The sequence below is a fragment of the Peromyscus leucopus genome, chromosome 9 (genome assembly GCF_004664715.2).
Source record: "Peromyscus leucopus breed LL Stock chromosome 9, UCI_PerLeu_2.1, whole genome shotgun sequence".
NCBI classification, from domain to species: domain Eukaryota; kingdom Metazoa; phylum Chordata; class Mammalia; order Rodentia; family Cricetidae; genus Peromyscus; species Peromyscus leucopus.
In genome coordinates this window covers 73313576-73385664 of record NC_051070.1, presented here as the reverse complement: position 1 = coordinate 73385664, position 72089 = coordinate 73313576, and the positions used below count along the sequence as shown (strand labels likewise).

At 38.0% G+C, this 72089-nt stretch overlaps 3 protein-coding genes across 3 annotated transcripts; all 3 read right to left on the bottom strand.

Annotated features, from left to right (window-relative positions):
• Positions 1–17056: 17056 nt before the first annotated feature.
• LOC114695983 (olfactory receptor 4N5-like) lies at positions 17057–17983 on the bottom strand. Its single transcript, XM_028873499.1, has one exon. It carries the CDS (start codon positions 17981–17983, stop codon positions 17057–17059), a length of 927 nt encoding a protein of 308 aa, XP_028729332.1.
• Positions 17984–34442: 16459 nt separating this feature from the next.
• LOC114695982 (olfactory receptor 4M1) lies at positions 34443–35459 on the bottom strand. The gene has a single exon (XM_028873498.1). It carries the CDS (start codon positions 35428–35430, stop codon positions 34489–34491), a length of 942 nt encoding a protein of 313 aa, XP_028729331.1. The 5' UTR covers positions 35431–35459; the 3' UTR covers positions 34443–34488.
• Positions 35460–55165: 19706 nt separating this feature from the next.
• LOC114695955 (olfactory receptor 4Q3-like) lies at positions 55166–66537 on the bottom strand. Its single transcript, XM_028873477.1, is given in 4 exon segments — positions 55166–55191; positions 55194–56128; positions 61749–61863; positions 66432–66537. Coding segments are annotated over 4 exon segments (1182 nt in total).
• Positions 66538–72089: the final 5552 nt, after the last annotated feature.

Genomic DNA, 72089 nt, shown 5'->3' with positions numbered 1-72089 from the left:
AGTTCACAGATCTCCCTGTTAACAAGCATCACATTTCCTTTATGTGAAGGCAAAATAGTATACCACATTGCTAGTAATATTCATTCCTAGGATCTGATATACAGAAGACTGTGTAGTCAAGAAGGCTAGCAAAAAACAAATCCCTAGATCATTTTAAGTTTATTTGCTGTTGTGATATGACTCCAATTTTTTTCCCATTCTCTTCATTTGATGCAATATTTTCATGCTATAGATACTAGGAATATTATGCCTAAACTTAAAAATGGTCGTGAAAACAAAATGGCCTGTAGAAGTGAAAACAGGGGGTAGGGAAAATATAGGACCTATCCCTGGTGCATGGACTGGCTTTTGGAGCCCATTGCCTATGGTGGGACACCTTGCACATCCTTGATGCGGGGTGAGGGGTTTGGACTTGCCTCAGCTGAATGTGCTGGGCTCTGCTGACTCCCCATGGGAGGCCATACCTTTTTGTAGGAAGGGATGGAGATGGGCTGGGAGGGAAGGCTGTTGGAGAGCGATAGGAGGGATGAGGAGGAATCTGTGACTGATATATGGAATGAATACAAAATGTCTTAACAAAAAAAAGGAAAAAAGTTATATGTTCATAGGTGTGCGGATTAATGTCAGAGTCTTCAATTTGATTCCATTGGTCCACATGCCGGTTTTTATGCCAATACCAAGCTGCTTTTATTACTGTAGCTCTATAGTAGAGCTTGAAGTCAGGGATGGTGATGCCTCCAGAGGTTGTCTTATTGTACAGGATTCTTTTGGCTATCCTGGGTTTTTTGTTTTTCCATATGAAGTTGAGTATTATTCTTTCTAGGTCTGTGAAGAATTGTGTTGATATTTTGATGGGGATTGCATTGAATCTGTAGATTGCTTTTGGTAAAATTGCCATTTTTACTATGTTGGTCCTGCCTATGGATGACTGGACTGCTACTCACATCACCAGGGAGGCTACCTGGAAAACAGCACCCCAAGAAAGACACGGGGATCACCCAATGACGGAGAAATGGCTGAGATCTACATGAATAACCTGGACATGAGTGGGAGTAATGAGGGGCGAGGGGCAAGGGAAAGAAAGCCTGTGGGAGCGGGAGATCCCAGCTGGATCAAGAACAGAGAGGGAGAACAAGGAATAGGAGACCATGGTAAATGAAGACCACATGAGAAAAGGAAGAAACAAAGTGCTAGAGAGGCCCACAGAAATCCACAAAGATAACCCACAATAGACTGCTGGCAATGGTCAAGAGACAGCTGGAACTGAACTACTCTGGTGATGGGACGGCCAAACACCCTAATAGTCATGCTGGAAACCCATCCAACAACTGAGGGATCTGGATGCAGAGATCCACGGCTAGGCCCCCGGTGGAGCTCCGGGAGTCCAGTTAGCAAGAAAAAGGAGGGTTTATATGAGCGAGAATTGTTGAGACGAAGGTTGGATAAAGCACAGGACAAATAGCCAAAGGAAAGGGAACACATGAACTATGAACCAAAGGCTGAGAGGCCCCCAACTGGATCAGGCCCTCTGAATAGGTGAGACAGTTGATTGGCTTGATCTGTTTGGGAGGCATCTAGGCAGTGGTACCGGGTCCTGTGCTCATTACATGAGTTGGCTGTTTGAAACCTGGGGCTTATGCAGGGATGCTTGGCTCAGTCTGGGAGGAGGGGACTGGACCTGCCTGGACTGAGTCTACCAGGTTGATCTCAGTCCTCGGGGGAAGCTTTGCCCTGGAGGAGGTGGGAATGGTGGATGGTCTGGGGGGTAGGGAAAGGGGACAGGAGCGGGGAGAACAAGGGAATCTGTGGCTGATATGTAGAGCTGAATGGTATTGTAAAATAAAATAAAAGGAAAAAAACACAAAAAGAAGAAGAAGTAACTATCTTGTATATTTTTAAACACCTCAACATCAAACAATTTAAGAAATATAAAATATGAGAGTTTTGAATATTTTCAGAGTAATTTAAATTTAGTCATTTAATATACCTAATTGGCAGTGTGGTAGAAAGAGTCTGACTCGGGTTCTCTGAAATATACAAGAGTGGGTTCTGAGAAGTTGGAAAAAGTCTGTAGAAAGAAGTATATATCAAGGAGTTTGTCACATTTCATTACCTTCATTTACGTATATGTTGTGTGTGTGTTCATTCTACATAAGATGTATTTAAGTCAAAGAATGACTACAGGGAGTCATTTCTCCATTTCTTCCATTTGTGGCCAGTGAAGCAAACTTGGGTTGGTAGTAAGTCTTGGCAGTAGGCACCTTTACCTAGTGAGCCCTCTCACCAGCCCACATATGCACACGGTAAGTTATGGGGCTGGAGAGAGATGGCTAGGTGATTAAGAGCTCTTGTTGCTTTGGCATAGGACCCAGATTTGGTTCCCAGCAACTACATGTGGTTTACAATCACTATACGATACAATCATCTGATGCCCTTTTCTGACTTCTGTGGGCACTAGGATACATATGGTACACATACATATGTACAGGTAAAAAAAAAAAATCCATACACATGAAATAAAAATAAACAAATTTAAATAAATAAAGCAGTAATAACGTAAGCATCAAAATGAAGGAGCTGTAAAAATTGTATGATCTATGATTTGGAACAACATGAATCTATTCATGCTTACTGAATTCTATACAAATAAAGAAGCACAAACTAGTGTGCTCAATCTCCAGCACCAGGTGTGGTTTCCCTCTGTGGCTGAGCTGGTCTTAAGTTCTATGAGAGCGCTCTTTGATACCACCAGTGTTTGTGTGCTGTTACTGCACCCTAAGGTGACTGCACCCTAAGATTACTGCACTCTAAGATTACTGCACCCTAAGATGACTGCACCCTGCCGGTCATTGCTGCTGTGCTCAGGCATCATCGACTGCACGGACTGCTGGCTGGTTTCCTCCTTTGGAGGCTTGCGTAGTAACTTCTGGTACCAGGAATACTATCCTCAGGGAGGGGGCGTTTATGTCATTTCCAGCTCAAGGGCCTTTGGGCCCTGTTTCTGAAGTGCGTGGTGTCCTCTATGATAGGGACTTACCTTCCACCACTGGGTGGAGGGGGTAGTAACCAAGGGCAACAAGAGGCTATATATTTTGGGAGACTCTTGGACAGCCCTGGCCAACAACTTCTAAAAGGACTTCTTGTGTCTGGTATGGGAATTTTTCTTATGTTGTCTTTGGCTCTTGTAGGGAACAGCCTCAGCCCAGATGATAAAAGTTTATTAAAAAGCATATATGTATATTTATACACTGAATTACATGCATTGTTTTTTTTTGTTTTGTTTTGTTTTTTTGTTTTTTTCGAGACAGGGTTTCTCTGTGTAGCTTTGCGCCTTTCCTGGAGCTCACTTGGTAGCCCAGGCTGGCCTCGAACTCACAGAGATCCACCTGCCTCTGCCTCCGGAGTGCTGGGATTAAAGGCATGTGCCACCAATGCCCGGCATGTTTTTAATACCTTGGTAAATAGTTAATATTATGATTTATTGCAGCACTTTCAGTAATACATTTTGTTATTTTAATTAACCTCCTCCCTTCTATATTTATCTCCCTCCCTCCCTCCTCATGCTCATAGATAGCACAAAGGAAACCAGAAATGTTATACTTGCAGGCTTTCTCTTCCATGGAAAAGATTGACACCTGTGTTCCACCCAGAAAGCTGGGATTGGATGTAGTTAATAATCTAGTGAACTTTTGCTATCTGTAGAACCAGACCTCACCTGAATCCCCAAGACTATTGTATTATCCCAGACTCCTGAGCATTGTTTCCCAGTCCATAGAACCCATTCTTATGAAAGAAATCCCATGTATTTTGCAAAATAATTTACTATTACACTTATTACAGACCCTTTCTCACTAGACCTCTAACCTGAGCATGGTACTGGATAATCAGTTAGGGGTGGGGGGGTCTCCTCTGGGGAAGACAATTTATCCCACTCTCAGTGTTCCTCAGATGACTGTAGTTCTTTTTCCAGGCCTGGGGCCTCATGTTAACATGTCTATTTCTTTTTGTCTCTACACCTATAATCTGACTTAACCATAAGCATCTCTAGCAGTGAGGTACAAATTGTGACCCATGAGAATATGCTAAACTCACAAAAATCTTTTTGAGTTTTCTAATTTTTATAGCAAAAGTTTGGCCCATCCTGCCCCCAACTTCCCTTCTGGACCAGAGGTGAGTATCCGGGCCCAACCCAGACCCCATCCCTGGGCACCAGCCACTCTGGGAAGACATGCCCAACTTGGCCCCAGGTTCTGGCCACCAGGCAGGTTCCCTTCTAGACCCACCGGGAGGGATCCCCTTTTCCAAGCCCCCTGGCAGCCCCTGCAATCTCTATGCCCTGCCTCCACGCCCATCTGCCCGAGACCCCAGCCACTTCCTGAGACTTAGAGACCGGCCCCCAGCTCCCATCCTGCCCCCGACTTCCCTTCTGGAACAGAGGCGAGTATCTGAGCCCAACCCGGACCACAACCCTGGGTACCAGCCACTCCAGGAAGACCTGCCCAACTTGGCCCCAGGTTCTGGGCACCAGGCAGGTTCCCTTCTAGACCCACCGGGAGGGATCCCCTTTTCCAAGCCCCCCGGCAGCCCCTGCAATCTCCACGCCCTGCCTCCATGCCCATCTGCCAGAGACCCCAGCCACCTCCTGAGACTTAGAGACGGCCCCCAGCTCCCAACCTGCCCCCGACTTCCCTTCTGGACCAGAGAGAGATGGCTCCCATCTTGCCCTGGACTTCCCTCCTGGACAAGATCTCACATCCTGACCTGGACTTCCCTTCTGGACAAGAGCACACATCCTACCCCGGACTTCCTGTCTGGACAAAAGCACCCATCCTTCTCCAGACTTCCGGTCCAGATAAGAGCTTCCATCCTGCCCCGGAGTTCCCCATTTGGACAAGAGAACTCCCATCTGGACAAGAGAGAGAGACTTCATTAATCTGTCAGCTCTTTCTGAAACAAGTACACTGATAAGACCAAGAAGGAACCACAAGGAGATGGGCAGACGTCAAGGCAGAAGTACATACAACAAAATAAAGAGCAATACAGCATCACCAGAACCTAGCCCACCTCCAACATCTAGACCTGAACATCAAAAATTGGAAGAAGCAGAAGAAAATAGCCTTATGAGTAACATCCTGAAGAAGTTAGAGGCTTGTGTAGAGGAAAAGACAAAAAAAAAGGGAAGAACACTGTAAACAGCTAGAGGAAAGGGCAAACAAATTAGAAGAAAACAATAAAGTCCTGGAAGAAAACAATAAAGTACTGAAAGAAAATCATGAAAAAGCAATGAAACAAATAAAGGAAACAGTCCAAGACCTGAAAAGGGAAATTGAAAAAAATAAAGAAAACACAAACTGAGGGAATGCTGGAAATAGAAAACCTGAGTAAAAGATCGGGAACTTCAGATGCAAGTATAACCAACAGAATGCAAGAGATGGAAGAGAGGATCTCTGGCATTGAAGATACAGTAGAAGAAATAGTTTCATCAGTCGAAGGAAACACTAAAGCCAACAAAGCCATGAACCAAAATGTCCAAGAAATTTGGGACACCATGAAAAGACCAAACCTATGAATTATAGGGATAGAAGAAGGTGAAGAATACCAACTCAAAGGCACAGAAAATATATTCAACAAAATCATAGAAGAAAACTTTCCCAACTTAAAGAAGGAAATGCCTATGAAGATACAAGAAGCCTATAGAACACCAAACAGAGTAGACCCCCAAAAAAAATCCCCCTCGAAACATAATAATTAAACAATTAAATTTACAGAATAAAGAAAGAATATTAAGAGCAGCAAAGGAAAAAAGCCAAGTGACCTATAAAGGTAAAACGATCAGAATAACACCTGATTTCTCAATGGAGACTTTGAAAGCCAGAAGGACCTGGACAGATGTAACGCAGACACTAAGAGACCGTGGATGTCAGCCCAGACTAATATACCCAGCAAAACTTTCAATCATCATAGACGGAAGGAACAAGACATTTGAAGACAAAGCCAGATTTAAACAATACCTATCCACAAACCCAGCCCTACAGAAAGCACTAGAAGGAAAATTCCCACCAAAGGAAGTCAGATACACACTCGAAAACACAGGCAATAGATAAAGCCACAACAGTAAACCCCAAAGAAGAGAAGTACAGACACACTACCACCAAAAATAACAGGGATGAACAATCACTGGTCGTTAATATCCCTTAATATCAACGGACTTAATTCACCTATAAAAAGATATAGGCTTACAGAATGGATACGAAAGCAGGACCCATCTATCTGCTACACACAAGAAACACATCTCAAATTCAAAGACAGACACTACCTAAGAATAAAAGGCTGGGAAAAGACTTTCCAATCAAATGGTCTTAAGAAACAAGAGGGTGTATCCATCCTGATATCCAACAAAATAGACTTCAAACTAAAATCAATCAAAAGAGATCAAGAAGGGCATTACATCCTCCTCACAGGAATGATCCACCAAGATGAAGTTTCAATTCTGAACATTTATGCCCCAAACACAAGGGCACCCACATATGTAAAAGAAACATTACTAAAGCTTAAACCACATATAAAACCCCACACATTAATAGTGGGAGATCTCAACACCCCACTTTCACCACTGGACAGATCTCCCAAATCGAAACTTAACAGAGAAATAAAGGACTTAACTGATGTCATGACCCAATTGGACCTAATAGATATCTACAGAACATTCCATCCTAACAAGAAAGAATATACCTTCTTCTCAGCACCCCATGGAACTTTCTCTAAAATCGACCACATACTTGGCCACAAAGCAAATCTCTACAGATACATAACAATTGTAATAACTTCCTGTGTTCTATCAGACCACCATGGTTTAAAGTTAGATTTCAACAACAACAAAAACTACAGAAAACCTACAATCTCATGGAAACTGAATAATGCTCAACTGAATCACCAATGGGTTAAGGAAGAAATAAAGAAAGAAATTAAAGACTTCCAAGAGAACAATGAAAATGAAGACACCACATACCCAAACTTATGGGATACTATGAAAGCAGTGCTAAGAGGGAAATTCATAGCACTAAATGCCCACATAAAGAAGTTGGAGAAATCCCACACTAGTGACTTAACAGCACACCTGAAAGCTCTAGAACAAGAAGAAGCAAAGTCTCCCAGGAAGAATAGACGCCAGGAAATTATCAAAGTGGAGGTGAAATTAATAAATTAGAAACTAAGAGAATAATACAAAAAATTAATGAAACAAAGAGTTGGTTCTTTGAGAAAATCAACAAGATAGACAAGCCCTTATCCAAACTAACCAAAAGACAGAGAGAGAGAATCCAAATCAACAAAATCAGAAAGGAAAAGGGGGCCATAACAACAGACATTGAGGAAATCCAGAGAATTATAAGGTCATATTTCAAAAACCTCTACTCCACAAAACTGGAAAACCTAAAAGAAATGGACATTTTTCTGGATAGGTACCACATACCTAAGTTAAATCAAGACCAGATAACTATTTAAATAGTCCAATAACCCCTAAGGAAATAGAAACAGTCATTAAAAGTCTCCCAACCAAAAAAAGCTCAGGACCAGATGGTTTGAGCACAGAATTCTACCAGATCTTCAAAGAAGAGTTAATACCAATACTCTCTAAATTGTTCCACATAATAGAAACAGAAGGAACATTACCAAACTCCTTCTATGAGGCTACAATTACGCTGATTCCTAAACCAAACAAGGATGCAACAAAGAAAGAGAACTACAGACCGATCTCCCTCATGAACATTGATGCAAAAATACTCAATAAAATACTGGCAAACAGACTCAAGAACACATCAGAACAATTATCCACCATGATCAAGTAAGCTTCATCCCAGGGATGCAAGGGATCCCTTGATCCCCTGACGAAAGTCCATCAATGTAATACACCATATAAACAAACTCAAAGAAAAAAACCACATGATCATCTCACTAGATGCAGAAAAGGCATTTGACAAAATCCAACACCCCTTCATGATAAAAGTCTTGGAGTGATCGGGAATACAGGGAACATACCTAAACATAATAAAGGCAATTTACAGCAAGCCAACAGCCAACATCAAATTAAATGGAGAGAAACTCAAAGCAATTCCACTAAAATCAGGAACAAGGAAAGGCTGTCCACTCTCCCCATACTTATTCAATATAGTACTTGAAGTTCTAGCCAGAGCAATAAGACAACATAAGGAGATTAAGGGGATACAAATTGGAAAGGAAGAAGTCAAGCTTTCCCTATTTGCAGATGACATGATAGTATACTTGAGTGACCCCAAAGATTCCACCCAGGAATTGATAAAGCTTATAAACACCTTCAGCAACATAGCAGGATACAAGATCAACTCAAAAAAATCAGTAGCCCTCCTATATACAATGGACAAAGAAGCTGAGAAGGCAATTAGAGATACATCACCCTTTACAATAGCCACAAATGACATTGAATACCTTGGGGTAACACTAACCAAGCAAGTGAAGGACCTATATGACAAGAACTTTAAGTCCCTGAAAAAAGAATTTGAAGAAGATATCAGAAAATGGAAAGATTTCCCATGCTCATGGATAAGCAGGGTTAACATAGTAAAAATGGCAATCTTAACAAAAGCAATCTACAGATTCAATGCAATCCCCATCAAAATACCAACACAATTCTTCACAGAACTGGAAAGAAAAATACTCAACTTCATATGGAAAAACAAAAAACCCAGGATAGCCAGAAGAATCCTGTACAATAAAACAACCTCTGGAGGCATCACAATCCCTGACTTCAAGCTCTACTATAGAGCTACAGTAATAAAAACAGCTTGGTATTGGCATAATAACCGACATGTGGACCAATGGAATCGAATTGAAGACCCTGACATTAACTCACACACCTATGAACATATAATTTTTGACAAAGAATCAAACGTGTACAATGGAAAAAAGAAAGCATCTTCAACAAATGGTGCTGGCATAACTGGATATCAATGTGTAGAAGGCTGCAAATAGATCCATATCTGTCACTGTGCACAAAACTTAAGTCCAAGTGGATCAAAGACCTCAACATAAATCCAACTACTCTGAACCTGCTAGAAGAAAAAGTAGGAAGTAGTCTTGAACGCATTGGCATAGGAGATCACTTCCTAAATATAACACCAGTAGCGCAGACGCAGAGACAAACAATCAATCAATGGGACCTCTTGAAACTGAGAAGCTTTTGTAGAGCAAAGGATACGGTCAACAAGGCAAAGTGACAGCCTACAGAATGGGAAAAGATCTTCAACAACTCCACATGTGACAGAGGACTGATATCCAGAATATATAAGGAACTCAAGAAATTAGACATCAAAACGACCAACAGTCCAATTGAGAAATGGGCTTTAGAACTAAACAGAGAATTCTCAACAGAGGAAACCCAAATGGCAGAAAGACATTTAAGGAATTGCTCAACATCCCTAATCATCAGGGAAATGCAAATCAAAACAACTCTGAGATACCACCTTATGCCTGTCAGAGTGGCTAAGATCAAAAACACTGAAGACACTCTATGCTGGAGAGGATGTGGAACTAGGGGAACTCTCCTCCACTGCTGGTGGGAATGCAAGCTTGTACAACCACTTTGGAAATCAATATGGCGCTTTCTTAGAAAATTGGGAATCAATCTCCCCAAGATCCAGCTATACCACTCTTGGGCATATACCCAAGAAATGCTCAATCATACCACAAGAGCACTTGATCAGCTATGTTCATATCAGCATTGTTTGTAATAGCCAAAACCTGGAAACAACCTAGATGCCCTTCAACTGAAGAATGGATAAATAAATTGTGGCACATACACAATGGAATACTACTCAGCAGAGAAAAACAATGACATCATGAGGTTTGCAGGCAAATGGATGGATCTAGAAAAAATCATCCTGAGTGAGGTAACCCAGACTCAGAAAGACAAATATGGTATGTACTCACTCATAGGAAGATGCTAGATGTGGAACAAGGATGACTGGACTGCTACTCACATCACCAGTGAGGCTACCTGGAAAATGGGACCCCAAGAAAGACACGGAGAGATGGATGAGATCTGCATGGACAGCCTGGACATGAGTGGGAGCAGTGAGGGGCAAGGGGCAAGGGAAAGAGAGTGGGAGATCCTAGCTGGATCGGGAAAAGAGAGGGAGAATAAGGAATGGGAGACCATGGTGAATGAAGACCACATGAGAAAAGGAGGAGACAAAAAGCTGGAGAGGCCCACAGAAATGCATGAAGATGCCCCCACGAAGGACTGCTGGCAGTGGTCAGGAGACAGCCGGGACTGGCCTACTCTGGTGATGGGATGGCCAAACACCCTGATAGTTGTGCCATAAGCCCCATCCAAGGACTGAGGAATCTGGATGCAGACATCCACGGCTGGGCCCCTGGTGGAGCACTGGGAGTCTAATTGGTGATAAAGAGGAGGGTTTATGTGAGCGAGAATTGTTGAAACCAAGGTTGGATAAAGCACGGGGACAAATAGCCAAACGAATGGAAACACAGGAACTATGAACCAAAGGCTGAGGGGCCCCCAACTGGATCAGGCCCTCTGAATGGGTGAGGCAGTCTATTGGCTTGATCTGTTTGGGAGGCATCTAGGCAGTGGTACCAGGTCCTGGGCTCGTTGCATGAGTTGGCTGTTTGAAGCCTATGACTTAGGCAGGGACACTTGGCTCAATCTGGGAGGAGGGGACAGGACCTGCCTGGACTGGGTCTATCGGGTCGATCCCAGTCCTCGGGGGGGGGGGGGGGGGGAGACCTTGATCTGGAGGAAGTGGTAATGGGGGTTGTGCTGGGGGGAAGGGGAGGGGGGCAGGAGGGGAGAGAACGAGGGAATCTGTGGCTATTATGTGGAACTGAATAGTATTGTAAAATAAAAAAAATAAAATGTAAAAACAAACAAACAAACAAAAAAACCTAAGTATTCAATGCACCAACAATGTACCAAGAATCAAACAGACGAATCTCTGAGAAAATGAAAAACAGAAGGCAGTTTTATAAATCTTATAAATTTCATATAGAAAATATGTATAGAAATATACTAATATAATTGAGATAGTTTAAGTGAGTCCTCCCAAAAAATTTCAAACAAAAAAAAAATCTCTGACCGCCCCCACTGTCTTCATTTGATGACAGTTTCGAAAGGAGCAGTGGAAGAAGGGGAAAGGGAGGGATGCAGGGACGGAGTAAGGGCATTATTTCTGCACTTGAATGCTAAATAAAATAAAAAAAGAGAAATGTTTTCCATTACAAAGTATAAGTTCTGAGGAGACAGTAATTATTTCACTTGGATCATTATATGCACTGTGGTATATATTGAATTATTATACTATAACTCTTACAAAGTGTAAATGATACTTTTAATAAAATGAGAAAAAATAATTAACTAGGGCTTATCAAAGTAAGAGTAAGGGTCAATATAAAAATCTATATTATACTTAATGAAACAAAATAAAAATTAAAATGTTTAAAAGTAATATTTACAGTTACATGAAAAGAAATCTGTGTTTATTTCACTTACCATAATGATATAAACCAGATTCAGAAGACAAGCATCACATGTTTTTCTCATGTGTAGAGCACATATGGACAAACAGTCATAAACATGTACATTGGACTGTCTCAAGAAGAAAATGGGTGAGGGGAAGAGGAAATGAATGAAAGGACAATGGGGCCAAACACAGCTAAAATGCTTTAGATAAATTATGAAAATGGTAAAATGAAATCTCTCATTTTGTATAATTAATACACAGCAGTATCTTTTTGCACATGAAAACATCTGTGTAGCTGGGGTATAATTTATATGCAGTAAGTGCATACTTAGTGGCAATTTGATAGTTTTTAATTCTTTTTCATTATTAGTTACTTGAGAATTCTTACAATGCATTTTGATCATATTTACCCCATCCTCACATCTCCCAAATACACTCCCCTTTCTCTTCCCACTCAACTTTGTGTCCTCTTTTCTGTTTTCATAGAACAATTACGAAGGTTTCTTCCCATGGGTGTGTGGCTTTTGATGGAGTTTGGCAGCACTCTACAAGAAAAAGAAGTTTATCCTTCACCTAGCAGGTATTAAGTGTTGTTATCACCTCTGCTATGGGTAGAACTTCATGTCCACCTCTCTTTTCCATGATGGGATTTGGTCTGGCTTTAATTCTCAGCAGGCTTGTGTATCTCACAGTTACTGGGAGTTCATGTATACACCTGCCTTGATACACCTGGAGGACACAGTTTCTTTGTGTTCCATCAAGTCTTTTGCCTTTTATGTTCTTTTTCCATTTATTCCACAATGATCTCTGAGGTTTATGAGGAGGATACAGACGTCCATTTGACAGATGAACATTCTGTGGTTTATTATTCCCTGTACCTTGACTAGTTCTGACTCACAGGGTTAAACATCATATTCTGCAAATAGGAGCTTTTCTCATGAGAGTTGAGAAATGTATAGGTCTATAAGTCATTGGAAAGTCATTTAATAGTATGTTCACTTGGTAGAATAATGTTAATAGGTTTTCCCACATGCCTATTAGCTAACTAGACACAGTTTCTTAGTCCCAACAATGGTGTTAGGTATGGGTGTCATCTTCTATAGACAGAGTTCAATTGACTCAGCAAGGTTTTGGTTAATCCCATGATATTTCTAATACTACTACATCTGTGGGTATATCATGCCAGGCCTGTTGTCACTGTAGGTCACAGAGTTCATAGAGCTTTAATTCTTAAACATTTACTTGTAAAATTAAAGGTATAAAAGCAATCATTCTTTGTACAGATACACTGCATCACACACATGTACATTATGAGGAGGGGAAGGATAGTGAGAACACTAAAATTCAACTCTATCATTATATTTCAAGTCAACAGTAGAGTATTATTGTAGTCACGGTTTTGAACACTAGAGCTTCAGGAACTATTCATAAATTTTTCATTTGATACCATAACTGTTTGACTCTGACAAGCAGCTTCCCCTTTCTTCAGTTTCAGAGCCTAGTGAGTACTATTACATTATCTGGTTTTGTGATTTCTAATTTTTAAATTATAACTGCAATTAAGTTGCACAGGACATCCTCCTTTATGTGTTTTTGATCAGATTAATGAAATCTCAATTTATCCATGCTGTCACAAATACCAATATCTGATCCTCTTTTGTTAAATAATATTCTTGAATGTATGCCCATAAAGCACATTTTATCCATGTATCTATCAGTTGACTTATTGTTTTCGTACAATAGCCACTGTGAATGTTACAGTAAGCATGGAAGTCCTGATATTTGTTAAAGGTACTGATTTCTGGATCTTCAGATAAATGCCCAGGAATGGGAGTGATTGCTGGGTTGTGTGGACACTCTAGTTTTTCAATATTAGAGCAACCTCTGTACCATTTTTCTGTAATGCTTGTACTTTACAGACCCATTAAAGTATACAATTGTCTCCTTTTCTGCACAGTCACCAGAATATAATGGGTCATTAATTAATATGTATCACTATGCCATGAATCATGCACTGCACAAAATATTTACATCGCTGCCCAGTTTCCTCAAGGCCTTTTTGGTGAGGATACTCGAAGAAATGTAACTAATATTCTGTCATGACAGATTTCTACCACATAATCTTTGCTTCACATAAGCATAATAATGAAAACAACATATTGTTTTTGGATTTTCGCGATTAGTTAACATAATGCTGGCAAGTTATTTATTTTTAGAAATACTGTTTAATTATATTCTTCAATACAGTACATTCAACAATTTTTCTTATTTCTTGACAACATTAATATTGGTTTCATTGTTAACTACCCTCAGGAAAAAAAACCCCACTTGTTAACAATTTAATCAAAATATCCATGGTGCATAACTCTATTGCCAAAATTATTAGTTCTTACCAAAAATCAATATCCTTAACAAACACAAAAAGTGATTTAAAGCTTAGCATGCATTTGTTGAAATTTGTTTCTACAAGATCAATACATCAATTATCTTTCAGAGTTGTACTCTTACATTTGTCCTTTATGTATATTAGGAAAGAGTGTGTGTTGTTTCTCATAAATAGGTTCTCACCATGAAAAAACTTGCCCTGTTCTGCCATGGAGAAAAATGATGACTAATATCCAGAGAAGAAGGAGGTGATTTTCCAGGAACAGAGCAATATGGGTAATGGAGGTGTCAAAGCCATCTACCCCAATAAGGAGGATCAAGAAAACTTGTCCAGAGGCAGTCAGGAGTAAGAAAATGTTCCCAAGTAAACAGTACAACCAAAAAGGAACACCTAGCTGGACAAACCCTTGATGATGGGTGAAGACTACACTTACCTGTGGGTACAAGGACAAATGCTTTAGATTGTAGTTAGGGATTATGCTGTTCCAATTGATAAGGTTCAGTGAACATTGAGGAAGAGGAGGCAAAAAGAATTTAAAGGTCATAGTATCAGGGAGCTTGCTGTGAGATTATGTCTCCTTAGTGACATCAGAAATGATAGAGATAAAGTCTCACCAACATGACAGCTGGTATAAACAGAACAAGGACGACAGGAACAAACATACAAATGGAATGGAGAAATGGGCACAAGATCTTAGCGCCACAATAAGAACCACAGGCCATTGTGAGCAGGAGATGTGGCCCGCAAAAAATTTTGCTAGTATCATGTTCTCATTTTTCTCAATTCTTATCAAAAATAAACTTTAAAGTGTTATAATATAAATAATATCACAAAACACCACAATTGTTTGTGGACTTGATTAATCCAAGTAGTGAGAAATGTTTATTAACTTGTGAGAAAGTTGCATGAAAGAAAACAGTGAAAATGATAAGTGCTTCCTGTACAGGACACACAAAAGGAGGGTGGAAACAGGCAGTGTCTTCTTGAGTTTCCTTATAGATGAGTATTTTCACAGGGAAGTTGAACATAGACTAAAACACATGAAAAGTGAAATAGGAGCTGCCTTCCTTTGTCCAGTAAGCACTCAGTAGTAGCTGTGTCTAAGAAAGCAGGGCAGGTACTGATGTGGATGTAAACTGTTGACTAGAAGCCAGAGTGATGTCTCAGTGGTTAAGAGAATTTACTCTTCTTGCAGAGGACCTGGGATCGACTCTGAGAACCCATTTGTTGGATTACAGCCACACATAACTGCAGATCCATGCGATCCAACACCCTCTTCTGAATTCTGTGGGCAACAGACACAGATGTAGTGCACAGACACTAGGCAAAACACTTAGATAGATAGATGATAGATAGATGATAGATAGATAGATAGATAGATAGATAGATAGATAGATAGATAGATAGATAGATAGATAGATAATACATGTTTAAAATGTCTAAATAAGTACTACTGGCTACAAGAACCAATTAGTCAGCGGTCATCAGCTATACCATGGAGAACTGGCTATGTGGACAGATGGTCTAATGTTGGCCTATAAGTCAAAGAAAGATAAACTACAAAAATTTCCCATTGGTTCTCGGTATAGTAATCATGTGTCTGAGCTACTAATAGTTAAAACTGCCCCATTAGGAGAATTTTCTTTACATCCCTATATTTCACAATAGAATGAGAAATGGGTGTTTAAAATGGCAATAATCCATTTTGCAAGTGCTTTAAAAAAGTAGGAGCAATAGAAATCTGTAAAACCATCATTATACTTTGGATGAGGAAAGTAAAAGAAAATGAGAAAGGAAAGTTAAGACGGTGGAATGGACAAAGTGTTTGAATCAGAAGCAGGAGCAAAGGAATTCCAGGAAGCAAGTGCATTTCTTCTTTGGAGAGCCACAGTAGCCTATTAACTAGAGAAACTACCTTTGTGTGGAGAACACAGATGATGATAAAACTGAAGAGTGGGTAATGTGAAGAAGGTCAGGTAAGTACTACATTAGCATCTCACTTTTATACGGATGCAAGGAGAAACATCACTTAGTTTGACTGTGAGGGGATGAAATGTTTTAAAAAGGACACCCGAGAGATTTATCTTGTAATACAGTGAGATGCTGAAAATAAGATGCTTCTCCCATGGTCTAGATGAAGAGAAAGGCATTAGACTATAGTGTGAGCAGTGAAATAGAGAATGAAATCCCAAAGGATCAAAAGAAGTTGTGTCTCAACTCTGGGGAAAAAAGAAGAGATTTTTTTAAATTGTCAAAAAAAAACTTGCTTGTGTTTTATACCAGATGATGTTGAGAATACCAACAGGTGAGGACCTCAGCCAGATAATAGAAACCCCTCTGCCATTTGGGTCTTCATGCTTTATAGCATATTAGCCCACGAATCAAAATGAGTTAACCTATTCATAGAATCTTAGGGTGATGCTCCACTACACAATGGACAGAACTGTGGGTCAGTTATTCATTTGATTGAAATATTGAGATGTTATTAGTAGATTTAGGGGACAGATACTGAAAGTCTTTGTTTCAACCTAAATCCTGTCCTAGTTAGGGTCAGTAATTCTATGATAACACACTATAACTGGAAGCAAGTTGGGGAGAAAGGGGTTTATTTTTCTTACATTTCTACATCTTAACTCATCAATCCATGAAGTCGCCATAGGAACTCAACAGGGCAAGAATCTGAAAGTATTGGCTTCCTTGGCTTGATTTCTTATGGAACCCAGGACCCCCAGCCCAAGGGTGGCACAACTCACAATCTTCTGGACCTTCCTCTATCAATCAGTGACTAGAAAATGCCCTACAACTAGACTCTATGGGACATTTCTCAATGGAAGTTCACTCCTTTCAGATGACTCCAGCTTAGATCAATTTGACTAAAAACAAGCCAACACGGGGCCCTTTAGTGGTTTTGCCTCATACATCTTGTGAATTTTAGCCTCTACATTTATCACACTCATCCAATATACTTCAAACACTCTGTTAATCCTTTTGCAACCTTTAAAACGTACAATGTTTAATCCTGCATTATGTGTAACTCTACCAAAAAACCTATACAGTACCTGAAAAAAAAGAGAGATACTCAGAAAAGTAGCATTTGTTTTATAACAATAAGTGCCATGCAAAATTATCACCTTGACACTCATTCAAAAACCAATTAACAAACTACATGCCGAATGATTAACTTTTTCATGGAAGCTTTTACTTCCTGGTTTCGAAGGGTATAAATCACAGGATTCATCAATGGAAATATTACCGTGTGGAAGAAAGAAACTACTTTGTCAGCTGATAAGGTTGTGAATGGACGTGTATAAACGAAAATTGCAGGTCCAAACATAAGAAATATGATTATAACATGAGTGGTACATGTGGATATAGCTTTGTTCTTTCCTTCAGAAGCTGACCTGTGAACATGGCATAAAATAACTGCATAGGAAATCAGAAGCACAACAAAGCACAAGAGACTAAGCAGGCCACTATTGAAGACCATTAGAATCTCAATAGCAAAGGTATCTGTACAGGCTAGCTTGATGACCTGTGGGACATCACAGAAGAAGTTATCCAGATGGTTTGGCCCACAGAATGGCAAAGGAAGGATGAGGGCAACCTGAACAATGGAGTGAACAAAGCCTCCAAACCACAGAGCCAACAACATCCCATAGCAGGCTCTAGGGCTCATGACAGTAGAATAGTGTAAAGGCCTGCAGATGGCAATGTAGCGGTCAAAGGCCATCACGACCAGAAGTAAAAATTCCCCTCCTCCAAGGAAATGCAAGAAAAATAGCTGAGTGATGCAGGCTCTATACGAGATTATCTTCTTCTCAGAGAAGATGTCCACCAACATCCTGGGAGTCACAATGAAAGAATAGGAGGCATCCAAGAAGGCCAAATTTCCCAGGAAGAAATAGAGTGGGGCATTGAGTCCAGGGTCTGATATGATGGTCAGGATGATGAGGATATTTCCAGGGAAGATGGTGACGTAGAAAATTAAGCTCAGAGCAAAGATCATGAGTTGAATGTCATATGACTGGGTCATTCCTATGAGGATGAATTCTGTGACAACTGTCCTATTTTCTGTCTCCATCATCAGTCCCTACAGAACATAACAAATAAAGCAATTTTCTTTCTCTTCTGAGTAGATCACAGCTATTTTCCTTCTAGAAGCATGGTTAGACACAAGTGTATTATTTCATCTCACTCTATGCCTAAACCATCTCCTCTGTCCTTTAGATTTTACATCTCATAATTGTCAACATCTTGCTCTTTAAGCCACACCTTCTAGTCAGATTTAATGCACAGCTTCAGTCTGACTCTCTTGTGAAATAAATATATCATTGTTCTGGGTTTATTTCTCATTGCCCTGGAAGAGATTATTTGATTCCCTGAGAGGAAAAAAAACAATTTGCTAAAGGTATTGAAATCTTCATAAATATGTTTTACATGGGACTGATTTAATTAATAGCACAGAGAAATGATGCATCTGTTAATTATAATTGTTTTATATGTATAGATTTATCAAAACTATTAAACTGTGTACTAGTTTATCTTTATTTTTTATTATGCCTTAAGAATGCTAGAAACCACTCAATTCTTGAGAACATTTTATCTTTCTTTGCAGAAGATGTAGTCATAAACCAGGTATAATATAGACCTTTTGCTCAGTTTGAGAATGGTAAATTGGTAGTGTCTTGTGTAATTAATTATCATGCTCTAAGGCAATTATGTCTTTATGAGGCAATTGTCTCATCCAAACAGAGTGAGCATGATAGACTACTATTATAAAAACTTCAGCAAATTCATGGCATGTATATTTCTATCTGATTTTTTGAGGTCTTGTCTTTAGTTGTCTAGTTTATACGGCATCATGGTGTGTTTTATATATAAAAAAAAACTGTTATGCTGTTGGTATGTGCCACAAATAGGTGTGAGTGAGATGAAATTTGAATAGCAAATAACCAAAGACTCATAAGTTACATAAGTATTTCAATCTAAGAAAGTAATACGTTTTATGAAGTTTTAGTTACACAATACATTGTTTTTTTTAAATAGTATCGTTAATAATGAAGTATAGAGTTGGAGGAAAGAAGGCTGCATTACCTACAGGTAGCAAGACAGACAGTGTGAAAGAGAAAAGAAATGAAGGAATAAATATCTCAAACTGAAAAATCAGCTCAAATATTTTTAAATATCAAGAAATTTTCTCTATCTCTATCATTTATCTCTCATCTTACCTTATCTTGATAAATTTAATAATGACACCGATTCCCATACATTGTTAAACTGACAAGAATAGAAGCACATTACATCACACATACAAACACACATGTAAATACACACAAATATGTTCTCTCAAAAAATATATAATACATACATATACATTGTATCCTAAGCAAAATCAAAATGTGTGTATTGGATGGTCACACATTGAATGGTGCACACAATGTGCACATTGAAGACATGTATTTGGAGGAGACAGGAAGGAGGCACTGAAGGAACCAGAGGGACATAGTGGTGGATGGATATCATCGATATACTTTGTAGAAATGTACAAATGTACAATATTCTAAGTTCCAAAAAGTAATATGTGGTAAAGATTGTCTGTCCCGATATTCAGAGTGAAATTCTCGAGTTTGAAACTACATAAATCAAAGATTACAGAATCAAAATTACATAGATTTCTCTTCAGCTTGAGCTCAAAGGCCCAGATCAGTGTCACCAGCCTTACTTGTAAAAGGAAAACTAGGATATTGCAAAGCCAGGATCCTTTTTCATTTTCACTATACCATTTCTATATTGTTTATTGGTTCTATATACTCACTTGTTGCAGTTGTTATATGTAAATTTATGGCTAAAAATAAACATCAAAATGATTCGTAGTTTATTGACCACTATTCATTCCAAGTATGACAACTGTAAGTATCAGAAGAAGAGAGAACTATATTATTGAGAATGCATTTTAATTCACCATTCACATACCAGTTTATTTCTGCTATATGTCTTTGAACTGAACTGAAGACAGCAAATGTAACAACTGAAGAGTTATATTATTATATCTGTTTGTATTATTTTTTATTTTTTGTAAATTTGAAGAAGAATAGGAACATTTACCTAACAGTTCACCAATACTCTCACACAGCAAGCATCCCAACTTCTTTTGATGAAATAGATAATACCCGATGGCTCCAAATTTATTCTTAAATTTCTCTTCTCACAAAGGGCCCTTTTAAAGTTTGAGAATACACTGCTAATTTGTGGTGCAATGGAGAATGAGCCTTGGGGATTTAAAGGCTAACAAAGCTGCAGGGAGTTTCAGTGGGAATTGTCAAAATGCCAACAGGTTATGGACAAAGAATTAAACTAAGTATAAAATAAAACTAATGTATAAAACATGTTAAATGGTAATATATTAGAAATTTATATATATATATACATATATATATATATATATATTTTATTTAGAAAATTACCCTGTGCTAAGATGTGTATTTTCCCTTTCCTCAAATCTTTAATAAAACTCAGTTAATTTTCTATCCTAAGATTTATTACATATGAAAAAATATAGGTGCTTACAAAGGTATATTCTAAATAATTAGAAATAGCCTGGGGTTATATTACACTATGTGCAACATAAAGTCTATTTTCTACATATGATCTATGAGACTATGTTTGTATACAGTACAAGAAAAATCTCAATATCATAAGAAGCATAGTAAAGCTGAGAAATTTGAGATGATTAAGAAGCTATGGTGACTAAAGAAATATAATCAAACACAATACCACTGTCCTGTATTTGTTTTAAAAGAACTTAACTTTTGTATAGTTTGGATAAAAAGTATTAAACTAAATCCTTGGGCATGTATAGCTAGAGTAAATGGAATTAGAGTCACCAAGTTTATAAAACACTTGAGCCTGTTATATACCTTAGTAGAACAACTAATTTATTATATTTTAATATTTCTAATATCAATCAATTTGTCTTAGAAGAATTTGTACTTAAAATTACAAATGTGTTCAAAACAGATTTTTGGAAGATTGAAAAAACATTCTCTTAAATTAAAATCTAGATTAATTTTATCCAAAATGAACTGAAAATAACAGCGAAATTACAAGGATAGTGAAAACTTTTAAACATGAAAAATATTTTCAAGTAAGGTAGGGCACATGATATCATGAATAATGAAAGAAAGTAATAAACTCATTTGTAATTTATTAAATAATGATTAGCTGTATTTCACCACTTTGGAGTATGCTAAGTGAAATATTCAAGATCAGGAACACATTCTTAAAATATTTAATTATAAAAAGATTGGAGAAACATAAAAAAAACAAAGGAAACCTTCAGATACGTGGGGTGTTCAATGTGAATGTAGTTGAAGGTAAGTATCATCCAGCATTTTAATTCCACATAGATGTGTTTTTAGATGAAGTTGGCACATATTTCTATAAGAAATGTGAATCTGAAAGTCCATCACCTTGAGATTTGTTGTACAGCAGGAGGTGAGAACCACATAGTAATCTTTTCACTCAGGTCAGAATATGGTCTTTTGCGTAATGACCTTTTTATTCTTTTAGTTGGTGGAATATTCTGGTTCTCTTTATTATTCCAGAAAGAACTTGTAACTAATTTTGAATCTTTAGTTACTGTAATGAAAAGTCCTTTACAACACTCCATGTTTTTCTTTAATAGAGATGGCATATAAATTTTAATTATTTTTTATAAGATGCCAAATAGTTATATGAAAATAATGAATGTTTTGTAAAGGGGGAAACTTTAGAAGGCAGACAAAGATTTAGGCAATTATCATACATATTTAGTGTTTTTTGTTTATTTAGTAGACCAATTTTGATAGACATAATTAAATATTAACTACTCTACTAAAATAAATTTCAATTTCACTACGTCATTTACTAGGACTGTCCCATCAAGTGTTAAAGCAGTGGGTATCTGAATTCAAAGTAAATGTCATGGGAAATATATAAAACAAATAAGAACTCTAATCTTAGGTTTTTAATGTTTCCCTTTGTAAAAAGAAAAGAAGGTCTTGGTTTTTCTAGGCCTGTTTTTGCAATAAATATTACTAAAAACAAAGTCATAGTTAATGAAATCTTTGTTTATGTTGTCCAATTGCTTCTAGGCATGGGACCTGTCCAGGAGTGTGACTGATATACCCGGAAACACCACTGGACAAAACTGATTTCCTCTTTCTCAATGGTTTCTTTGAGAACTTTTTGTCTCAACAATTTTTCTTATTGTAGTCTTTTTGTTATGATTTTTAATTTTTTTTTTTTTTGGTTTTTGGAGGGTCTTTTCTTTGTTGTATATATAGAGTGAGTGTGTGTAAGAGAACGTAAAAGTAGGTGGGTTGGTTGGTGAGAAGGATCTAGGAGTTCAGGAGGGCAAAGAATATGCAAAATATATTGTACAAAATAATTTTTCAATTAAAAAATAATAATCTCCTGCAAAACTACTGGTCATTCCTGCCAAGAAAGCACAAAGGATGAGTGCAGATTTTCACCTCTCCTTCTGCTCCTTCAAATCCAATTCCTCAGTCTCATCCCAGGTCTGTATCAGAACACCTGCTGCAGTCTCCTCTTCCTCTCTGACCCCATCCCCCAATGGATCACAAAGATCTTCTCCTCCAGCCTTCCTTCCCCAACTCATCCCATTGTCTCAGCCTACAACACCAGCAGGCATTCCTAGGAAACACACCAAATGAGCAAGGCAGGGAAATAGATTCCTAGAGGCCAGCATAAACACACAGTCAAAAACAGACAGAATGATGTCTCCACCAGAACCCAGCAAAACTACCAGAGCAGGCCTAGAATATTAAAAAAAAAAAAAAAAAAAAAAAAGCTGAAGCACAAGAAAAAACCCTTAAAACAGCCTGTATGAATGTGATAATGGTTCTTAAAGAGGAAATGGATATATTCCTCAAAGAAGTCCAGGAAAACACAAACAAATGGTGAAAGGAAATGAATGAAACTGTTAATACCTGATAATGGAAATAGAATCAAGAAAGAAACTAAACTGAGGGAATTATGGAAATGAAAAATTTAGGAAATCAAACAGGAATAACAGAAGCAAGCTTCACCAAAAGAATACAAGAACTGGGAGACCTTGGGCCTTGATGATGTGAGAGAAGAAATAGATACATTGGTCAAAGAAAATGTTGAATTTTTTTTCTGAATTAATTATTAATTTATTAAAATGTCCTCAAGTTAAAGCTAATGAGTAATTTGGAAAAAATTACATAACATGTTTCCAGAAACTGCTTCCTTCTAGAGCATCAATTACCTTTCTATACCTAGAATTTCTTTTTTTTTTATTTTATTTTACAACACCATTCAGTTCAACATAATAGCCACAGATTCCCCTGTTCTCCCCCTCTCGTCCCCTCCCTCTCCCCTCAGCCCACCCCCTATTCCCACCTCCTCCAGATCAAGGTGTCCCCCGAGGACCGGGATCAACCTGGTAGACTCAGTCCAGGCAGATCCAGTCCCCCCCCTCCCAGACCAAGCCAAGTGTCCCTGCATAAGTCCCAGGATTCAAACAGCCAACTCATGCAACAAGCCCAGGACCCGGCACCAACACATGGCTGCCTCCCAAACAGATCAAGCCAAATGACTGTCTCACCCATTCAGGAGGCCTGATCCAGTTGGGGGCTCCTCAGCCTTTGGTTCATAGATCCTGTGCTTCCATTCATTTGGTTATTTGTCCCTGTGCTTTATCCAACCTTGGCTTCAACAATTCTCGCTCATATAAACCCTCTTCTTTCTCACTAATTAGACTCCCAGTGCTCCACCAGGGGCCCAACCGTGGATGTCTGCCTTCAGATTCCTCAGTCCTTGGATGGGGTTTATGACACAACTATCAGGGTGTCTGGCCATCCCATCAACAGAGTAGGTCAGTTCCTGCCGTCTCTCGACCATTGCCAGCAGTCTTTTGCGGGGGTATCTTTGTGGATCTCCATGGGCCTCCCTAGCTCTCTGCTTCCTCCCCTTCTCATGTGGTCTTCATTTACCATGGTCTCCTATTCCTTGTTCTTCCTCTCTTTTCTTGATCCAGCTAGGATCTCCCACTCTCTTTCCCTCGACCGTCGCCCTTCATTGTTCCCACTCATGACCAGGCTGTTCATGTAGATCTCATCCATTTCTCCATGTCATTTTTGGGGTCCCGTTTTCCAGGCAGCCTCACTGGTGATGTGAGTAGCAGTCCAGTCATCCTTGTTCCACATCTAGCATCTTCCTATGAGTGAGTACATACCAAATTTGTCATTCTGAGTCTGGGTTACCTCACTCAGGATGATTTTTTCTAGATCCATCCATTTGCCTGCAAACCTCATGATGTCATTGTTTTTCTCTGCTGAGTAGTATTCCATTGTGTATATGTGCCACAATTTATTTATCCATTCTTCAGTTGAAGGGCATCTAGGTTGTTTGCAGGTTTTGGCTATTACAAACAATGCTGATATGAACATAGCTGAGCAAGTGCTCTTGTGGTATGATTGAGCATTTCTTGGGTATATGCCCAGGAGTGGTATAGCTGGATCTTGGGGGAGATTGATTTCCAATTTTCTATGAAAGCGCCATATTGATTTCCAAAGTGGTTGTACAAGCTTGCATTCCCACCAGCAGTGGAGGAGAGTTCCTCTAGTTCCACATCCTCTCCAGCATAAAGTGTCTTCAGTGTTTTTGATCTTAGCCATTCTGACAGGCGTAAGGTAGTATCTCAGAGTTGTTTTGATTTGCATTTCCCTGATGATTAGGGATGTTGAGCAATTCCTTAAATGTCTTTCTGCCATTTGGGTTTCCTCTGTTGAGAATTCTCTGTTTAGTCCTAAAGCCCATTTCTCAATTGGACTGTTGGTCGTTTTGATGTCTAATTTCTTGAGTTCCTTATATATTCTGGATATCAGTCCTCTGTCACATGTGGAGTTGGTGAAGATCTTTTCCCATTCTGTAGGCTGTCGCTTTGCCTTGTTGACCGTATCCTTTGCTCTACAAAAGCTTCTCAGTTTCAAGAGGTCCCATTGATTGATTGTTTGTCTCAGTGTCTGCACTACTGGTGTTATATTTAGGAAGTGATCTCCTATGCCAATGCGTTCAAGACTACTTCCTACTTTCTCTTCTAGCAGGTTCAGAGTAGCTGGATTTATGTTGAGGTCTTTGATCCACTTGGACTTAAGTTTTGTGCACGGTGACAGATATGGATCTATTTGCAGCCTTCTACACGTGGATATCCAGTTATGCCAGCACCATTTGTTGAAGATGCTTTCTTTTTTCCATTGTACACTTTTGGCTTCTTTGTCAAAAATTATACTTTCATAGGTGTGTGGGTTAATGTCAGGGTCTTCAATTCGATTCCATTGGTCCACATGTCAGTTTTTATGCCAATACCAAGCTGTTTTTATTACTGTAGCTCTTGTAGGGCTTTATTGTTTTCTTCTAATTTGTTTGCCTTTCCTCTAGTTGTTTACAGCATTCTTCCAATTTTCTTGTCTTTTCCTCTACACAATCCTCTGCCTTCTTCATGATGTTACTCATAAGGCTACTTTCTTCTGCTTCTTCCAATTTTTGATGTTCAGGTCTAGATGTTGGAGGCGGGCTAGGTTCTGGTGATGCTGTATTGCTCTTCATTTTGTTGTATGTACTTCTGCCTTGATGTCTGCCCATCTCCTTGTGGTTCCTTCTTGGTCTTATCAGTGTACTTGTTTCAGAAAGAGCTGACAGATTAATGAAGTCTCTCTCTCTTGTCCAAAAAGAAGTTCTCTTGTCCAAATGGGAACTCCGGGGCAGGATGGAAGCTCTTATCTGGACCAGAAGTCTCTGGTCCAGAAGGGAAGTCGGGAGCAGGATGGGAGCTGGGGCCAGTCTCTAAGTCTCAGGAAGTGGCTGGGGTCTCCGGCAGATGAGCGTGGAGGCAGGGTGCGGAGATTGCAGGGGCTGCCGGGGGGCTTGGAAAAGGGGATCCCTCCCAGTGGGGCTAGAAGGGGACCTGCCCGGTGGCCAGAACCTGGGGCCAAGTTGGGCAGGTCTTCCCGGAGTGGTTGGTGCCCAGGGATGGTGTCCGGGTTGGACCCGATACTCACCTCTGGTCCAGAAGGGAAGTCCCCTTTTAAGTATCCTTAAGTATCCTTATACAAAGTCCACTGAATACCCAAACTCATCCCATGATTATTTCCTTGGTCCTAGAAGCCTAATAAGCATAGGATAGATATATATAGAGATATATATACTCAGAAGATAAAATAGTCCCATACTGCTCCCTCAACCTGTAGAATGGGGGCTATTGTGGTTAAAAGGCCAAATGGAAGGCATTATAGCTACTTCTACCAGAGAAAACAATTAACATAGACCTGCTGAGGTGTTTGCTAAGTGTGGCTGGAGTATAGAATGGGTACTATAGAACTATAGAAAATGAACTAGCACATAAAACCACATGATTGGTTACAGAAACAAGAATTTAAATTGCTATGAATGTTTCTGCCCATTTTGTTAAGAACATGCATGTGTGCATGAGTGTGTGTGTGTGTACGAGTGTGTGTGTGTGTGTGTGTGTGTGTGTGTGTGTGTGTGTGTGTGTAAAACATACTTGCTATGACCTGACCACTGGTAAAACTGAAGTCAGCCTGACCCTCAGGCTTGTACAATACTTACAGAAATTTTTGCTAACCTATGTTGTTCTGCCTCTGTAACCACAAGGCTCTCTGCTCCCCAAACAAACATAAACACCATGGTAACACAACTGTACCCTATTATTAAAAATTCATGTCCACCCAAGCTTGCTGGCAGTCATCACAGCTATGTCAACAGGGTTTTCCAGACTTACAGTTAGTACCTTTATAAACCCCCTGCTCACCCAGCTTGGGCCTTTCTTTTTAGAATGGTAGTCACAGGAGTATGGGCCCAAGGCCAGGTCTGTGTGGCTCAATAACAACTTCAAATTCATTAGTAGCTACTCCTGGTCTCCTTCTCTTGGGTGAGAACAGGCTGACTACCAACAATATTAAGCAGGTATTTGTGTTTCCTTTTTTCTATTTATTTACCATGTAACACAACATTGATTAAGATAGTATCTGTAGTTAAATATTGTTAAATCTATATTAACATAGTTAAGTTCATGGGATATTAAAAGACCACCCATTCCTCAAAAAACTTTGCCTTCTATCATTGGACAATACTGGGGAGGTGTTTATGACCACTTTATTGTCTTCATTTGGAAATTTAGCATGGCATAAGGAGATATAGTGGAGTGACAAGTTGACAAGCTAGGTATCCTACAGCCTCCACTTGAAACAACTTCAGTTTGCCTGAGAAAGATACTTCATTTAGGGGATACCCAGAAAACATTGGCCTGTAGGAGATTGTCTTCATTATCATTGATATAAGAAGGCCTAGATTACTGTGGGCAGCCAACCCCATCCCTAGACAGGGGGTCCTGGGCTGTGTAGGAAGTCCATGATCCTTGCTCCGCTGACTTTAAAGGGCAAGGAAGCTTCCTTTGCAGAGGGACTGATGACTGCAGACTCGCAGTTGAGAAAGAAGGACATAGAAGGCTTCTGTCACAATCCCTAACTCCACTCCACTTCCCCCTGCCCCCTAGGAAGTAACAGCCTATACAGAAGGCCATCAAAAGGAACTCCTACAAATTGTGGTAAGGATGCTTGGGTGTAGCTCTCCACAGTTGATGGCTTCTGGCAGGGGCAAGGGATAGGAAAGGACTCAGTTTTCTTTCTTTCTTTTTTTTTTATATATTCTTACATATGTTGCATCCTGACTGCAGTTTCCCTGTAATTTCCACTCCTCCTGTATTTCCCTTCTAAAAAAAAAACAGGTCTCCCAGGAACATCAACCAAACATGCACATCAAGTTACAATAAGACTAGGCACCTTCCCTCATATTAAGGCTGGACAAGGCAACCCAGTAGGAGGAGAGGAGTCCAAAAAGCAGGCAACAGAGTCAGAGACAACCACTGCTCCCCTGTTAAGAGTCCCACAAGAAGAGCAAGCTACAGAACTATAACATGTATGCAGAGGGCCTACGTCAGACCCACCCAGGCTCCCTGATTGTCAGTTCAGTCTCTGTGAGCCCCTATGATCCCTGTTTAGTTGATTCTGTGGGTTTTCTTGGGGTGTTCTTGACCCTCTGACTCCTACAATCTTCCTCTCCCTCTTCCACAGGATTCCCTGAGTTCTGCCTAATGTTTGACTTTGGGTCTCTGTTTCTGCTCCCATAAGTGGCTGGATGAAGCCTCTCTGATGGCCACAGTGCGAGGCTCCAGGCTACAAGTATAGCAGAGAATCATTAGGAATCATTTCTTTGACATTTTTGTCAGTCATATTTGGTTCTACCCTAGGTCTCTGGGCTATCCAGTTTCTTGTTCCTGGCCCTCCAGACAATATCAGGTGTGAAACCCTGTAGTGGCATAGGTCTCAGGCTGGACCAGTCATTGGTTGGCCACTCCCAAAAGTTCTGTGCCACATTTACCCAGCACATCTTTCAGGCAGAACAAATTGTAGGTCAAAGGTTTTATGGCTGTGTTGGTGTCCCAATCCCTTCACTGGAAGCCTTGTCTGATTACAGAAGATGGCCAGTTCAGGCTCTGTGTGCCCCATTACTAGGAGCCTTCACTAGGGTCATGGTCATAGATTCCTGGGAGTTTCCATTGCACTGGGTTTTTAACTTTGTCCCCGAAATGCCCACCAATTACACTTGTCTCTCCCAATACTCTCTCCCTTTATTCCCCACTCACCTGATCCTCCTGTTCCTATCCCCAAGGGGCTGGTCACTGGGAATTTGGCTATACTCCATTGAGTATATGTGCAACACAACACAAATGGAATTTTTTCTCCGTTTGGGGGGAAGGGTGGGGAGATAAGGGTTAGGAGGCAGAGCTGGGAGGTCTAGGTGAGCGTCATCAGGGTGCATTATGTGCAAATTCTCAAATAATCAATAAATATATTTGTTGGGAAAAAAGAACTCCAAATATGGATATCTGAGTGAGACAGCAAGCAGTGTTCCTTCCTAGATTTCAGCTTCAAGTTCTTGCTTGAGTTCCTGCCCTGACTTCTCTCAATGAGGGAATGTAACATGGAAGTATAAACCAAACAAATCCTTTCTTCTTTTAAACTGTTTTTGGTCAGTGTTTTAATTACAGCAACCCAAATCTCACTAGACTAGAAGGTTAATCTTGAGTTCCTGATTGGATCTGAGCAGGTCTGTTAGAGCATTTCCTAGAAGGATTAACTGGGGTGGGAAGACTCTCCCTGAAATTGGCTCACACCGTTCTCCAGCAACCCAACTATTCAGAGTCCAGGGGGAGAGCAGTGCTGCCTGCTTCCCTGACTTGGTTTCTAGCAGGCGTGGGGCGCGTATCCCAGGGTTGTTGCTGGTGCTGGTGCTGGTGCTGGTGCTGCTGCTGCTGCTGCTGCTGCTGCTGCTGCTGCCGCCATCCTTTCATGCCATTAAAACCCAGTTTCTTGGCTTTCTAATCTGGACTGAAAGATCAGCAGCTCTCTATGAATCTACAGAGTATTTGGTGCCAAACCAGGACTGCTAAGGCATCGAGCCTCATGGACTGAGCCCTTCCATATTCTCAACCGCTCTCATAGGCCATCAACCATTATTAAACTAGCCAGATGATATAGCACAAGCCAATCAAAGAATTCCCCTTTTTGTAATATGCAATTATTCTATTAGTTCTGTTTCTCTAGAGAACCCATACTAGTAGGTAGGTTTGGCTTCAAAGAAGGAACAAAGTACCAACTTACATTCATGTATAAAAATATCATGGTGACTCAATCTTGTATCAAGTTGACAAAAACAACTAACTAACTAACTAACCAGAACTCATACAATCTCATGTAATCTACTCACTCAATAATGATTAAAGAGAAAATAGACTGGTAAAACAAATAACAAATATAATATTCTGTAGATGTCTGTTAAGTCCTTTTGGCTGTTTAAGAAAGTTGGCTAAACAAGGAATGAGGAGCAAGCCAGTAAACAACATTCCTCCATGTCATCTGCTCAGATTTTGCCTCCAGGTTCCTGCCTGGAGTTCTTGCCCTGACTTTCCTTTGTGAAGGAGTGTGAAATGTAAAGTGGAATAAATCCTTTATTCTCCTAAATACATACATATATATATATATATATATATATATATATATATATATATATATCACGATGAAAGTCAGTGGTTGGTATAATAAATATCAACAAAAACTGAAAAGAAAGTCTTATTTACACCCATATGGTACAGGAGTCTTTTTTTTTCTCTTACATCTTATTGCTGGGTGATTTATAAAGAAGCTTTATTTCCACTCTGAAAATGAATCTTTTGGTGACCTCTACTGGTTGCAAATGTATCATTATGTGGGCCTTGGTCTTTATCATCTATACATTTTCACCCCTATTCCTTCTTTCCAGCCTTGAAAAACAGAACATACATTCACAGAAAAGTTTTCTATATAGCAATTTCTCGTCGTTTATCACTCTGAACTCAAAATTTCATTTTAGTTTTAGACTATCAATATTCTGTATGATGTATGGGTTTAATTTAGATAATGTCTAAAGATGTTTATTCAACATATGTATCTGTTTTTAGTGAAATGTTCAGGATGTATATGAAGTTAAATGCTATAATTCTGCTTTCATGGCATTCACTTTGTCATCCCTCTGTAGATATTTGTCATATGTTATTAGTTTAATATTGTTTCATCTAGGGTTCTCTAGAGGAACAGAACTGATAGAATGAATTCAAAGTAGGTTTAGTAGCCGAGCGGTGGTGACACACGCCTTTAATCCCAGCACTCGGGAGACAGAGGCAGGCGGATCTCTTTGAGTTCGAGGCCAGCCTGGTCTACAGAGTGAGTTCCAGGACAGGCTCCAAAGCTACACAGAGAAACCCTGTCTCAAGAAAAAAAAAAGTGGGTTTATTGGAGTGGCTTATGAGAGTAGTCCAACAACAGATGTCTCCCAATGGAAAAGCCAATGTTTTTTTTTTTTTTTTGCTTTTGCTTTTGCATTTTTCAATCTATAAGACTAAGTGTCTCAGCAGTACCATTCTGGTGCTGCTGGTCTTCAGTCTATTAGAATCCTGATGAAATATTTTAATACCAATGAAGGAATGCCTCAGCAACAGGACAGATGAACTTGCCAATTCAAGAGAGAGTAAGGAGGTAAGAAAACACTTCCTTCTTTTAAATCCTTTTATGTGGGCTCCCACCAAAATATTTGAGATGAGTCTCCTGACCTCAAATGATCTAATCAAGAAAAATCCTTCACAGGTGTGACCAGCTCTTGATTTTTAGTTGATTATCAAGATATAGCGAACACAAACATATCTTAATAAAACTAACATTTTATGAATTATGAAATATTAATACATAATATCAGTCTTTCATTCTAGCTTCTTATACTTTACATTGTTAGTTGTTCCCTGGTAATTTCTTGAAAAGAGTTCTTGAAAACAACTTCCTAGACTTTCATCACACAGTTGGAAACTCTTCAATATTGTTTAAACAAATAATAAAATAAAATAAAGATTTAAGTAAATTAAATAAAAAATTTTGGTATAAAATCTGAAAGTCACACTTATTTCTGCAAATAGTTTTTTACTTCATTCCCCACCCATTTACATAGAAATGGTTGATTAAATTACAAAACAAGGCATGGTAGGTCAAATAACCTAGATTTAATAGAGCTGGATGAACTTTATGTTTTATTAAAGAAAGCTATGGATCTCTGGGATATGTTTTCTTCAAAATATTGCACATGGCATTTTGTGTCATTATTCATACAATCACATATTTTGCAAGCCTAATGAGTTTTTGTTTTTTTTTTTTTTAGTAATTACAAGCAGGAGAAATGTAAAGTACAGCTAGGGACTTCTATTAGATCTAGTAAAGTCCATCTGGATGCTATTGAGGTTAGCAAAAATTATATGAGATGAATCAAATCAAGGTTGTAAAGTTTCACACAAATCAATCTAATTAAATACAACTTCAGTCTTTGGCTAAGGGGAGTAAGTTGCTAAGTCTATATATTTCTTGTTGTGAAAATAGAACTTCAATAACAAACTCTGAAGGGGAAAATAGAGTAACAGAGACAGGAAGAATAAAAAGGGCAAAAAAAAAAAACCATAAAGGATAGTTTACCTTAACCAGGAGGAAATGCATAATAATACTTTACATGGGGAAAAGACTTTCGGCAAATTTGGGACTTTGCTGGTGATGGTGCTGGATTACTGAAAGATGGCGCTGTGGCACTGGTTATCCCAGGGTAATGCGTGGTGTCGGTAATACATGTCTCTCCTGCCACTGTTCATTATCTAAGTTAGTTCTCAGTGTTAGCAATATTGGCATTTGGGAACAAGTAATTCAGTGGGACAGGCCACTATGTCATATTCATGTGGTCACACATTTTGAACTTCTAATGAACTTTTTTCGTGACTGAAAGCAGGAGAAGCATAATGTTTATTTGGAAAATAAACTTAAGGATTTTTGTCAGATCTATTAAAAATCATCTCCACTCACTGACTGGTGGGAATGGAAAATGCTCTACCTAATCTTTATTCTAATTATTTCTTCCATGAGTCAGGCTAGGTCATGAATCAGTAGTTTGACAAAGGTTCCCCTTTTCCTGTCAATATTAACTTTTAGCTTCAGATAATTTTTCTAAGTAAACAATTATCCTGCTACTACCTCTTTGCCTTTACATTACAAGCTTCAATATGTGCAGCAAATATTCTTATAGTGATATTTAAAAACCACAACAGTGAATGGTCTCTTTTCAAATAATATTAATAATAACTATAGAAGTTATTAATAACTACACAAGCATAAGTTATAAAGACAAAAACAACTTCTGACCCTATATTAGCTGCTTCTGATCATAAAGAAAGACAATAAAATGATATAAAATGTGTAAAGATAATTCATTATTTATTATGTACTTATATATCTTTTGTATTTTCACACTTTTAGATTGTTTCAAAACTTATAGAAGCCCACTGCTATATTCATTTCCAGGTGATGAGGAGTCAACTCAATATTCAGGAATCAGAACTCCACTCTGTCATTGTGTTCCTAGAAGAGAAACTATGTTGAGCACAGAAAATGGAAGAAGGTCAATGTAAGAAAAAAAAGTTCAAATCAAACAGTCAACATTATATGCCATGGAGATCCTGTGTACTTGCAATACACTGGTTTAGGCATGAATTATCTCCTAAATAAGAAATGCATCTCTGTAAATAAGTGATCATAATAAATAAATATTATCTCTGGGATTATTTTTCATCATTCATGTATTTATACTTACCTTTTATATTCTTAAATATAGTCATTAATTGAGTTCTAAGCATCAGAGAATAAGAAATTAACCCCTACTAAACAATTTATTAGTCCACAGAGTACATCATACCTAAGTAAGTATCATCTATATAAACTACAAAACATTTAATGGGAAAAAACTAAATCATAGTGCAAATTTTAAACGTTAATTGTAATGCTCAATTTATTGAATATGACACAGGAAATCAGCAAGCATGGGAAACAAACAGAAGCGAAGAAGGAGAAATATGGTTTGTGTCTAAAGCGTGCAGCTGTTTGTCTACTGATCCAAGTCAGCCTAGAGTCCTTTACCTTCAGGCCTGGCTTCACTCTGAAGGTTATCATGTAGGCTATAAAACCTGTGAGTTGACTGGAGAATACATTTGAAATAGGAAAAATCTTATAACAAAATACATTGTGTTCTGAATGCATAAATATTGTTTCCATAATTGGTAAAAAGCTTGAGATTTGTCAGTAATGCTGTTCAGTGCATGCTGCCTGAAATAGGAGTTGAGGTGCCTTATAGAACAGAATTCTCAATTTCTTTCTCATTTGGTAGAGTTGGAAATAAAAGGCAAAACAAAGAATGTTTTCCAGGCTCAGAAAGATACTTTGCTGAAAACTTCTACTGGACCAAGAATGAAATACAACAGCAATACTTAATTTGGTGACATGAAATTATGTTTACATGCTGGCCATTTCTTCAAGTGTAATGAACATATCTACAAAGTTATATTTATTTTATTATTTCACAACATGCATTTTCCTCACAGACCTGCTCTAGAGTAGTTACTTATGAACAATTAAAAAAATGTGTGTTTTTGAAGACCCTTATTACATCTAAATTCTGATAATGGTCTGCTTGATACTTCAGGATGTATATGTAAATTTGTTTCCATTTTAATACATTTGTGTTTTATCTTAAAAGGAAATGTAGGAAACTGATGAGTTTAAAAAATCAGATAAGGGGCTCAGTGGTTGAGGACACCTGCTGCTCTTACAGAGGACCCAGATTTTGTTCCCAGAACCTACATACTGGTTTACAATCCTCTATAACTCTAGTTCCAAGGGATCCAAAGCCTGCTTCTGACTTCTGTGGACACTAGACATGCATATGGTGCACATACATAGATGCAAACAAAACATTTATACATTCTAAATAAAAATAAATAAATCTTAGAATTCAAATAAGAAGAAGTGAAAGCAACATTACCACCACTTCCTACTTTCACAGAATGTAAAATATATCATTTATTTTTCACTTTTCTTTACAAAAAATATATCTATTCACCAACTTCTTCATGGCTCCCTTTACTTCCTTGTTTCGCAATGTGTAGATGATGGGGTTGAGTAAAGGGAATATCACAGTATGAAACACAGATACCACTTTATCTAGAGAGAATGAGTCAAATGGGCGAGCATAAATGTAGATGGATGGTCCAAACATTAGCACTACTATGGTGATGTGGGAATAGCAGGTGGATACGGCCCTGCTGGTGCTCTCACCTGAACTTGAGTGTTTCTTGAGCATGGCCAGAAGGAAGGCATAAGACATTAACAGAGCAATGAAGCACACGACAGAAATCAGGCCACTGCTAAAGATCATCACCAACTCCTCAGGGAAAGTATTGGCACAGGCAATCCGTACAACTTGTGTGATGTCACAAAAATAATTGTCTAATTCATTGGGCCCACAAAACGGGAGTCTAACAATGAGGGCCACCTGTATTATAGAATGGACGAAGCCCCCTGTCCAGGAGAGAGCCACTAAGACACAACAGAGACGTCGGTTCATGATGGTAGCGTAGTGGAGAGGGCGGCAGATGGCAGCGTAGCGGTCAAAGGCCATCACCGTGAGCAGGAACATCTCCGAGGCCCCAACAAAGTGCAGAAAGAAGAGCTGAGCAATGCACCCACCAAAGGAAATGATCTTCCTTTCCGCAAAGAAGTCTACCAGCATCTTAGGTGCCGTGATAGAGGAGTACCAAATATCAAGAAAGGCGAGATTAGCCAGCAGGAAATACATGGGAGAACTCAGATGGGGATCAAGCCTGATGGTACAGATAATAAGGATATTCACTGGAAGTATAAATAAATAGAAGGATAAAAATATAACAAACAAGACTAGCTGCACTTCTCGAGTCTGAGATAGACCAGTGAGAACAAATTCTGTCACGGTGGTGTCATTTACCGGCTCCATTTCTTCAAATAATTCTTCATTGTAGCTATGGAAAATCAAAGGAAATGTAATGACTCCAAATAATATTTAATTAGAATTTTATCAAAGTTTTAATATATTCTTATCATTAAGAGATCGCATTATGGGGGGCTGGAAGATGGCTCAGTGCTCTTGCAGAAAAACCTCAGTTCAGTTCTCACCACACACACAGCAGCTAATATTAATCTGTAATTTTAGTCCCAGAGTACCCAGCCTTCTTTTCTGGTCTTCATGGCACCAGGTGTGCGTGGGGAGGACAGACACATAGGCAAGCAAAACATCCACACACGTAAAAATAAAAACTTAAAGAGATGGTATTATATCTTTGCTTTCCTCATTTCATATTTTAAAAAAACAAGATACAGAAAGTAAATGATGATCTCATAAATGACGCATTACTGAAACCATATGAAATATGTCACACACTGAAAAACCTACTTCAGGACAGTGTCAAATACTTGAAAGCCAAATCAACTTCTTAATCTTGTAAAATTCTATTTTTTACAAAACTCATTGGCAATCTTTTCTTCAAATATCTACCCTTCCTTTAAATACTCAGTTTAGCTGGGCAGTGGTGGCACCCACCTTTAATCCCAGCACTCAGAAGGCAGAGGCAGGCGGATCTCTGTGAGTTCAAGGCCAGCCTGGGCTACCAAGTGAGTCCCAGGAAAGGCGCAAAGCTACACAGAGAAACCCTGTCTCAAAAAAAAAAAAAAAATAGTACTCAGTTTAGTAAACAATATGTGTGCTGACTTTTAGAATTATCCAATATTTAGACTGACAATTGGAAATGCAGCCTCTTCTCTCTAGATCATTTTGGAAAACTAAGCTTGTATCCTAGTATTAAGTTCACTGATCTTTCAGTATTTTGTGGCTTTTAGCTTATTTTATCATTTTTAATTACAAGGGTGTGTGTTTGTGTGTGTGTGTGTGTGTGTGTGTGTGTCCTCTTATAGAGCACCAAGCACCACTGAGCTTTCTCCCCAGCTTCCAGTACTTTAAATTGTATAAAAATAACTCCCATGATTTTATATGCAGTGAATGAATAACCAAAATTTTACTGCTTAAGCCTTGGTGAGAGGTAAACAGAAAAAAAAAAAAACAGTGATGCAGGCTGTGCATGTGAAAATACTCTCTCTCCCCCTCCTCTCAAAAAGAAAGAAAATGACAATTAAAACAAACAAAAATACCAAAAAACACCCAAACAAAACAAGATGAAACAAACCCATGGAAAAAACAAACAAACAAACTTAAAGTCCATTTGTATTGGCCAACTACTTCTGGGCATAGAGCATGACTGAAGTGTAGTTAGTATACCCAGTGAAGTTGGGTGGATAGAGAGGGGAGCTCCCTCACCTCTGGAAGGTGTTGGGAGAGGAGAGAAAAAAAACATGATCAAAATATATAATGTGGGGAAAAATTAAATAAAAAGAAAGTCCTCTGCCTGCAATCAAATCCTCTTTGCTCATCACTACCTCCACTATGAAGCTGACCTTCAGAAAGGGTAGGAAGAAGGGCCAGTCACCTGAGAAACAGGTATGCTTGCCATCGTAGCACAGGATCATACTGGTTAGTTCTGCCATTTCCAAGAGGAAGTAAGAAGAAAATCATCCCCAAACTTCTGCTTAAGACTCAATATTAAGTGCAGCACTACTGAGAAAGAAAACCTATCAAATAAGAAGAAAACAGTCAAGCCAAAGTGTGGTAGCATGTGCTTGTGAGCCAAGCTTGGGAGACTGAGGCAGAAATATCACACGTCTGAAGGAAGACTGTGTTACATAGAACATTAAAGGTCAACGTGTGCTATAGAGCAAGAGCCAATCAACAGCAACAAAGAGAGGGAAGATGAGATGTTTGCTTTCTAAATATGCTTTCTCTTCCTCATCATCAACAGCCAGCTGCAACTAGGGTGTTACTTGTGTTTCCTAGTGTGCTACATAGTATTGTATTCCTTCTGTTTTGCTTAGATGAAAGTAAGTATAAAACACAAGTTAGAGTTTTATCAAACCAAGCGGATGTGACTGATTCTTATAGACACTGCATACATTGTTAATTAAAGAAATCTGATGTTTCTTCCATGGGGCCTACTAAGTCATCTTATGCATAATGACAGTAAGCAGTGTGTGACTTTCAATGATACAGCATCTCTGTTTTAAAAAGAAAGATAACAGGTGGGTACAGGAAGAAAGGCCAGAGCTTTCCAGAAAAACCAAAAATATTCAGAAAACTCAAGCGTGTGATACTGTTTAGACAAAATGTACCTGTCTCCATTCATGGGAAACCCAGTGTCAGCCTCAGTGAGTTACAAATCAATCACACTTACTGCAACAGAGAAATTTGAGTTCAGCTTAGAACAATTTCAATCAAAAGAAAAGTACTATTCCAGCTTTCAACACTAAGCCATCTTAACACATGTTAACCCCCAATGACATATTTCAGGAGATTCAACACAGTGGTGGTTTCTCTTTTAAGGGCAGCCCACGACCTTTCTAGTATTGACACAGCAAGCATGTAATAATAATATCACACTGTGCTCATTTGTAGTTACTGCGTGAACCTAGAGTTTCTGACCATCAAGAAGACCTCCACAAAGAGCATCCCGCGCATCCTACTGTGGATATTCTGCTCTTAGGAAAGCAGATGAAAATGGTGAATTTAGTAGTTCCTAATCAAATGACTTCTCTCTCAATGAGGAAAAGAAAAGAATATCTCAAAGAAGTAAACACTGTTACAAGATGCTACACTTTTTAGCATTTTCATGGGAATCACAATGCACTTCTGATGGTTTGTATGTCATCTAATTTCTCCTGTGGCCTGCTCTGTACTCTCCATCAAATAAGAAACAGAATAACTGTAAATGATCAAACTTGGAGCTGAGGAGTTGGCTCTGTAGATAAAGCACTTACTACACACTTGGAAAGTCAGGAGTTCAGATCCACAGAACTCACATGAAAAACAAGCAGAAGCGGTAGCGGTACCTGTAATTCCATCACTCGGGAGGTAGAGATGGGAAGATTCAGCAAGAGACCATACCACAATAAATAAAGCAGTTGGCTAGTGGTATGCACCATGGGAAAAGGCACTTGTCACCAAGACTGACAATCTGAGTTTAATCATCAAAATACAGTTGATGGAATGAGAGAGACAATTTCTTCAAGTTGTCCTCTGACCTTCACAGGAAGCAAGTCATAGCACATGTGTGTGCGCGCACACACACATGCACACACACACAGTGAGAGAGACAGAAACAGAGAGAGACAGACAGAAGACAAAAAGATGCACACACAAAATAAACAAATGTAAAGCTAATTTTTAAAAGGTGAAGAGTGATCAAGTAGGATATCTATTGCCAGCTTCACACCTCCACATGCACATATCTGCACACACATGTGCACCCTGGCATACATAAACATGGATACAAATGCACACCATGCATATCATACATTCATACACATGCAAAAAAATTGACACAAGCAAAACAATATAACCGAGAATAAGTCATGCAGCTTGCAATAATAAAATTAAGTTTTAATTGCTTCTCATGTATTTCATAATAAACTCTAGGAGATTGCTTAATACGTTTAAATTTTAGGACTGTCACTCCAGGTGCTGTGTGACAGAAAGAATGGGAAAACACTTCAGGGAAACGTGGGCTGCTAAATGGAAGACAGCAACAGCTATTTAGAACAGTGAATATCTTATTTAGAAAATATTTAGGAGACACAACTGGCAGGATTTAAAGTGGATTCAGCGTTACTATTGCTACACTACCAAAGCTAATTAGACATTGATATCATAACAGTAATTTTACAAAATGTATCTTCTGTGTGTAAAACAGGGCTCATTTGGCGGCTTACTGAGACCTTAATACAATTGACCTGGATCTTGCCATAAAATATATTCATGCTCTGCCACAGTCTAAGAAAGAATGGGCACTGTGCCAGTAAAAATCCATAGCCAGGAATCATAATGTTTGTGAGCAATTTTTGTAGGAGATAAATCATGCTTAAATGAGTCAGGGCATTTTCCTTGGACTGCCATGTAATTATTCTAGTATTTACTTCCAAAAAAACTAGAAAAGTTGAGTTTTTTTCTCCATCTTGTATCCACTTATCTTTGATCCCCAAATTTCTAGATAAAGCCCACTCTTCTTGAAAACACTTGGCAAATGTCTATTCTTTATTTAATCTTCAGGGATGTAGTATCTAGAGGATGCCTATGAAGACAACTAGGGACACAAAGTCCTTCCCCACAGGTGAGTGAACTGTGAGACCTCCTTAAGGGAACCAATACTTTGGGGAAAAATAAGAGTTTGTGTAGAAATTTGTCTTGCTAACAATGTAAACCCTATTCATGTTGCTTGCATGGAATATGAGGAGTCTATGGTGGCCAAAACTGAGACTAGGAAAATGAACAAAAAGAAAGAAGGGAAATGAAATGCTGTAGTAATGCAGGAAAAGAAATCTACAAATCCCTTTTTTTCTGAAAATAACATTACATTATTATAGGTTACACACCTGCCAATAAGTAGGTTAAAGTGTTTCAAAGAGATAAAATATTAACAGCTCCTTTCCAGTGTTTTTTTTTTTCCTGAAAAAGCCTCTCCAGAGGACAGAAGGCATGTTATCCTTTCAAACCTGCTGGTCACAGGGACAATGATGAAAGCATGTAGTGTGATGTAATAACTCTCAAAGGGGTGAAGTCAGCGGGCAGGAATAACATTGGTAAGTACATTAGGAAGGCAGAGATATATAGAGACAGAAAATTGTTCTCAGAGACTGATAGATGCTAAAATACATAATAACATAATACATTTAAAACAGTGGGGTGAAGAATCAGGGGAAATCATTATTTAGAGACTTTATTCGGTCTTTATAGTTCTAATCAATGTCTAAATATCACCTGCAGATACATATACATCACAGTATGTACTTTTAATGTTTCAAAAGCTTTGCAAGTAAATAAGTTTAAAGAACTGTGGGTTAATGTACAGGGGTTCCTCAGTTCTCTAGTTTAGGGGACAGAGTCTTGAGCAATAATTGAAATACGTGGAGTCACAGTAGGGCACAGCTAACAAAATCTTGAAGGTTGAGAATATTAGTCAGTCAACTGTCAACAATTTCTCACTGTCAATATAAATAAATTTAACAAATTTTTTTTTTGGTTTTGTGAGATAGGGTTTCTCTGTGTAGCCCTGACTGTCCTGGAACTCATTCTATAGACCAGGCTGACCTTGAACTCAGCAATCAGCCAGCCTCTGCCTCCCAAGTGCTGGGATTAAATGCGTGCACCACCACCACCAGGCTAAGATTTTAATAGACTTTTAAGGAAATTTTTTTGTCTAAAATTTAATGTTCTATGAAAATAAAATCTCAGTGAGAGTAAAATCTGGAATGGTAAATTAAGAATTATTAGGTTAAAGTGACCATATGGACAAGTAATGGTGTGCTCACCACTGTCAATACGCACAACACCTAAAGAAGTCAAACTGATTTTCCTGCTCTTAGAATGCTGAGCTTGCCTATGGTATTATGTGACACATTGGGAGAGAGTTGCAAAAGCACATTCACTATATAGAGGGGTCTGTGAAGACTTGGGAACCATAAATATTATAAATAAACCAGTAGCAGAAAATATTAACATGCAAAATTTGCTTGGTGTATATATACATAGCACACTTGGTAGGAAGAAAGCATAAGAAGAAAGATAAGAGAATTTCTGCTTTTAATCTGACATGTATCTCAAACCTACACATACACAAATATACAAATAGAAGAATAAAATTAGAAAATCATTGTACATATGGAGACCTGTGTCTTTATTCTAACCACAACACAGCCATTAGGTGTGTAACCTTTGGTTATTCATTTATCTGTCTCTGTCAGAGTGAGTCCCTCTGTAGAATGGGATAATAATCATACCTACCTTTGAGGCATTATTACCAGAATAATGAATGCATGCATGTAAATTTTTAAAATACCCAGCAAGAGGGGCTGAAGAACAGCTCAGCAGTTAAGAGCACTTACTGCCCTTGCAGAGGATTCTAGATTGGTTCCCAACACTCACAACTGGCAGCTCACCGCATCCTCATACAACGCCAGCTTCTTTGGCCTCCATGGGCACCTGCACTCATGTGCATATAACCCCATACAGACATTATATATATAGCATATATAGCATATATAAAATATATAGCATATATAGCATATATGTCATATTATATATAATATATTAAAATAAGATAAAATAATTTTTAAAATACTAGTACATAACTGAAACAAATTTTTGCTATCATTCCCCTTTCTTTTTATTTCAATTTTCAGCAATATTTAATCTTTGAAAATTTCATACATATTTATCTTTTAATTTTTTATTTACTTTTATTGAAAATATTTTTCATACAATATATTCTGATCATATTTTCCCCTCACTCATCTCCTCTCAGATCCTCCCTACTTCCCCCACCCATCCAACTCCACATCTTTCTTCTCTCTCTTTAGAAAAACAACAGGCAAATAAGTCTAAGTCATAATTCAAAAAAAAACCACAAGAAATACACACAAGCATACACATAAAAAACAAAATCAGAAACCCTAATATACACACAAAAGACCAGCAAGGTAAAAAAAAATGCCCAAGCAAAGCAATATGAGACCAAAAAGAATACAAAAGTATCATTGAGTTTGTTTTGTGTTGGCCATCTACCGCTCGGCATTGAGTCTACCCCAGTGTGGTTAATATAACCAGGAAGATTCTGTTGGAGAAGGCTAATTTGAATATGTTTTAACTGAAATAGAAGTACATCATTTCCAACCCTTGCTCAGGGTTGCTTTTTCTCCTTCCCTTTCCTCTCTCCAGCCCCTCATAGCTACCCTCCTTCAAAATCCTCCCCTGCTACCCACTACTCAAGCTGATAACTTCTTTTATTATTGTTGTTGATAAACACACATATATATTCATATACATATATACATATTCAAATGTGTGTGTATGCGTGTGTGCTTTTGTGTATTTATATCCCCTTTCAAAGTAAAGTTCAACATGGAAACCATCATCCACTCCTATGATTTCTGAAATACTACCATTTGATACCTGTTTATATTTCTCTGTATTGAAATACTACCCTTGTATCTGAAAATTGACAGTCTGAAAAGCAGCTTAGAAAGCAAATTGAGGGCATCTGACTTGTGTACACCAGAACTTCCCGGTTTCTGAACCCATAGCCATATGTGACAGCTAATCATTCATTATTGTTCAATCCCTCAGCGTCAGTCAGAAAGCTTTCTTTCTAAATGTCTGAATTTTGGCATGAATCATTTATAGAAAGCTCCATAGAGATATTAACTGGACTCTGATAGCAACAATCTCCCCACATCTTCAATAAGATTTTAACTAATTACATTATAGTATTCCAACTTTTATTCTGGCAAAAATATAATGGAAACTTGGTCCCTTTCAGCCAGAGAGCATGTCCATGTCTAGCTGGAGCTTGGCATAATTCCTTGGACACAGGGTTGCTCAGGGTTTTTACTTTGTGAAGGGGTAGATAATTAAGAGGATTTCTTAAATTGGTGAATGAATGAGTTTGAGAAAAAATTGCAAATATTTACAAACCTGTTTGCTAACTCATTTAGTCTCTCCTAATTTGATTTATATTCTAGAATTTTCATTTTAAAATACCTGTACTACCAACATTGGTTCAAGCAAATATCTTTGACTTTTTTCTCATTTACATTTAAGTTACTAGTGTTACTGATTCCAATACCTTCAGATACAACATCACAGACACCACTTCTTTATGCTAGATACTTTCTTTAGGTTTTCTGCTTCATAATTCTGTTCTAACAGAATTTTAAAAGTTATTTCTATCAATATATTCATGCTGTCTAAAAATTAAAATGATTTATATAAATATTGTATCAGTATGTTCCACCTACCAACTATTTTGCCAGCCTGGATATGATCAGAGCCTACAAACAGCAGGTAGGAGATTCCTCTCCTCATACCCACAGAGAGGCTGTATTGTCTATATTCTGGTATTTATCAGCTCTTGTCCTGATGTGACTATATGCTAACTAACATCATGGGATGTAACTCTGAAAATCAATTCTCTGGGGTCTAGAGATAGCCAAAGTGGAAGAAAGCACCAAGGGAGTCATTTAAAAGTTGGTGGATGGTTCATCGTTGAGAATAGAAATACATTTTTCCTCACAGAACAAATAAGTGGCTAATTTCCCAGGGTTTGGGTGGCACTGAACAATACATATGATAATCTTTCTTACATTTTTGGTTGTGAGCCTAGCCTTTCACAGCCGAGGCATCCCTCTAGCCTTATGATAATCTTTCTAATTTCTCTGTGTCAAAAGACTTCTTCACCTGAAGGTGTTGAGTACTTGGGAAAATGGAAATATGTCCGAGTACAATCTTAAGACTGCATAAATCATTTAAAATTATGTTTTTTTAATATTTTGTTGTGCTTTATTTATTTATTTATGTGTATGTGCACATGCATGCACAGCACACAGAAGTCAGAATACAACTTACAGGAGTTCTCTCCTTCCACCATGTAGGTCCAGGAGTGTGCAGCAAGTGTCTTTACCCACTGGGTTACCTTAATAGCCTTTACCCATGGTTTTGATGAAATCATGTGTACTAAATCCTTAATATAAACTGTATCACTAACTTTATTCAATGTTTCTACTTATGTACAGTAATTATCTACATCTCAGATATCATTGTAGGCACAAGGAATACAATGATTAGCAAAATAAGGATAGTCAAGAAATTGAACTACAATTCTCAACTGTCTGTGAAACTACAATAGGTGTCTGCATCTGTCACATAAAAATACTGGGTTTGCACTGAAAATTTCCATTCTACACATAGAGGCTGTGGATTCAGAGATAAATGGGTAGTTATAGAAGAGCAGAGGTTGTTGAGCTAATCCACACCCCTCAACAAGCTGATGATGCAGAAAAATGTACTGTGTATATTACATACATATATTTATATATGCACACATAAAAAGTATTAAGTGAATATCTGATTAAATTGTATTTACTATGTGTGTAATCTCAATTGCCACAGCATCACACTAATTTAATGACTCTCTTACAGAGTTATGTTTAACAAATTAAATGTTCTGTGATAGAAACATTGGGTTCTAACTCAATTTTATTCTGTCAAACTGATCTTAATCTGACTCTTTTGTAAATTATTCTCACAGTATTACTTAGTTGAAGTTGAATTAAGATAAAGTAATCAGTATGAGATTGATGAAATTAAGAACAAAAAATAGTAAGAGATACATTTGACAGAAGACAATAAATTTACAAATGTTCCACACGACAGTATAAGCTTGACAAGCTCAGTCGCTCATTTCCACCCAGTACCAGAGATGCTAAGGCTGGACGATTACAGCAAGCTTGAGTCCAGTCAGGGCTAAGTAGCTCTAGACAAATCTAAGCTATAGAATGGGACTTGCTTTCAAAACACAGATATACATATATATAGTCTTAATTTAATTTTAAAATTTAATAAAAAAGTTACCTTTCATCTTATTGTATTGGCTATTTATATAAAGTTTGAACAATAAATATGATAGATCAAGCATCCATTCTGCTTGTATGTGTATTTTAGAATGCTATCATTCACAATATTTTGATCAACATTAATAAGAAAAGTAATTATTCCCGTAGAGTGTAACAGTAATTCCATAAATAAACCCAGTAGATTTTTATTGTTTGAGAATTTCATACATGTGCAAAATTTGTTTTGATCAAATCCATCCCTACTCCTTCCTCTCTAACTTCTTTTATCCACCCAATAATATTTCTTCTCCTTCATCTGCAATGATTTCTAAACCTTTGGAGAAGGTGTGGGGTTTAGATGCCCTCTCCACACTCTACTACCCTTTATACTCTGATCAGTTGTACCTTTCTGTGCTAATCACCATTTATTACAAAAGGAATTTTCTCTAATAAGAGATCAGAACTGAACTTATCTACGGATAAAACCATGGAGTATGTTCATGTTGGCCAATTACTCCTGGTCATGGGCCCTGCCCTGAAGATAGGTTGATATACCCTGTAACATTATAGAAAAAAATTGTGGGGGTATTGTTTGTTTGTTTTTACTGATTTCATCATCATCATCCTCTTCCTCCTCCTCTTCTTTGTTGCTTTGACTTTCTTTGTGTGTGTTTGTTTTGTGGTTTCTTTTTCTTTTTTTTAAGAGAAAAAAACATAAAGTTCAGTATAAAAACAAGGGTTTAGAAAGTATTTTTAACTGGGCGGTGGTGGCGCATACCTATAATCCCAGTTCTCGGGAGGCAGAGGCAGTGGGAACTCTGTAAGTTCGAGGCCTGGTGTACAAAGTGAGTTTTAGGACAGTCACAATGGGTACACAGAGAAACCCTGTCTTGAGAAAAAGAAGGAAGAAGAAAGAAAAAAGGTATGTATATGTATATGTGTGTGTGTGTGTGTATAATAAAGCATCTATTAAAAAAGAAAGTAGTTTTATACGTCATCTACCAAAATAATAGTAATAGGTTCTTCCCTAGGGATTATAACCCAGCTACAAATTCTTGGGCAGGTTTACAATACCAAGCATGAATTTCATCTTGTGGTGTGGACCTTAAATCTATTATCAGAAAGTAGTTGGTTACTTTCATAACATCCAAGGAAGCTTCCAAGATAGTAAGTTTCCAAATTGTTTTTCCAAAATCATTATTGTTAGCTACCTTTTTGCATATCTCCTCCTCTCCCCATCCACTCACTCTCCTACTCACTTAAATCATGAATCCAGTAGGTTTTGTCACTGAAGTATTACCAACCAAAGGTTATCACATAGCCTAGACGCCTGTCACCAAATAAAATAACTCTCTGGTTGCCAACACCAAAACATTACACACACACACACACATCATATATATGTATATATGGTGTGTGGGTGTGGGTGTGTATGTGGGTGTGATATATATATATGTGTGTGTGTGTGTGTGTGTGTGTGTGTGTGTGTGTGTGTGTATGCATGATATATATATATATATGAATTCCCTGACAGCTAATTCAAAATAATTATTCTAAAAATGTTCATGAGTTACAAGAGAATGGGAATAAACAAATTAGAAACTCAACAAAAAGGTCAAAAGCATAAAAGGGAGCTAGTTAGAAAACTTTAAGACTAAAGAAAATAATAAATGAACTAAAAGATACGTTAGAGGTTTAAACAACTATAAATAATAATAAAAACTAAGTGAAGGAGAAGATAGCTTATCTGAAATCATCTCAGATAAGAAAATTATATCAGACAAGAAAAAAGAATGAAAAGAATTAAGAAAGGCTAAAATATCAATTGATTATCATCACAAATTGATAATATACAATTCAATAATTTCAAAATAGAGAAAATAATGAGTAAGAAAGCTCAGTTAAACAGTATTGGAAAACTTACCAAATATCAAAAGAAAATAATATATTGAGATACCTAAAGCTTGGAATTCTCTGATCAATTAAAGTAACATATTATGATCAAACTATCAAAAATAAAGAAATAAATACTCAAAACAAAACAAAAAGTGTACGTGTGCATACACACACACACACACACACACACACACACTACTCCTGGGCCTGGGGCCTGCCCTGAAATGTGGTTGATATATCCACTAACACTATATTGGAGAAATTATTATTATTATTATTATTATTATTATTATTATTATTATCATTATCATGTTTTAACTTTCTGTGAATGTATTTGTGTTTTGGGTTTTTTTTTTAGAGAGAGTAAGAGGAAGAAAGAGAGAACATAAATTTCAGTGGTTAAGGAGGTGGAAAAACTTGGAAGGAGTTGGAGAAGGGGAAAGAAGATGATCAAAATATATTGTATAAAATTAAATAAAAATAGAATTTTGAAACTCATAAGGGAAAAAATACATCACATACTAGAGACTAGATATAATCAACATGTAATGGAGCTGTCTAAAAAAATAAATCACATAGAAAATGAAAGTAAATTTATAAAGAAAGACAAATATGGTATGTATTCACTCATAGGAGGATACTAGATGTGGAACAAGAATGACTGGACAGGCTACCTGGAAAACGGGACCCCAAAAAAGACACGGAGAAATGGATGAGATCAACATGAACAGCCTGGTCATGAGTGGGAGCAATGAAGGGCGACAGTCGAGGGAAAGAGAGTGGGAGATCCTAGCTGGATCAAGAAAAGAGAGGGAGAACAAGGAATAGGAGACCATGGTAAATGAAGACCACATGAGAAGGTGAGAAGGGGAGGAAGCAGAGAGCTAGGGAGGCCCACGGAGATCCACAAAGATACCCCCACAAAAGACTGCTGGCAACGGTCGAGAGACGGCAGGAACTGACCTACTCTGGTGATGAGATGGCCAAACACCCTGATAGTTGTACCATAAACCCCATCCAAGGACTTAGGAATCTGGATGCAGACATCCACGGCTGGGCCCCTGGTGGAGCACTGGGAGTCTAATTAGTGAGAAAGAGGAGGGTTTATATGAGAGAGAATTGTTGAAGCCAAGGTTGGATAAAGTACCGGGACAAATAACCAAATGAATGGAAGCACATGAACTATGAACCAAAGGCTGAAGGGCCCCCAACTGGATCAGGCCCTCTGAATGGGTGAGACAGTCATTTGGCTTGATCTGTTTGGGAGGCAGCTGTGCGTTGGTGCCAGGTCCTGGGCTCGTCGCATGAGTCGGCTGTTCGAATCCTGGGACTTATGCAGGGACGCTTGGCTCGGTCTGGGAAGGGGGGGACTGGACCTGCCTGGACTGAGTCTATCAGGTCGATCCCGGTCCTCGGGGGAGACCTTGATCTGGAGGAGGTGGGAATGGGGGGGTGGGATGGGGGGATGGGGAGGGGGGCAAGAGGGGGAGAACAGGGGAATCTGTGGCTATTATGTGGAACTGAATGGTGGTGTAAAAGAAAGAAAAAAAAAGAAAATTTGAAAGCATTAAGGAAAGGTGTTGAAAATTATAAAATATAAAGGTGTCTCATGTTCATGGACAAAAAAAAAAATAATGAAGAGAATGAAGCCCTTGGGATTTTATGGAATATCACAGCCAGCACAATATATATAAAAACACAGACACACCCAATTTTCTCACCTCATTGGATTTTCTTCACAGTATTTTCAATGGTATGCTAATAAAGATGAGTGTGTCTAAAAAAAAAAAAAAAGACCTCCAATACCAGTAGCAAAAAACATTGCATAATTCTATGAAATTCTCAAAGAATAAAATAAAAATATTATAGTTAAAGGAGATAAACACTGTTTCTAGCCTCTAAATTAGCTTAAAATGATCAGATAATTAATGAGTATTTTCAGTGTCTAAAGACAAGCAAGTATAGTGGTTTAGTGCTTAGAAACAATTTAAGCTTATAAAACATATTGGGGTAGTTTGAGTCCTAAACTTGACCTGAATGTAAAAAACATCCTTCATTTGCCATTAAGAGCAGGCAAATAGTACATAGAAAAGATTTTAATGAAAGAGCAGAAAAAAATTTAAAACTATTAAGTCCCCTATAATTCTCAGTCTTTGCTCAAAAAGAACCCAGCTATCTGTGTCCTTCTAGCCGCAGGTAAGAACTAGACATAACATTTTCGGTATCAATGGGTGTGCCCAACCTGTGGCACCCAGGATAGCTATGTATATGGCTCAATGCAAAATTGTAAATTCACTTAAAATTATTTTGTGATTTTTTTTTGTAACTCAATTTCTTGTTCTCAAACAAGAACTTCATAGATAATAATACTGTGTTACAACGCCAAAAGATTGGATCTAATAAACACATACAGAGCGTTCCATCTGACAGCAGCGCAAAGCACATACAGCATGCTCAACTACAGATCATAAAAAGGATATAAAAAACATACTATTTAAAACTAAAGAGTGTATGTTTCATTTCATTCACATGAAATATCTAGAATAGGCAGAAATATAGATAGAAATATTAATGAACAGTCAAGGCCTAATGGTAATAGAAAATAGGGAATAATCGTTAAGGGTTTTCTATTTTAGAGTAATGGAATCCTCTAGAATTAGGATATGATGGTTGTTATAAAACCTTATAAATATGGGCTGGGGATATAGATCAGTTGACACACTGCTTTCCTAACACCTGAATTCAATCTGACCACTATATCAAAACAATTGTAGAGGGATATGCCTGTAATCCCAGGACACATTAGTTAGAGACAGGAGAATCAGGAATTCAAGATTATCCTTGGCTACATAATAAGTTTGAGATTAGCCTAGGGTACATGAGACCCTGTCTTTAAAAAAAATTCCTGATGTCATTTTATAAATTTTATCATAGGAATGTCTAAGGTATGCACAAAATGATATTGCATAAGCAGCCAAAGAACATTATTGAAAGAGTTGGATTATAAGACAAGGTCTAATAAAGTTCCTCAAAGTAAAAAATTATTTTTCTGAAACATCTTTTGTTTTTGTTTTTGGAGACAGGCTTTCTCTGTGTAACAGCTCTGGCTGTCTGGAACTCACTCTATAGACCAGGCTGGCCTCAAACTCACAGAGATCCACCTGCCTCTGCCTCCCAAGGGCTGGATTGAAGGCATGCACTGTCACTGGCTGGCTCTGAAACATCTTAAATCATCAGTCCTTCTCCATCCTCCCTGGCACCACTGGGAGAGGAGTGATGCAAGTCAGCACTTCGGCGACTGCGCAGCTCTGAGGAAAGCTGTCTGTCTGCTCTAAATCTACTTCCTGTGCTTTCCACTATAAAAGATAGACAATGGAATTACTATTTCAGAATAAAAATGAAAAAAAATCTATGTAAATTTTCCTTGTATTTGTGAACTCCTTATGTTTATAATTCTATCTGTGTAGTGGGATCTTTCTATATTGAATTTTTTATTCGATCTGTTCAGCTGCTATATAAAAACAAAAGGCATAAGTAGTAGACAATATTGAAATTGTCACATGACTTCATCCATGTAATAATAAGCTATCTCATCTCCCTGACTACAGTGTAGAGAGTCTAATAATAGTAGTCAATTTACTATGTGCACTAATACATAATAATTTTTTAAATATTTATTTTATTATTTTAAAATTATGCATGTGTGCACTCTATCATTAACGCCCACAACATTACAAGTTTTCTTTAAGTCACTGTTTCACAGATCAGAGCAACAAATATGGAAAAATGTGGTAAGTTTCATAATATATTGATCAGAGAAATAACTCAAATTTGAATTGTGGTATTCTGATTCTAGAATATACACAAAACACATCACATCATATAAATAATAGGCTGTGTAAGTATAAAAGTATATAAGCATGTAAATCTAAATCTCACAAAATGAACTGACTTTTCAAAATCACTTGCCATCATATTGTACAAATTTCTTCAATTGCAGATTATGTGTCATGTCTCTATTAGTTTTGAATAGTCTATGTAGTGTACCAGAAGAGCCAAGTTGTGCTCAGTCATCACAAATTGGCAAAATTGTAAGTATTTAAAATCCCTGAAGTTAGTAGAAACATTTAAATTGTACTTACTGTGTGTTGAGTATTAGCTGAAGCATTTTACATATAGCAGCTCCCTAAATTCCCATAACAATCCATAGGGCAGGCTATAACCCCATCTTCAGAGATGGAAAGACATAAATACAAAGAAAAGAAGCAACTTTCCCAAGGACCAATGATTGGCAACACCAGCATTTAAACTTAGGGAAGAGACATGTGGATTTGTGTGCGAGGTCTGATGAGAAGAAATCCACCAAATGGCTCCTTTTTCATTTAACAGTCTTAAACCTTCTATAATAATAAAAAAAATTTCTGCTGCTCATAAAAAAATTTAAATTTTATATACTTTTAATAAGCAGAGCATAAAATTTCCAGTGACAACATATTTGTGCCCAAAATTTATCAAATTAAACTTATAGTACAGAACCAGAAATTAAGGATGTGAGTTATTTCGTTGTGAGTTACAATGTTGGCATTTAAACATAGAAGAGCTGGATGGGATTGGCACAAAACCAAACATGCAAGCCAGTGGAATAAAATAGAGGATTCCAAAATTAACTCACATAGTATACCAACTTTTGACAAATGTGTGAAAATGTGTGATGCAAACATAGGAAAGTAAACCATATTTCTAGTTCAAAGCCAGTCATTTAAAGTTCTGTGTTTAAATTACCTCAACAAGTCTACTTAAAGTAGACTGGCACTTATGCAAGTCCCATACCTATATAGTCACAGAGGGTCTTTGAGAACACTTGATTTTATGCTCTATATTTAACTACTGGTAAAATAAATGAAGCACAGAGAGGAAATTGATTTGCCCATATTTCATTTTATTTGTAAAAACTAGAACAAATTTTCAACTAAAATAATACTGCTATACACGTTAAACTATTTTTAAACACAGAATTAATAAAAACAAACATTGAAAGGTAAATGAAAACTTTAAAAATCTTCATTCTTGATAGTAATTTGGACTGTTGAAAATTGCCGTTGCCTATTTTACCCACAGTGAAACTGTCATATCAGACAGAATAGTTAACTCTGCATGTCCTCTTCAGTGAGGTTTGACATGGCAGTTTTGATCACCCTAAGACATTAAATTCAAAAAATCTTTTTAGTTAAAAAAGTAGTCTGTATGAAGATATTTACACTAAAAAAAAAAAAAGGACTCGGCATAGGGAAGCTAAAGGTGATTTTGATCTGTATGCTATATGTCCTCTCCAGAACCTAAGATTTGAACTAGCATTCTCTTCTCTTTCCCCCTTTCCTCTCTCCCTATCTTACCCTGCTTCCCTATCCTTCTCTCTCTCCAGAGTTCTCTAGTCTACAGACATGCCATAGTTCCTGACCTTGACCTAGCAGGATCCTTTCTGTACCTGACAGCCAAGAGGAAGACAATCTCAGCAATTTTTATGCATCATCCTGAGGGACTGAAAAAGCAGGTAGAGATTATCATTAGGGAGAATAATCTATACTAACTCCTTTTAATTTAGTGAGAAACTAGTTAATAAGTAATCATGTCATTTCCATAATGATTCCACCTTGTTTCAAGGAATGGGAAACATATGATACTTCATATCGCTACAGAGAACCACTAAACTAGTTTATGAAGTAATTTATTTGCTTATAAAACTATGGAAATATTTGTCTCCATTTACAAATTGACTATAACATTGTGAAAGGTGGGAAAATAGAAAAATATTGCTAAAAGTTTATCATTATATTATTTAGTGAATAGAATAAATGTCCTCCCATAATCCAAAAAGTCCTGGACGGAACTTTATTTCAGAGCTAGATAGGCGGTGCCCACCAGATGGCTCCATGGGTAAAAACACTAGTTGCACAAGACAGATGACCTGAGTACAGTCCCCAGAACTCACCATGGAAGGACAGAAGCAGCTCCTGAAAGTCGCTCTGTGACTTCCACACGCACCAGGTGGCACTTGTGCAAATACACTGACTCAGATTGTGTATGGACACACACACTGATAATAAATTATCAAACTTTTAAAAGATCTGGATGAAATTTTGAGTGAAAACTTGTAGGGAATTCCTAGAGTGGACGCTTCTAAACAGATGCTGTAGAAATTAAGTAATACCTCCATGCCATTTGACTAAATCTTTCTGAGGAGAAAAAAATATTAATTTTACTGTCTAAACTTAGTAGTTTTCTTGGCTGATTGTGGTGATCCATTTTATGAAAATATCTCTTACTCTTGTAAGAGACTGGATTTTCCTAGACCTCACAGCACAGTTCACAATACACCTTGAAGTCACTGAGGGTTTAAGACCATTCTCTCCTACTGTGTACTCAGCCTGTCCATTTAACCTGTTGTCATTAAGAGAACAGTGTGACAATCAACTTACTTGCCTTGCATTTCTCATGTAATCAGCTTTAACTAAAGATGGCACATTGCTTAAATCTTAAGTTATGAATTTTTGCATGCCCCTGACTCAGAGCAGAGCAGCTCATGTCTGCTCTCTCTCCCTCTCCCTCCCTCTTTCTTCCTCTCCCTCTCCCTCGCCTCTCTCTCTCTCTCTCTCTCTCTCTCTCTCTCTCTCTCTCTCTCTCTCTCTCTCTCTCTCTCTCCTCTCTCTCTCTCTCATAGACTCTGTGTGTGTGACAGAGAGAGAGAGAGAGAGAGAGAGAGAGAGAGAGAGAGAGAGAGAGAGGTGGTAATTTTCTGAAAACAGCCAACAGGTCAAAAGCAACCTGACACAAAAATACCTCCCATAAATGTTTGAAGCTGTATGCAGATATTTCTTGATACCAGTATGTTTGCTATATTGCTTGTTGTCTGAGTCACTTGGGGTTGGAGTCTGTAACTCATTCACTTGTAAAACTCTGTGAAAGATTTTTGTGAAGTATCCCTCATTCCTTCCTCATATAATGTTTTCTGTGTTGTTTAAAAAATACAGAGTAGCCGGGCGGTGGTGACACACGCCTTTAATCCCAGCACTCGGGAGGCAGAGCCAGGTGGATCTCTGTAAGTTCGAGGCCAGCCTGGGCTACAGAGCGAGTTCCAGGAAAGGCACAAAGCTACACAGAGAAACCCTGTCTCGAAAAACCAAAAAAAAAAAAAAATACAGAGTAAAGTCCTCTGTTAAAGACACCCAGGCAATTAGTTCAGATCAGGCAAAGGACAAGCCAGAAGTCTCAAACTATAGGACTCACTCTTGGTAAAAGTGTGGTCAAAGGACTCACTACCCCCAAGGGAAGTGCTTAGCTTTCTTTCCCTAATCGAACAGGAATGTGTTTGGGTGCTTCTGAGGTTATCTTTAATGCATTTAACTGATGCAGTTGATTATGATTTTTATAATTAATATTGAGAAAGTTAATTAATAGCCCTGAGATCATTTCTAAGAAACAAAGTTAAATAATACTGTCTATGACTCAAAATGTGCTTGTGATCCAGCGTTTATAACTTGAGCATCTCGGAGGTAAGGAAAGTGCTTTAAAATCCAGCTCTATTTTCTTTTTCTATCTCTTCTTTAGAATGAAACATTAGTAGTAGCTGAACCTCATCAACTTGCCCTCTGTGTGGATGAGGACAGGACGTCACTTCCAGGGAAAGCACTACGACAGAGTGCTAGTACATCCCATCATCCTGGCATTCCCACCTTCTCACACTTAAACTTCCTTCATCAAACTGACTTGTGCTTTTAAGATTTGGCAGCGCAGAACACAATTCCCTTCTGAGCACTAGTGCAGAGGGAGTTTAGTGTTTTTAGTCTTTGCTGGAAAGCAGACAAGAGAAACTTACACTACTTAGAAAAAGACTACTGAAAGACACCAACTATGGACCATTAGCAAGAGCAGATAAAAGGCAAATTAATATTTTTTGCCACTTGAACAAAGTTAAGTAGGAAAATAAATTAATGAAATGAAGACTTGCTGGAGGCAAAAGGGTAGAGAGTTGACCTTTCAAGGTGTTCTCTGGCCCCATCATGTAATTAATGCTTATCATTCTTCAGCCAGTAAATACTCCTGAGTCACACCCTCATATTAACTCCCAACAAAGCCACTCAAGTCTCACAATTATTATTGTAAGTGATATTTTATAATTTTTATGCTGTCTTTTCTTTGATACCCAGTCTCTAAAGTGGCTTCTACATATGCACAGGTTAAGGTAAGAGCATTAAGAAATGACTTTTTATAAAACACCTTATACATCTCATCCTTTAACAAGGCAGTGGGATGTCACTTGCTTCCTTCTCAGCTTTTCTAGAGCTCGCTTCATATCTGCATTTCTGAGTGTGTAGATGAGGGGGTTCAGCATAGGTGTGATCACTGTGTAAAACACAGAGACCACTTTATCCACAGAGAAGGAACAGAATGGCCTCAGATAGATGAATACACAGGGCACAAAGATCAAGCTGACCACTGTCAGGTGAGAGGCACAGGTGGACAATGCCTTGCTCTGGCCCCGATGGAGGTGAGTTCTCAGAGTGAGCAGGATGAGAGCATAGGAAAAGAGCAGGACCAAGAAGCAGACAAGAGACAATATGCCACTGTTAGAGACCATCAGCACCTCCACCAAGTAAGTGTCCATGCAGGCCAGCTTGATGACCTGGGGGACGTCACAGTAGAAGTTGTCCAATTCATTGGGACCACAGAAAGGCAGCTGGATGACAATTATGACCTGTGTGATAGAGTGGATGAAACCTCCACACCAGCAGGCAAACACCAACTGAAGACGCAGACGGTTATTCATGACAGTCAGGTAGTGTAGAGGGTTGCATATGGCGACATACCTATCATAGGCCATTACAGTCAGCAGAAACATCTCACTGGCTCCCAGAAAGTGAAGAAAGAAGATCTGGGCCAGGCATCCTGAAAACGATATTGTCTTTTCCTTCTGTAGAAAATCTCCTAGCATTTTGGGGACAGCAACACAGCTCAGGCATAGGTCAATGAAAGACAGATGGCTTAGGAAATAGTACATGGGTGACTGGAGCAGGTGAGCATCAGCCTGTACCACCAACACTATCAAAAGGTTCCCCAGGACAGTAACAACATAAATCAATAAAAATGCTAAGAAGAGAAATAACTGCAGCTCCCAGGAAGATGACAGGCCCAGAAGTACAAATCGTGACACCTCAGAGTTGTTTTCATTTTTCTTTAAGCCCAGGATATCAAGCAACCTAGGGTAAGAAAAATTAAACTGGATTAAGTTAATTCAATTAGACAAAAATGGAAAAATTGTGAAAAAGTACTTCTTGCTCATCTGTAGGTACACTATGTAGCAGACGTTCAATAACATTAAACTGAAAGCATGAATAATGAACTGCTTTATTGTACAAAAGTATAATTATTCTCCCCCCTCCACACCTCTCATCCTCCTTATTCTCCCCCCTCACCCCCGCCCCCTAGCCAATAGAATTATTCCTTGATAGAGGAATAGAAGCTCTATCTATGTCTGGAAGAGACAATGTTCTGGGAAAATACAAAATGAGGCAAGACTTGTATTTTCTTTTTTTGATACATAGGCTTTCATACTTTAAAAAAGTGTTACATTACTTACCTATTTTGTGTGGGTGTGTGTATGACTGTGTGTGGGCATATGTCTGACAAGGAATACATATGAAGGTCAAAGGGCAATGTTTGGAAGTCTGTACTCTCTACCACGTGGATCACAGTGACACAGCCCAGGCATGGCAGCTGTCACTTTCACCCGCTTAGCGATCGCACTGGCCCAAGATTTGTATTTTCTTATTCCTACTGACCCACTCGATATGTAGTTCTTTTGAGAAATTCAAAGAATTTGCTTAATAAAATAATTTACACTGGATGTGAAAAAAATGATATAAAACATGCAGAAAGGTGTCCATATTTCTAAGAGAAAAAAATTTTAATAACAAGAAATCTTTCTCCAAAATATTATGTCAATACTAAGCAGATGACGGGAGAATTTGTGGCTGACATAGCTTTGGATGCGCGTCTGCCACTGTGACTGTCTTCCCCTCTAGAGAGCTCTCCAGTTTAAAAAGTCATGGATGTGATGGCCTCACTTTATAGAACAAACTAGAAAATAAAACAGGAAAACTACAAGATGGAAAAATATTTGCTTTCATGTGTGCAGACTCTAAAGCTGTGCTGCCACCCGGGATTCCTCGGTCTTCCTTTGGTGTGTCAAGAGTGAAAGCTACTTGAGCAAATAGCCCCTGGGTGGCCTTTTTGTTGTTATTGATGTTGTAGTTTTGTGTGTTTTGTGGGGGGAGTCTAAAATGTTTAGTTAAGAGGAATCAAGGATTTATTATAATTATAAATACAATTTCTAACACCATACTGTATAAACTAGAAAAAAAATCTAATAAAGAAAATATAAAATAAATAACATATGCTGATATTATATATATAAACATGTTCATACAAATCTCTAACATATATATGTTATATATACATATATAGTCACATTTATGGGTTGATGAGATGGTCGCTTCCAAGTCCAACGAGCTGGAATCAATCCCAGGACCCACATGGTGGAAGGAAATTGTCATCTGACCTCTATACGTGTACTGTGCCACATATAACCATCACCCACATAGACACACGTTCACATGCAAAATAAAAACTGTAATTTACATTTTTATACTGAAGAATTTTCTGTGAGGTTTGATCCCAAAAGGAAAGTGTGATATATTGTTTTTTATTTCAAAAGTACAGGTCTACAGAGAGATGACCTTGTACTAAAGTAGGTAAGATTAAAATTAAATCATAAGGGTAGACTAAATAAGAATGTATATATGTATTAGAGTATATATGATTATGAGCATTAGTTAATGATATACTTTTTAAAGTAATATTTAATCTTAAGGAATTTCCATGTTAATCATATTTAGATAGTTTCTAAGTTTTATTGTACTAACATTCAGCCAAGAATGCCATCAAATTTTTATACTTAAATAAAGATAAAATAATATCTTTTGTAAGTGTTTAATTACTCAAGTTATTATTGGTTATTTGAATTATTATTAAGATGTGGACTAGATTATGGTTTTCATAGTGTTTTTTTGGTTTTTTTTTTTTTTTTTTTTTTTTTTTTTTTTTGCTGATTCAAGACATGCCATGCTTTCAGGTACTATAAACCATAAAGCCAACAATGTCCAGTTTACTTTCAATATTTAATAAAAATCAATGTGTTTCCTAAAAATATCTTGCAGCTTCTATGTTCCTTAAAAGTTCTACTCACAGAAAGAAAATGAGCTTCTGAATGTTCTATGAAGGATACAAGCAATATTACACTCTTTAACATGAAAGAATGCCTACCAATAAAATCATTTTCCACCACAACATACTTTATCTCACCAAGAATGAGAGAAACACAGCCATTATGGAGAACAGAATAAAGCTTCCTAAAAAATAAAAATTAGACTATCATATGATCCTGTAACTCTCCCTGACTGAGTATATATCTAAAAGAAGTGAAATCAAGATCTGAGAGATTTCTGCTCTCTCAGGTTCACTGCAGCATCATTAATAAAAGGTGGAGAGTAAAAACAATCTAACACTCCATCAGCTGATGAATGGATAAAGACATATACACAAAAGCACAGCATTTAAAAGAAGATAAAATTCCGTCCTTTACAACAACATAGGTAGAACTGGAGAAAATTACATAAGTGAAATAAGACAGGCAAGGAAAATGTTGCTGATCTTACTCACATTTGGAATCTACAAGATTTATCTCATAAAAGTTGAAACAGAATGGTGACTGTCAAAGGTCAATGGAGATGTGTGTGTGTGTGTGTGTGTGTGTGTGTGTTTATTTGATTGTTTAGTACCCTAGTTTTAATTAAATAAAAGTAAGTTCTGGTATGCAATAAACAAAATGCACTACTCCTTCATAAAGCTAGAAGGTGTGTTGAACATTTTCACACTAAAAAAAAATTATTGTTCTAGAAAATGGTTAGAATTAGCCTGATCTGCATTACACAATGCACACATATATCAAAGCATCATGCTTCCCCCTTAATATGCATGGTTTCCATGATTTGTGGATAAGTTAAAAGTAAATGTGATTTCAAAGTTTTCCTTCCTAAATTCTACAGGACTGAGGCAAATAAAGATAAAGATTTCAGCTTTGTTATTCCATTCCTGCCTATCAGTCATTTCATGCTCCAATACCCTAGGAATAACAAGAATTTTCAAAACTCAGCTAAATGTGTTTATGTTTACATATATCAATGAGTGAAAACTTTTAACAGCAAATGTGTGTTTGGGGAAGAACCCTGCTGCATGGAGAAAAGAAACTCTTCAAATGGTCCAGGTACTTACTAAGAGGTGGGCAGCTGGTCTCTGACCTTTCTTTCTAAACAGAGATCTAAAGGCCGGGAGATGGCTCAACAGTTAAGAGTACTGACTTTCTCTTCTAGAGGAACAACATTCCCTCCCCAACACTCACATGGTGGCTAACAACCATCTGTAACTCCAGCTCCAGGAGATACAACATCCTCTTCTGGATCCCATGGACCCTAAAAATTGTTTTCTGAGATCAAAATGATAAATACCAAAGAATATAAATTAAAAAAGTAAAACACAGAAATCATTTTAAGAGCATCTAAAGCAGAAAGGAGACCAAGGAGTGAGTGTAGTTTGCATAAACATGTACAATGAACTTACATCATTGTTTATGGGGACAATGGGATTTGATGAGAAGAATATGGCATCTTGCTATTCATCACACCTTTGCTGGAGAATGCAGTCTCAGGCTAAGAAACACTAATCTTCAGATGACCATCCCAGCTGCCAAGACTGTGTCTTCGCAACTTCCTTATAAGCCAATCTCTAGTTAAATGGTGGCTGTGCGGATTAGACACATCCCTGTCCCTAGGGCTCTGGCTCCGTATGAGATTCTTATGGTCATTACATCACTGCTCAGCCTAATGAGCCCTGAGATTCCCTGGGCTGCTGTTTGAGTTAACAGCATCTCAGTTCTTGCTAGAAAGCTGACCTGTAACCTGTAGGCTCCAAAACCCTCATGCCTCAGGCATAAACCAGCCCAATTTTTTTTTTTAATTTTCTCTGGATTGATTAATTTGGAACTTTATCTGCCAACCAATTTCCATGTCTCAGTCTCTGCCTGAATGAAAAGCCTGCCTGGTTTTAACTCAGCAGTGCTCCTAAAGTGATACAAGTTGAAGTATCAACACCAAGCTACCTGGAAACTGTAGAAAAAAACACATTCTTCATAATGCTGCAGAGCTCAATTCATACCCGAGTGTCTGGTAACTCCTCAGGCAGCTTATCTATGGTTACATACTTATGCATTTATCTAGAAAATAACAGCTGTTATTCTTAGTGATTGACAATTTTTATAAGCTGCTTTCCTCAAGGTATAATTTTTCACATTTTTAGTTTAAATGGAATTATAAAGCCAGTTCAAATAATATGAAAAAAAGTTTACTTTAAATACTCAGAATATAAAAAGAGCAATGAAATTTAAAAGTAAATTAACTAGAATTCAGTTAATACCCTGAGGGGAAATGTAACTTTGGCTCTTTACTACCACACATAGAAAAAATTAACAAAACATAAGGAGTCTCCAAAAATTCTATTTCACAATTTTTTCTCATTGTACTTAAATTTCATTTATCCATATTTTTGTATATATGCATAACAAGTACACATAATAAAAGTAAATTTTCTTGTCATAAATATAGCAAAAAACATTCAATCACTAAGAAGGCCTAAGTCATAACATGCCTGAGGGTCACATAAGTAGTTCAGGAGTACATCTTAAATTACCTTTTTTATCTTAGAAATGCCTTTTTAAGCCGGGCGGTGGTGGCGCACGTCTTTAATCCCAGCACTCGGGAGGCAGAGGCAGGCGGATCTCTGTGAGTTCGAGGCCAGCCTGGTCTACAATGTGAGTTCCAGGAAAAAAGAAATGCCTTTTTAGTAAAACTTTTAGTATTTCTCCACTCCAGGGTTAGATGGAACCCTGTAAGCCAAGGATTGGTATTTGGACAGATTGGGAGATTTTTATAGGGATTTCTCACATACTATACAAATGTTTTCAATGACAATAACTAGAAGTCTAGTCTTGCCGGGCGGTGGTGGTGCATGCCTTTAATCCCAGCACTCGGGAGGCAGAGCCAGGCGGATCTCTGTGAGTTCGAGGCCAGCCTGGGAAACCAAGTGAGTCCCAGGAAAGATGCAAAGCTACACAGAGAAACCCTGTCTCGAAAAATGAAAAAAAAAAAAAAGTTTAGTCTTATAATAATATATTTAAATAAAACTTATTGATATAGAGTCAGCATGAAAAAAGTACTTCGTTGCTTTCTTTCTTCAACAAAAGTGTAGTTAGTTCTAAGATCCGAAGAACCTACCATTGAGTTTCATGTTAAAATAAGTACAGGAAGTATAGCATGGTGGCAAGAGGGTGTGTTCTCATTCCTTCAGCTTCGTTTCCTCTTCTAAGCAAGTTCAATGAGAAAAGAGCTGCCACTGGGTGGATGTAGATTCTTCCCTAGCTTAGTAAGCAAGTACCATCTAAATCCTGTAACAGTTCCATCAGCAGAGATTCCAGGGTATGTGTAGGAAATGTATTATTGTTGCTCTTAGGGAAGCATAAATCTGTGGTTTATCACCAGGCATTAATAAGTCTTCTGCTTCCAGATAGAAAATCTAACAATCTGTAAGCATTATTTTCTGAATGCTTGACACTGCACCTTTATTATGTTTTTAGAGAGAAAAGCTAGAAAATCAGCACAAGAAAAAATTTATTCTGAGAATGCAAGAAATATAATCTAAGAAAAATACAGGTCCCCTCGAGCTTTGCCCGCCCCGAGCTCAGCTGCTCCCGGCGGCCAGAACGAAGGGGTAGAGCAGTCCTGGGTGGCCCGGGGGGTAGGCGGTCGTGCCCAGTCCGGGGCCGCTCAAGACACAATGTAAAAAAAAAAAAAAAAAAAGAAAGAAAGAAAGAAAAAGAAAAATACAGATTTTTCTCTTCAGACTTGTAAAACTTACTGTTGCAACTCAAATTTTCCGTGGTTTCACTTTCTTCCACATTATGCCACAATGAAATGTCTTTTCACTTTAAATAAATCATTTTTTAATTTTAACAAAAAAATAATTCATTATTTTGTACACATGTTGTATTCCTTGTATTAATATGGTGAGTATAGTATTGAACATTGATGTTAATTACAACTTTGAACTGAAATAATCACTACTTTTACTCATAAGCGTAGGAAAATAGATCTCTGATATTTGAGAGTTATCTTTCATTCATAAGTATCTCAGCATAGTAGGACTAGCACATATTTAACAAACACCCACAGTCACATATATTCCCCTTAAACTTTTGAGAAAAAATAAAACTAAACACTTTAGATTAGCCAAAAGAAAGTTAACATTTCTACTAAGTAGTTAATCCTTTTGACATATGTAAAAATAAGGAAGTTAAAATTATATTTTATATGAATAATATAACTAATATTTTGGAATTTCCTTACTATAACTGTCGAGGTACACAAAGGTTATATACTTTTTCTTGGGTATATATGTAGGTAAGATGTTTTGTATGCTTGCTTGTTTTGTGCAGACATATGAGTAGGTCTAGACATCTGTGAGCACACATGCAGAGGCCAGAAGACATTCCTTTATTTGTGCATCTGTTAATAGGTATCTTTGCTGATTCCTCAGCAATATTGTAAATAGAGACTGAGTTTAGATATTACGGCCTCTGAAATAAAGTAGACTATAAGAAGACTATGAAAAATGCTCCTAGATGTCATTCCGAAAGAGCAGGTACTAGATACCTTCCAAAGAAGTAGCAGCTTCATAAAAGAAGCACTGTTAGATCTAAGACCACAAATTGATCCCCATATTGATAGTGGGTAATTTGAATACCCTACTCTTCCCAATACACAGGTCAGGTGAGGGCGAAACAAAGCAGAAAATCCACATTTAAATAACACCATAAGTCAAATGGACCTAAAATAGCTAAAGAACATTCTACCCAAACATTACACCTTACACATTCTTTTCAGTAATGTAACATTCTCCAAAATTGGTCACACACTAGAACACAAAAGAAATCTCAACAAACACAGGAAAAGTTGAAATAATAGCTTATAGTCTATCAGACCACAGTGAACTAAAGCTAGGTATAAATAGCAATAACAAATGCAGAAAGTACACAAACTCATAGAAACTAAATAGAATACTGGTAATAATAATTGGGACAAAAATGAACTCAAGAAGGAAATTTTTTAATTCCTAGAATTTAATAGAAATGAAAAATCTAGGGAATTAAATAAAAGGCACTCCTAACAGGAAAATTTATAGCTCTAAGTGCCTACACTAAAAAAAGAAAATTAAGAAATATTTCATTAATATCTTAGGGATGCACCTGAAAGCTTTGGGGAAAAAAAACAGAACAAACAACAGCCTCCAAAGAAAGTATACAGGAAAAGGTAATGAAGATCGGGACTGAAACGAATGAAATAGAAACAAAAAAATACAAAGAATTAATGCAATGAAGAATTGGTTCTTTAAAAACAATAAGACTGATAAAACTTTAGCAAAGTTAACCAACAGAAAAAGAGAATGGATACAAATTAATAAAACTAGACCTAAGAGAAACATTCCAACAGACACAGAGGAAATTCAGACTCATAAGGACTTACTTTAAAAATCTATATTTTACCAAAGTAGAAAATCTAAAGAAATGGACAAATTTATATATATATATATATATATATATATCCTACAAAAGATATGTCAAAATGAAATGCATAAATTAAATAGAGCTGTATTACCAATGAGGTAGCAAATTAAAATCTCCCAACTAAAAAAATAAACATACAAACAAAAACATAACTACATAAATACAGTGAAGAATCATTCCAGACCTTTAAAGGAGGAATAAAACTAATACTCCTCAAATAATTCCACAGAACATAAATGAACATCTTTAAACTCTTATTATGAAGCTAATATCACACTGATACCAAAACCACACAAAGACCCAATAAAGAAGAATACCAAACTTCAATTTTCTGATGAACAAGGACATAGAAATTCTCAATAAAGTACTTGCACGGAGGATTCAAGACTATATAAAAATGATTATCCACAAAGATCAAGACTACTCCATTACAGAGATGAAGGAATGGCTCAACAAACATAAATGAGTAAATGCAATCCACCATATAAATGGACTCAAAAAAAACCATATGAGCCTCTCATTGGATGCAAAAATGCTTTTGAAAAATCATCTCTCCAGCACCAGAACTAAGAGTTTTTAGTTTTATTAACAACATTTTGGGGGGGAGTTAGTTTATAAAGTTCTTTTTTTAAAGAAAAGATTTTGAGATTATAATATAATTATATTTCTCCCTTCCCTTTGGATACCATACAATATATTTATATTATATTCAAACTCCTTCACTCAACTACTCCAAAATTCACCCCACCTCTTGCAGTGTTCCAAGACTGAAACATTCCATCCTGCCAAGAAACTCTTTAAGCAAGAAGGTAAACAACTCAAATTACCTCCTGGAAGTCCCTAAAACTGACCAAATTTACTAATCTCCTCCCTCACAGACTAAACAAGCCAAGCTGCAAATAAGACTGAGAGCAGACTAGAAGAAGCAGAAAAGAGACTGAAAGAAGGGACAGTCTCTGACATGTTGAGCTGCCTGAAGACTGTGTAGTATGCTCCAGGTTCCGGTCTTCTGTGAGCTCTCACAGGTGATGAGGTGGGCTTTCGTGATATAGCTATCTTTTGAGTCATTTCTGCTCATGTAAGTAAACCCTCAACCATACTCTCTTGTACATAACTCTGATAAAACTCTTTGTTCATCAAATTGGATGTTGGTGGCACTGTACTTTGGTCTGGCATGGGTTCTCTCTCTAGGGTGAATAACATGTGTGTTACATCTCCATAGGAAAAGTTGTATCATACAATACCTCCCTATCCACCCAGCTTTCTGTTCTTTATTTTCCAACTCATCAAGTTCAATTTGTGTTGTTCAAATGTTCTTTCCCCTGGAGCATGGCCAAAACACTAGAGATCACAACCTTAAAGAAGACTGATACTCACTGTCACAGCAGCTGTCAATTGCCAATAGCTCCTCAGCTAGATTTTTTTGATCATTTCTCTCCAGGCTGGGATTTTGTATGGCTTGAGCTTGTACCGATATGGGTCTGGGGTTGCTCAGAAATTCACCATGACCATGACCAAATTTTAATAAGAAAATGTACTAAATACTGGCACCAGATGCTCACGGCACTAGGACTTCAACCAAGAGTGCTCCCAAGACACAGCATCTAGTCATATTAATCCAATGCTTATAAAGTAAAAAAACCACATGGTTACATGTGTTCTCTCTACCTGTAGGCAGGGTCTAATTTTAACATATATGTCTTGCAATTGTCCTAGACATTGAGCAGAGTAAGCAAGTTTGATTACAAAAGCAGAAATAGCTGTTAGTCTTATGACCTATCATCTCGCTAGAACAGCAACTTTTACAAGATCTGTCAATTTAAGAACCGTCTTCACATTCTGAGGAAAAGTGGGAAGTGGACTGCTAAGGTACAGCCTGGACAAGCTAGGGGATTACATATCAGAGGCACTTTTGCTTTTTGGTCTCTCAAACATAGTAAGTCTAAATGTAATGTTAACCGTCATAGTACAAGCCTTGTGTATGTGGTTAAAACCATTATGAGTTGATATGTGCACCTGCCCGTTGTGTCCAGAAAATACTGTTTCTCTGTAGTCATGAACCACCTCTAGCTCTAACTACCTTCCTTCTCCTCTGCAGTGACCCTTAAGCCTTTGGAGGAGACGGTGTGATAGGGGTATATTATTTATAACAGAGCACTCAAGTATAGTTCTTTGCACATTCACAAGTGTGAGTCTCTGCATTAATTGTAGTCTACTGCAAGAAGACTTCTCTGGTGGGAGTTGAAGGACGCATTCATTTTGGGGTGTGGTAGTTTGGATAATAATGATCCCCATAGACTCATATATTTCAACAGTTGGTCATCATGGAGTGGCATTACTTGAAAAGGATTAAGACATTGGCCTTGTTGGAGTACATGTGGCCTTATTGGAAGAAGAGCGTTACTAGAGATGGGCTTTGAGGTTTCAAAAGGCCATACCAGGCCCAGAGTATCTCTCCTCTTGCTGCTTTCATGTCCAGATATAGAACTCTAAGCTACCATGTCTGCCTTCATGCCACCATTGCTCATGCTGTAGTGACAATGGACTAAGCTCTGAAACTATAATCAAGACCCAGTTAAATGCTTTCCTTTATAAAAGTTGTCATGGTCATGGTGTCTCTTTACAGCATTTGAACATTAAGAAGTTGTTACCAGAGGGCAGGTTATTGCTGTGACAGACCTGACCATGCTGTTTGTTGGCAGAATGTCGACTTTAGGACTTTGGATTAAGAAAGCAGTTAAATGCTTTAAGTGGGTATTAATGGGACATACTAGTAGGGATGTGGAACACAGTAGTGCTGAGAGCAATGTAGATTATGATGGCACAGCTCAAGAGGTTTCCAAGGAAAACAATATTAGTAAGTGGCCTAGAGGCCATTTTTGTGGTATTTTGATTAAAAAAAAAGTGGCTGCTTTCTGTTCTTATCAAAAGAGACTAAATAGAAGAATTTTAACTAGTGGAGGAGATTTCAAAACAGCTTAGTATTGACTGTGCCATGTGGTTATTCATGCCTCCTCTTATGCAGATGTGTTATGAAAAAGAGCAAACTGAACAAGGAAAAATGTAACATGCATAGTTTGAGAAGAAAAGGAGCACTAAGAAGTGTAATGGAGCTAAGTCCAATGCTCAGGGAGATAAAAAGATTTAAAAAAAAAAAAAGCCTGGTGCTAAATGTAATAAAGGGAGTTTTGACCTCAGGGTAATATCCTACCCAGCTAAGCTTTCAACTTGTGAAAAAAAATGCAAGAAAGGCTTAAGTAGTGAAGGAAATCATTGAAAACAGAAAGCTGATGAAAATGTGTTCGAATGAGGGGGCCAAGTTCCAGTCCCAGCAAGCAGAAGAACTTAGAAGCTTTATCCACTTGGTTGTGGGTTCAGAATCAAGGATAAAAGAAAAAGATTGTGGAATCTTTATGTGTGGCTAGGGAAAGTCACTAAGGCCAGATGTGTATCAAGGGTGTCCCTGCTGGTGGCCCAGAAAAGCCATAGCATAAAGTTGTGAAAGTGAAACCCAGGTTTCATTGGAGACCCCAAGAAGTTGGAGATGCCAGAGATGTGGGATACCTGCCAAGGCGAGATGCTAACAGGATGTGAAACCAGCCCAAGAAAGAGAAGTGTGTTGCAGTCAACAAAGCTAAAAGAAGTAGGAGATCTGAAGAGCATTTTGACATCATACATGGAGATGCAGAGTTTGGAATTTTCCCAGCTCATTTTCTGTCTTATTTTGGTCCAGTATTTCCTCACTGTGCTCCCTCTCCCCTATTTTGGAATGGTAATATATATCCTGTGTATTTTGGAAGTATGTGATCTTTTTTATTTTGATTTTACAGGGTCTTTCAGTTAAGAGATTTCCTTGAATCTTAGAAAAGATGTTGGACTTGGAAGCAGTGTTAAATCTGAAGGACTGTGGGGACTTTTAAAGTTGGAATGAATACAGTTTTTGCATTATGATCTGACTACAAGTCTATGGTACCCAGGGAGTGGAATATGGTGATTTAGATAAGAGTGGCCTTCATAGGCTCATATATTAGAGTGCTTGGTCATCAAGGAATAGCACTACTTGAGATGGATTAAGAGGTATGGCCTTGTAGTAGGCATGGCCTTGTTGGGGATGATATGGCCATGTTGGAGGAAGTGTATCACTAGAAGTAGGTTTTGAGGACCATGCCAGGTCCATTGTCTCTCACTTTCCACTGCCTTTGGATTCAGATGTAGAACTCTACTCTACTGTGTTTGCCTGTGTGCTGCCATGCTCCATGGTAACAATGGACTAAGCTTCTAAAACTGTAAGCAAGATCCAGTTAAACAATTTCCTTTATAAGGGTTTCCATGGTCACGATGTCTCTTTGCAGCAGTGAAGCACTGCCTAAGACAATGGGTTTACTGATTAAGTCATAATACTGATTGAGACATAAATTAATACTAGTAGTTTCTCACATCTGGCCTGTGGCTTCTCTAGTCACAGGTTATTGGCCCCAATAATTATTCCAGATGTGGGTTGCATTTTGTGGAACAATACTTCAATACAATCAGAAAGGTGTTGGTTATTCCTATAGTGTTAGTACCACTGTTGCACAAATGGGCATGTATTGTCAGGACAATTATTTTAGATCACATAGTTCACAACAGGATAAGACTGGTGATTATTTTTAACCTCTGTTATTTGCATAGAACCTTCAAGTAGTATGAAAGCTATCCAGTGAGGATGAAGCTTCCCAATCATTACCCACATGATTTCTCCATTTTCTGTGACTAGAACATGGTGTTTTCACCATTGGAATCTTATCAAAAAGTTCTGGATGGTAAGCTAGAACACTGGCAGTATCCTGTGATGTTTGGTGGCCTACTGAATCCACTATCAAACAACTCCAATAAAAATAATCCCTTCTTGGTGCGGTATTTTATTTTCAAACTGTGGTGCCCCAGAGGGGTAGTCTCAGGATGTTACAGGAAAACTTTATTTAAACATTTGTGTATGTACTGCTACAGTAAAATAATTCCATAAGACAATTTCAAAATGTCTTTAGCATCAGTTACCTCCCCCACTACTTCCTTCTCTATCCTGCATTCCCATTTCCCACCCAATTAAACCTTCCCATTCCAAGTCCCCTCTAAACTTTCATATTACTTATTCTTCCTTCCCTCTCCTGAAAGAACTATCACCCATCTGGCCCCTTAGTAGATTCCTTAACCTTGTGGGTATTATAAATAAAACACATATATCTAAAGAACTAAAGCTAGCATACTTCTTTGAGAGAAAACTTCCAATGTTTCTATGTCTGAGTCTGGATTAACTAACTTAGAATGATTGTTTCCAACTCTATTAATTGATCTCAAATTTCATAATTTTCTTTAACAACTGAATAATATTACTCTAAATGTACCACATTTTCATTATTAATTGAGCAGTTGATGGGCATCTAGATTGCTTCCATTTCTGACTATTGGAAATACAACAGCAATCTCCAAGGATGAACAGATAGCACTACATGAAAGTGGAGAGTCTTTGGGAAATATGCCAAAAGCCACTATAGCTGGCTTGTGAGGTAATTTTATTTCTAGCTTTTTGAGGAAGCTCCACACTGATTTACATAATAGCTATAATACTTTGTACTTCTACTAGACGCAAATAAGTGCTTCCATTTCCAAACATTATACCAGCATATTTTGTCATTTATTTTAGATCTGACTGGGTTAATACAACATCTCAAAGTAGTTTTGATTTGCATTTCCCTCATGGCAAACTATGGAGAATATTTTTCACAATGTACATATATAGTTTTATTATCAATGCATGCATATTAGGTTGCTTCCTAGGTTATCCAGTCCTCCCCTTTTATTGAAAATAGATTCTTTTCTTATGCAATATATCCTGATTAGTTTCACCTCCCCCTACTCCTCCCAGTTCCTCCATACATCTTCACCAATCCAGATCCACTCCCTGTCTGTCTCTCACTAGAAAAGAACAGACTTCTAAGAGATAATAACAAAATAAAATATAAGGTTAAAAAATCACATTGATATTGGACAAGGCAAACCAACATAAGGAAAATAGCCCCAAGAGAAAGCGCAAGAATCAGAGACCCATTCATTAATACACTCAGGAGTCCCATAAAATTATTAAAATGAAAACTACAATATATACACGGAGGACCTGGTGCAGACCTGTGTCTGCCCTGTGCTTACTGCTTCAGTCTCTGTGAGATCATATGAGCTTTATTCAGTTGATTTAGATGGCCTTGTTCTCCTGGTGTCCTGCACTTCCTCTAGTTCATAACTCTTACATGGGCTTCCATGAGCTCCAAAGGTAGGAGTTTGATGGAGACATGCCATTGAGAGCTGTTTGTTCCAAGCTCTCTGTCTCTTTCTCAGTCTCTCTCTGTCTCTGTCTCTCTCTCTGCCTCTGTGTGTGTGTGTGTGTGTGAGAGAGAGAGAGAGAGAGAGAGAGAGAGAGAGAGAGAGAGAGAGAGAGAGAAATGTCTGGCTGTGTGGGTCTCTGTATTTGTTCCCATCTGCTGCAGGAGTAAGCTTCTCTGATGATGGCTAAATAAGGCACTGATTTATGAGTACAGCAGAATCGCACTAGGAGTCATTTTCTATTACTTAAAAAAAAAGACCAATAGTATTTGGTATTACCCTAGGTCTCTGGTTCTTGGTCACCCAAGCACTGTCAGGACTGTTGGGTAAGTGTTCCATCTTGTGGAATGGGCATTAAGTCAAATCAGACATTGGTTGATTGCTCCCACAAGCTTTGTGTCACCATTGCCCTAGCATATTTTGCAGGCAGGATAGCATTGTAGAGCAAAGGTTTTGTGGCTGGGTTGGTGTGTATGTTTCCCTTTTGGTAGAGCTCAAAGTAACTTCCTGTACCAAAGACACTAGAGCATGGGAGTGAAAGTTCTCCATAGGCACCAGCTCAACCTCTCCATGTTTAATGTGTTGTGTGGGTGTTGTCTTCAGCGAAGGGGCCTTGATGTCAGTTTGTAGAAAGCAGTCTTATCAGATACCAGCTCCGACCTGTTGAAGGGTTCTTGAGGGGAGAAGGGAGGAATGAGGAAGTATTAGATAGAAATATAGACCTAGATGAAGAGAAAGAGAGAGACATAGGATAGCGTTGGGAGGGCCCTGGGTCAATACCCAGTTGCCCAGAGTTTTATTCTAATGGGCTTTTTATACACTACCAAGGGGAGAGGCAAAAGACCTCCCCATTTCAAGATCAAAGCATGATGTACAGTCAAGTGTAGACCCTTCAAAACACCTAGTAACCATGCCCCTGGCCAAATCATCCCATTGTGCAGTCCTCAGATTCTCTGACCTTGAGTAAGGCCTTACTAGGGAGCCTCTGTGAGGCTCTACATAATCTATTGTCTTGGCAATAGCCTGGGTTGTTTGGGGGTTTCCGTGAGACTCCCTTAGCCAAAAACTCAATTGTCTATAACCTAGTCCTGGTACTAGAAGCTTCGTTTAATGACAAGAGATGGCCAGTTGAGACTATATCTCCCCCATTATTTGAAAACTTCATTAGGATCACCTTCATACATTTTAGAAAGTTTTGGCTGCACGAAGGTTTTACTATCACCCCTCAAATGCACCTCAATTCTAGCAGTGTCTTGTAGCAGGATTCTTAAAAGTTCTTATTAATAAAATCAAACCCGAGGCGAGTTATTGGGGTCCATGCTGGTAGATCAGAGAGACAGAACAAGCCACAGCTAACCTCACCTGGTCAACTTCTCAGCTGGTCTTGTCTCCTCAGACTTGAAGCTTCTGTGTCCTCATCCCAATGGCTCTCAGCTGAACTGCTGCTGGAAAGCCTGAAGCTTAACCAGCCAAACACTTCTAGTTCCTGGTCCTCACGCCTTACATATCTTTCTGCCTTCTACTATCACTCCCTGGAATTAAAGGCTCACTTTCTGGGATTAAAGGCATGTGTCACCATGCCTGGCTGTTTCCAGTGTGGCCTTGAACTCACAGAGATCCAGAGAGATTTCTACCTCTGAAATGCTAGGATTAAAGGCGTGTGCTATCACTGCCTATCCTAAGTATCTAGTGGCTTTTCTGTTCTCTGACCCCAGATAAATTTATTAAGGTATACAATATTTTGGGGAACACAATACCACCACAGTGTCTCCCCACATTTTCTCCCTCAACATAATCTCCTGTCCCCTCCCCATTTGATCTTCCCATTCCTGCCCCACCCCCACTCCAAGTCCACACATTAAAACTATTCTACTTAATCTCCCAGGGAAATGCATGTGTGTTGCCTCATCCAGACCCTTCCTCTATATCTAACCTTTATGGGTCTACAGATTGTAGTTTGAATACCATTTATTTAAAGGCTAATATTCACATATAAAAGAAGACACATTTATCTTTCTGGCTTTATGTTACCTCACTCAGGATGATTTTTTTTCCGAGTTTCATCCATTGGC

Coding starts and splice junctions, on each gene's coding strand:
- LOC114695983 (XM_028873499.1), bottom strand. CDS start 17,983: ATGGAGACAGAAAATAGGACAGTTGTCACAGAATTCATCCTCATAGGA.
- LOC114695982 (XM_028873498.1), bottom strand. CDS start 35,430: ATGGAGCCGGTAAATGACACCACCGTGACAGAATTTGTTCTCACTGGT.